Source organism: Sprattus sprattus (genome assembly GCF_963457725.1).
Source record: "Sprattus sprattus genome assembly, chromosome: 1".
Taxonomy (NCBI): domain Eukaryota; kingdom Metazoa; phylum Chordata; class Actinopteri; order Clupeiformes; family Clupeidae; genus Sprattus; species Sprattus sprattus.
The window spans coordinates 13059045-13131133 of NC_137920.1; the positions used below are offsets into that span (position 1 = coordinate 13059045).

Consider the following 72089-nt stretch of genomic DNA (forward strand, 5'->3'; position numbering starts at 1 on the left):
TCACACTGAGAGCCACTGCACCAAGACAAATTCATTGTTTGTGCAAACTAACTTGGCCAATAAAAGCTGATTCTGATTCTGATTCTATACTTCTTTAGGTGAATGAGGAAAAAAAACACCTGATGAAAACCATCCTTCTGTAATTTAAGATGTTCTTCATCATCCAAGTCCGTTTCTTGCAGCAGTGCAACATCAATATGTCCTTTTTCAAAAAACGTAGTACTTCACTTCTTTTAACAGGGCTATGAACCCCTTTTATGTTACATGTACATGTAACTTATTACTTGCCATATAGCCCAACTGTATCCATTAAGTAGAGAGAATGCAGAGAACATGAATCCTGAAACACATAATATGACATGTGCATTCCCTGAGCCAAGAGAATAAAACTAAAAAAAGTAATGAGAACCAGAACTACTATACAAAAATAAACAAATTAAACTTACATTTTCAAGAGGGTTGTCCCTGCTACCTAACCTGCAGGGAGTTCGAAACATCGCCCACGGCAAGATTAAAGAGCTTGCCACCCAATTTTCATTCCTCACCACCATCATAAAAAAAACAACACGTCAGCCTACTCACAGTGACTATACTCGTCTATGTGTAGATACATTCAAATAGGAGGTATACACATACCGAATGAATCTTCAAAAATCAGTGTCTGAGTCCAGTCTTCAGTCTGGTAAACCTTTGCGTCCTTCTTCTAATGACTTTGCGAGTAAAGTGGCATCTTTCGGAGAGTCGAATCTCTTCTGCTTACCATCCACTGTCCCTCCTCAAGCTTAGATTTTTCAAAAGTTACCGAGAAATAGACACTGTTCTATCCGATTACACCGTTATTGTAAACAGCAAAAATGGTTGAAGTGATTTGCGAGGCGCCTGTCAGCCAACTGTCTGACATTAACACGTTAGCCTACGTTATATAGCCTAACGTTCTTGCAGCGTACCAGCGTCACACGTTACCGTAAAGGCAATATTAAAACGGCCGCTAGGAACAATTGGTTTTTGAAAATACCTGCCCCCGAAAGACATGTTTTGTAATACACCTGTCTATCACAGCATTAAGGCAGCTACCTTCCATTTCAAACAGACTCTAAGACTCGAAAGCAAAAGCGTGCCTGTCATGTTGACATGGTTTGGGCAAACGAACAAGCTTGAAAAAAATATTCATGGCGGGTTGCGTTCGCAGAATAATTGGAGGACCCCCCTTTTTTGGATCAAAAAGGCGAATTTTGCCAAAGGTGACGAGCTTGCACCCCTGGATTTATTACCTCCTGAGCTTTTTGTTTTATTTTGTCTACTGAGCTTTGTGCCTATGGACTTCTGAGCCTTATTTGCCAGTTTTGCTTTTGTGTTTTCCCCTTTATTTCCCCTGTGTCCACCTGTACTGGCTGTTTTCAATAAACTCAATCCATTCAAGTCTCTGAGTCGCCTGAAGTCTGAAAATGATTATATGAATTGATCTGAAGAAACATAGTAGCTCATAGTTGATGCACTGATGTGAAGCCATAGAGCTGACTTTTTTTTTCACCAACGAACAATTTTGGGTAGAAGTAATCTATTTAACATTGCATTATCTGTGCTTTCCGAAATATCGCATTTGGATGCATCCCCACCCCTTACTGTCCTCCAAGTAGTGTTTACATTTCTTAAGAGCTGAACACTCCCCAAATGATTTGATATTGGAAATGAAAGCCTTGGCCTTATTAACTGCTGTGACTTTGACACACACACACACAAACACACACATACATCGGTATACATCATTGTGAAGTGTGCAGTGGTAACAGCTACAACAGGCATAACACTCAGTGAAGACAGACTACATACTGAACACACATAACAGATGTCTGTGAATGATCCCAATTCATACAGTTACTAAATTAACCATTGAGACTTACATCTCAGCAAACGTGGTCGTGCTCTGCTTACTGAAGGATGGTCAGTTCTGTAACAGAAACACACGGTCACACATATACTCTTCTAAAACAGATAAGATCGGACTTTTTTTTTCAGTTACTAGATTAACTTAATGATAATTTAAGGAAAGATGAATATGTATTACTGTAAGAGGAATGTTATATCTGATGAATCAACAATTAAAATGGCTATAAGTGAACTGGTGGATATTTGATTGCATTTTATGCTGTTGTATTTTGCACTGGTGCTCTTAATTCAATTATGTGAAGAAAGGCAGTCAGGTTAAGATGGACCTTGATCTTTGACACCAGATAAACAAGGACAGAGGAACAAATGAGAACATTATTAATATTATAATATTATAAATTAATAATAGAGGAAATAATTGCTTTGGACTTCTGGATTCCTTTGGAGTCAACTAACCTGTCTGCCACCTTACCTGCCTAACCTCTAAGCCTTGGATCATTCCTCTTGACCACTTTGCAAAAGGGATAATGTAAATTCATATGTGCCACACTGGACTCTACATCAAAGAAGATATCTACATCTAAAGTTGCTATTTAAATACATCTTTGAAAATGCATCACTACACTAGGTATGAGGAAACTGATTTGATCTCACACGAATAATGTAGAAAAGTGAAACATTGGGATTTCTTTCTACACTTACTTAAGCTTCTCCAGTTTACAGACAGGATCCTCCAGTCTAACAGTTAACAGCTTCAGTCCTGATTCTCCAGGATGATTGTAGCTCAGATCAAGCTCTTTTAGGTGGGAGGGGTTTGAAGAAAGAGCTGAAGCCAGACAAATACAACCCTTTTCTGAGATGAGACAATCAGAAAGCCTAAGAGAGAGAAATAGAGAGAGAAAGAGAGATAGATTGTAGTAAAATGTCATAATTAGGATTTTTCTTGTCATATTAAGATCATGTTTATTTAACATGCTTAATCATTCAATGTTTTCCCTCGAATTTTTCTGCAGCGATGTGATTTGATGCGCGGACATGAGCCTGCAATGGTGAACCCTCTTTGCTTTTATTCAATAGAATATTTTAGCTTTATTACAAGTTACAATAGGTTATTTTGGTTACAGGGTACTTTAGTTATGTGCCCCGTATATTAGGCTGTATCATTACATTATCTTTAGCTTGCTAACCATGACAATGTAATGGTGTGTTTTGTAATTAATAATAAACCGAAGTGATAATAATAATTAATAAGTAACCGAAGTAATCTCAGCAGCTTTGCTAATTCAAAGGCTTTGTCTTTCTGTCATCTTGGATTAAACTGAACTAAACATGCCACAGTCTGGCAAGTGACTTTTGGTGCTTTTAGGGAGGGGCACAATTAATGTGTTCATAACACAGAATGAGAGCATCACGAGAGAATCATCATCATCATCATAATCAGAGAATGGCTATACATGGCCTTTTAAGAGAATAGTCAGCTACGCATGGTCTTTTGGAATGCCTTATCCCACGTCAATCTACAATTTAAAATAATATATTGTGGTAATATCCTTGAATTAGCATTTAATATGTCTGCTTTCATGAAACATCGACTATTGTGTTGCCTACAGGATCGCCTTACCCCATGTCAATCTACAATTTCAAATTATGTTTAAAATAATATTTTGCCGTTCATGAATGAAAATAAATGATAAGACAAACCAATTAATTAGTCTAATATTCTTGAATTATCAGTAAATAAGCCGTATTTTCATATATCATGAGAACATCAAAATCTCACACCTAGAGAGCAGAATGTTTTTATTAGAGAATTATCTGGTGTAGAGGATTTGAACAGCTGTAGAATGGTCTTTCTATGTAGGTTAGTCTAGGCTCACTAGACTGTGTTCATCTAGCCAATGTTTGTCTGTTTTCCATCTGCAGTACATATGAGAGCTACACTCTTGCATGTTATCCCATCAATTGTAGAGGTATCTGAATAGGCTGAAATAAACCAATCTGAGTTGAGAAAGTGTAGATCAGTTGCTAAATGGATCTGTTTCACTCCAACAGTTGTGTTCTGCTTATACCACTGCCTTCCATACACAAACAGCTGAGAAATGTAATGTTTAAAAAACTCATGACCTTTACCACACACAACTGTCCACGCTGATCTATGTAGGGGCAGCCCCTCTACCCACTTCTCTCCACGCTGGTCTATGTAGGGGCAGCCCCTCTACCCACTTCTCTCCACGCTGGTCTATGTAGGTGCAGCCCCTCTACCCACTTCTCTCTACGCTGGTCTATGTAGGTGCAGCCTCTCTACTCACACTTTCTCTCCTTTCGAGGGGCAGTGCCTCCCTGCTGGTCTATGTAGGGGCAGTGCTTCTACCTACACTTTCTTTCCAACTAATGGGAACCTTTCTGCAGGTGTACATATACGGACCAATACCTCACCTGGGAGAAGCGTCTTCTACCTAATGGTGAGTTGCGCTTTACTGCACCTTAAATCGTATCACATTATCTCTGCCTCGCCCATTGGTTCTCTTGTTCCATCTGCAGTACATATGGAAGCTACACTTGATCTGAAGTCACTGTCCAGGTGTCCATTTAAATCATTTTGTAACTTTTTTTCAACCTAGGTCCATTGCTATCTAGTTTTGCTAATTAGTAGTGTCGAATGGGCAATGTTGAGATCACAGTACTGTTACCTTTTCACTATTATTCCACTTACCACCTTTGGTGAATGGTTGATTGGCGGTTAAAGCCGCTCTATGATATACTGATACTTACCACTATGATGAGCAGAAGCCCCCAAACTAAGCCATTCTGCCAAAGATTACTGTTACATCCTTATCAAAACTTTAATTAATGGTAAATTGTTACTACATGAGACTGGTCCTGACTACATTTAAAATGCATCAGTTCCCATAGATCATCCTCCATTTTAGGAGTTGGAGCAAAAGGAAAAAACAGGATATCTCTTTAAGTGTGCATTCAAAAAGTCTGTACAACAGCATTAAAAAAACTAATTAAGCAATAAGCCCCAAGAGGCCGTGCTTTGCGCTGATTTTAGAACAGGTAAGGGAGTTGTTAGGCACGACGCGAAGCGGAGTGCCGTTAAACCCCCTTACCTGTTCTAAAATCAGCGCAAAGCACGGACTCGCGGGGCTTATTGCTTTTCTAAACCTGTTACTACACATATTTGATATGGTTTCATAAATAAAGACAATTCAATTTAAGAAACAATAGTTTAATGATAAACCGTCATTCTTCCGCCACTAAAAATTATAGTTCCTAAATAAATCGTTGCCACGCAACCCTTGAAGCAACGCAACAGCCAGATGGAACACTGGGTATGAAATGCGCTATATGAATGCCTTGCCATTCGCTGCGCAGTAATATGGAATGTAATCAGGTCCAATTGTAAGGTAATGCTGGATTTTACAACGGCTTTTAGCCAATCACAATCAAGGATTTGAACAATCAGGTTTAGAAATATTACTTTAAGATGAAAAGAGATGATGTTCACAAAGTGTCCTTAGAAATCAATAGAAATGAAAGGGTAGAGGCATCTAAAAGTGGTGCTGAGTTTTCCGTTAGATGTCTAAATGCACTACTACATTTTATATGACAGTAATGCCAGGTGTGGATCATCATGCTCCTTTGCAGGTCCACAGCCTGCTGCCTCCATATAGCCAGTATAGGGACTGCAAGCAGGGTGCGCAGGGACACAGGGGGTCGTAACAGCATACTAATACACCAACAGGATCTACCCCTATATTGCCACAGCCCTTTCAGGTTCCTAATATTCTTCTAAGAAGACTTTTACTGTAAATGACATCATAACATCCCATGAACTCAACAGTTCGTTTCTCACTGAAACCTGGTTGGATGCCTCAGGCAACTATGAACTCCTTGAGGCGTCTCCACTAGATTTCTCGTTTTCCCACTGCTCCCACATTAACCAGAAAGGTGGTGGCGTAGCTGCCCTGTTTTCCAATGCACTATGCATGTTTCGCTTGGTACATACTCCTCTTTTGAATACCTAGCAATGGAAATGAAGCAACCAAACCCCTGTCTAATGGTTACAATATACCATCCACCACAGAACAGAGTAGGCTTTATCTCCGAGCTTGGAGAATTTCTGTCTTCTATAGTAACTAACTATGATTTTATTCTCATCTGTGGCGACTTCAATATTCACATTGATAATGTAGAAGACTGTTATGCTATGCAGTTTACTGATCTGTTATGTATGTTTGAGCTAAAACAGCATGTTTCTGTGCCTACTCATAACCATGGTCACACCTTAGATCTAGTTATTTCTAAAGGCATAGACATCTCCATAACTGGTACTCTGGATGTGGGTATTTCTGATCATCTGTGTATCTTTTTCAATGTTGCTTGGCCAACTTTATGTAGTGCATCTGGTCGGAAAACTGTTCTGAGACGCTACATTGGGGTAGATACTCCAAATTATTTTATCACTGCTTACAATGGTATTGGGTCTCACGCTGTTTCAAACCAGATCTTTTCTACTAAAAGTTTCTGTAATAGCACTGATCTCTTTTCAGACTGTGAGGAGTTAGTCCGATCTTTTAATGTCTCCGTTACTAAAATTATGAACAAGATTGCACCGATTCAACTAAAATCTGTCCCAAAGAAACGTAAACCACCCTGGAGAACTTCTGAAATCATAAGTACTCTTAAAAGAACTAGTCGTAAACTTGAACGTAAATGGCGCAAGAGCAAAGCTCAGAGTGATTTTCTGAACTATAAAAGGCATTTGCTCATGTATAATTGTGAAGCAAAAAAAGCTCGCCAACAGTATTTTTCACAGATTATATCAGAAAATTCTAACAATTCTAAAGTCCTGTTTAACACCATTGACAAACTAATCAATCCTCCCCGTCTGATACCCGATGAGCTCCGCACAAAAGAAAAGTGCAACCAGTTTGCATCATTTTTTTAGTGATAAAATTTCAACTATCAGAAACAACATTATGTCATCTACTACTGTGGGTCTCAGTCATGTAACTTTTAGCCAAACTCTACCCACTAGCACAGCTACTCTCCATAATTTTTCAGTAATCTTCCAAAATGAACTTGAAGAAGTGGTACAGAAACTAGGGTCAGCTACTTGCTCCCTTGACCCTGTACCCACTAAGCTGTTTAAGCAGGTTTTTAGCTGCGTGGCTGCTGACATACTTAAAATTGTTAATACATCATTACTATCTGGTATTTTTCCTGTCTGTTTGAAACATGCCATTGTTACTCCACTATTAAAAAAACCAAGCTTCGATCCCCTGACTTGTGACAGTTATAGACCCATATCAAACTTGCCTTTTCTTGGCAAAATTCTTGAGAAGGTTGTTTACAAGCAACTTGTGTCCTATCTGTCTCAGAATGCCATCTTTGATCCCTTTCAGTCTGGTTTCCGTGTAAATCACAGCACAGAAACTGCTCTAGTCAGAGTGGGTAACGATCTTAGAATTGCTACTGACAATCATAAATTGTCAGTCCTTGTTCTTCTTGATTTAAGTGCTGCATTTGATACGGTTGATCATGCTATTCTGCTTCAACGTCTTGAGCATTTAGTTGGTCTTCAAGGTACAGCCCTCGCTTGGATCTCATCTTACTTAAGCGGAAGATCTTTTACTGTCTCTATTGATAATCTTTTTTCTGACACAAAGCCTATTTTATACGGGGTGCCGCAGGGGTCAATTCTTGGTCCTTTACTTTTTAACTTGTACATGCTACCTCTTGGGTCGATCATCCGGCAACATAACATCTCGTACCACTCATATGCTGATGACACCCAATTATATATGTCTATTTCCTCTGATGATCCCAGTCCTTTGGGGGATCTCACTCACTGCATCTCTGCCATAGAGACCTGGATGGCCCAAAACTTTTTAATGTTAAACAATGCAAAAACAGAGGTTTTGTTGGTTGGCCCAAAAACACTCAGAAATACATTTTATCCAACTCTTAATTCTGTCTTTTCAACACCTTCGGAGGAGGTCAAAAACTTAGGAGTGACGCTCGATGCTGATCTTAATTTTCAAAAGCACATATCCAACATTTTTAAGGCATCTTTTTACCATCTCAGAAACATCTCTAAAGTACGCAACACTCTCTCACAACATGATTGTGAAAAATTAATGCATGCTCTTGTTTCCAGTCGCTTAGACCACTGTAATGCACTTGATGCTGGTTTAACTCAGCAAATGTTAAACAAACTACAACTCATCCAGAACGCAGCTGCTAGAATACTCACTAGAACTCCCAAATATAACCACATCACCCCTATTCTTAAATCTCTTCACTGGCTCCCAGTTAAACATAGAATTGAATTCAAATTACTCCTTCTTGTCCACAAAACATTAAATAATCTAGCCCCTCCCTATATTTCTGATCTAATATCTCTTCATAACCCAATCCATCACTTAAGGTCCTCCAATAAATATCTTCTTAATGTCCCCAGAATTCACACAAAAAACGGTCATGGCGCTTTTAGTTACTGTGCTCCAATACTCTGGGATAATCTACCGATATAACTAAGGTCACCTCAATCCGTATTATCTTTTAAGAAGGGTCTTAAAACTTTTTTATTCTCTTTGGCATATAATTCATGATTTTTCTCTTTTACTCTCTTTTTTACTGATCTTTTGCATTTTTATTTACTTTATTGGGTTGTAAATGTTTTCAACTATTTTGTATTGTGTTTCTTTTACCTAATAAGCGCATTGAGTCTATGTAAATATGAAATGTGCTATACAAATAAAGTTTGACTTGACTTGACTTGACTTGCTTTAATCATCATAAAATATTTTTTTCAGGAGCTGCCACTGACTACAACTACACACTAGAGGTTTAAGAAAACGTCATTTGTATCTGTATCTGTTCGACCAACAACATTATCTGTCTTTGAATATGTATTCAGACTGAAAACTGGGAGTTAGCATGGTTTATACCAGAAGTTACGTTAAAACAAAACACATTTTGGATTCAAAAAGCCATCATTTCCCATGTATCCATCATCCTCTATTAGAGGTGTTGGAGGGATTGGAAAAAAAAAACCCTGCAGAAACTCTAAGAGGGATGAGAGACACAAAATTAACATGTGGAAATTGAATTAGAATCTTATGTGAAGGGAAGCCGAAAAAGATATACTGTTGAAAGTCAGCAACATTAGCAGAGCCTGGTTATCAATACATTTTACATTTACATTTATCAGACCCTTTTATCCAAAGCGATTTACTATGCTGTTATAACAATATAGATCACAGTTAAGGGCTACATAAATAATCAGAAACTTCATGCCAATAAGGACATGTCAAACACAAACCTTAAAATCTGCAGTTTACAGTGGGGACTAGACAGTCCATTAGAGAGAAGCTGAATTCCAGAATCTCCCAGGTCATTGTTACTCAGGTCCAGCGTTGTAAGTGAGTTTGGTGACTGTAGAACAGTAGCCACAATACCAAAGGACTTATCTGTGAGTTTGCATTCAGCCAGTCTGCAAAACATAGTGACAAAAGACATAATATTACTCTGGAATTATAAAACAGCATTGCCTTTATGAAGGTGTCCTGATAAATCAATATAACGAAAGGTTAGAGGAAAAATATTCCATTTACAATACATTAAGTCATTTAGCAGACCCTTTTATCCAAAGCTATGTACAAGTGACAGAACAATCAAGCTACGAGCAATAGAGACCTAGTGTAACAATAAATAGTATTTAACTTTAGAAATAGATAGAAAATAAAAAAAGCTTTCACAAGTCTGTCAACGCAACTTTCGGCCTTTACACCTGCATACTCTTTTAAAGTAGTCATCACTGAGAGACAGTGGCTCAATTGGATGCAGCTAGATTAGTAGAACATTCCAAAAAATCAACATATCAGTCCAGACCAGTTGCCACTCTATTTGTGAATCCTGACTTTACTGTTAATTACAAAAATTAAAACTTATATCAAATTTGAATTATCAACCAAAGCGATGCAGTGAAAATAGAATATTTATCTCCTGACTCTGACACATTTATGCATCTGTTGGTATATTTACATCTTTCATACTGTACGTCAGCAGTAGATAGCAGTCACATCAAAACTATTAATCAGTCATGCACAGTTCTGTAGTGGAAGGGACATAATCAACACAAGTTCACATTTTGTCACAAATAACAATGAAAGACAAGTTTATCCATCTCCATCAGAAACTCACCGTGCACTTCTGTAGCATCTCAGAGCAGGGAGCAATCTCCTGCGTCCCTCATCTGATGTGTTGTATTTCTTCAGGTCAAACTCATCCAGCACCTCCTCAGACATCAGAAGTATGTGGGCCAGTGCTGAACAGTGAGCAGGAGACAATTTCTGTTTGATGTTCTTTGGTGACTCCAGATATTTTTTGATTTCTTTGTGTATGGAATGATCCTTCATTTCAAATAAGCAATGGAAAAGATTGATGCATCTTTCAGGAGAGAGATCTTCGCTGTTGAGATTCTTAATGTATTGACATATTTCCTTGGTGCTCTTTGAGGTGCTGTGTTCATAGTTCAGTAGACCTTTCAAAAGTCTCTGATTGTCATCCAGAGAGATGCCCATAAGGAAGCGAAGGAAAAGATCCAGGTGTCCATTCCTGCTCTTCAAAGCCTTATCCACTGCGCTCTTGAATAACACATACAGATGACCTTGAGATTGAAAGCCCATCATCGATTGAAGAGATGATAGAAAATGACTGGGTTTATGTTCTTCAGTGAGGAGGGATGTCAGTGCCTTGAGGTTCCCAGTCACATAAGAGTGAAACACAAACACAGCTGCCAGAAACTCCTGGATGCTCAGATGCACAAAGCAGTAGACCTTCCTCTGGTGAAACACAGATTCTTCCTTGAATATCTCAGTGCACATGCCAGAGTACACTGAGGCTTCGCTGACATCAATACCACAGCTTCTCAGATCTTCCTCATAAAACATCAGATTGCCATTCTCTAGATTATTGAAAGCCAGTTCTCCAAGCTTCAGTAATATATCTTTCTGAGATTTTAGAAGTTTCTCTTCATCTGTCTCAGTTCCACTCTGATACTTCTGATCCTTCCTTCTGGTCTGGATGAGCAAGAAGTGTATGAACATCTCAGTCAGAGTTTTTGGAATGTCTTTAGTCTTGTCCAGCATCTGCAGAAGTACTGTGGCTGCAATCCAACAGAAGACGGGAATGTGGCACATGAGGTGGAGACTCCTGGATGCCTTAATGTGTGAGATGATTCTGCTGGCCTGACTCCCCTCACTGATTCTCTTCCTGAAGTACTCTTCCTTCTGTGGGTCATTGAACCCTCTTACTTCTGTCACCTGATCGATGTACTGAGCAGGAATTTGACTGGCTGCTGCTGGTCTTGAGGTTATCCAGATGTGTGCAGAGGCAAGCAGAGTTCCCTGAATGAGGCTTGCCATCAAAACATCGACTGATGATGTTTGTTTTAAATCAGATATCATGTTTTGTTGGAAATTCAGAGGTAATCGACTCTCATCCAAACCATCAAAGATGAACACAACCTGACAGTCCTTGTACTCTTCACCATCCTTAAGCTCCTTCAGCTCAGGGTGAAACTCAAGCAGAAGCTTGTGAAGATTATACTGATCATTCCTGACCAAATTCAACTCACGGAAAGGAAGGGGAAACATGAAGTCTACATTCTGATTGGCTACCCCATCTATCCAATCAAGAATAAACTTCTGCACTGAGACTGTTTTTCCAATGCCAGCTACACCTTTCGTCATCACACTTCTGATGTTCTTCTCCTGTCCAGGTAAGGGCTTGAAGATGTCATTGCAGTTGATTGGTCTGTCTTCTGTGGTTTGCGCTCTGGCTGCTGACTCCACCTGCCAAATCTCATGTTCCCTATTCACCCCTTCACTCTCTCCCTCTGTGATGTAGAGTTCGGTGTAGATCTTATTGAGGAGTGTTTCAGCTCCCTGTTTGATAATTCCTTCAGATATGTTCTCAAAACTCCTCTTCAGACTGGCTTTATGCTTCTCTATTACTCTCCTCAGGACTTCATCAGCTGTTTAACATGAACAAAAATAAAGAAAGAAGCCTATTAGTATCTGATGTATTTGATGAACCACAATATACATTTTCATTTGTGATTACTTCTGCCAAATTATCATTGACATTCCAGATACAAATATACATTTGCTTTTCACTATTGTTGCTCCTTTCACATTAAAATGGTAATTTTCTGATCTGCTGTAGAGCTACACTCTCAAACCCTGTCTGATAATCTACAGAAAGGATGGGGAATATTTATCCTACAAATAGCCATGCGAGTTTTTATAAAGTAATTTGTGGAGATAGCGAAGTGGTCACGCCTCCGATGACCTCACGGCAAGCCATCTTCTGACTTCTGACACCATTTCTAGTAAAGGTAAGAGCATAGTCACCCCAACCAGACTTCAACCCAGGTCTACAGGGTTCTAAACCTGAACTCTGACCACAACAAAACGCCAGGAGCTAGGCTCGCTGGTACGGCTGTCAGAGCAGTAATGGCTCTCCATCACATTGGACCTACATGATTATACCTAATCTAAAAACATTTGTTATAGTTATGATGATGTATATACATTATATTTCAAAATTAAAATTAATAAATTAATTATCCCACTGAGTGACAAACAGAATAAAGTTAATAATTAAATGTAAATAATTGAATTCTTCAATTGCCTTGAAGTTCTGTGTAAATGCTTTATGGCCCAGAGGTTGGAAGTACCAGACCCCTGGTCAAGACAATTTTAACCCTCAACATGGTTAGACTTGGTTTGCGAAATATGGTAAGACTTGTTGTACCCACCCCAACACACTGTCATGCACTTATTTTACCCCATACATCCTGCTAATTCTACCTGCAATGTAAATAATTGCCAGCATAAATATTGTTTTTTATTCCATTACTCTACTTACCCTTGTAATAGCAACCTACGAGCACACTGTATACCCACTAAGCTGTTCTACAATACTTGAATGCTCTCTCCCCACCTTATCCACTGTCAATTTTGTATGCATCATTAATGTAACGGGGTACACATTCTACAATAGAATGAACAGTAACTAGGGGTAACTGTGGTGCACGAGAAGGAGAGGCAGTAAACGGCAGAGGAGAGAAAGTTGAGCCAACGGAAGATTACGCGAGTAAATACAAAAGTGTAACGACATAACGCAGATAAGCAGGGACAACTTAACGTAGGCCCTAGGGTATCGCGGTATATCGGGCAGTAGACGTAGTTTGTTGATTGAGTGATCCGCGTTCGTTTGTTTATTTTCTACGAGATCAGCTGGCAGCTTCAGTGGCTGCTAGCAACATTTAGCTATCGCTGCTAGTTGAGATTCAACGGTGTGTCGCTGGTTTCCCTGGTAACGGACAGACGGTTAGCAGCTTGCCCTGGGTCTACTCTACCTTCTGATTGACGAGTGCCCTACCATCCCCGGACATCTCAGTGTGACCCATCTCTCTGGACAATCGAGGTACTGGGTTCCAGTTTTATTGAGTTATTATCCTGACATTACACACACATACATAACAAGGAGCTCCTTCCCGAACTGAACGGCATTATACAGACATTCGTATCGCTCACACACACCGCCAGCACAGCCGCTTGCCGGAGCGGCATTGAACTCTGTGGATTGACAAATACGTCACCGTACGTATTCTGAACTGTGACCATCGACTTTTGAACTCTGAACTCATACATCTATTCGGAACACAAACAACTGTAAAATACATCGGGATTGTATTGCCATATTGTTATATTGTTATTGCATTAGTTAAGTTGTTTATTGATTGTATATTTATAGCAAGCGTGAACGAGACAGTGATTGGGCATTAGGCCACTGATATTGAATGGGTATGAAAATAGTGTAATAGTTATTAAAGCAAATATTTAGAGTAGGTTAATTGAATGTATCTATTTATAATAATTAATATTAGTAAATATCTTATTTAATACTGAATGGTTTTTATCTCTTCATTATATTTAATATTAGTCAATATTACAGGGGAGTGAGATCTTAGTTACACTCACTCTATACACCTCATTTTAGTAGCGGATTAATGCTCCCGCTACATTTGGCGTCACGAACAGGATCTTACAAAATGTATGTATATTATGCATATGACTTGCAGCATAAAATGAGTCGGATTCAGCACCGGCAACCAGACCGCGTTCCAAATGCAGAGGCAATACTGATAGAGCAGCTTGTGCTGGGCCTAAGGGACGACTTCCTGAGGCGAGAGATGAAGCGGAGACTGAAAGAGGATCACTGCCAAAGCTTCAGTGATGTTATGCAGGCGGCCATTACCTACTCAGAGGAGGAAGAGGACGTACAAGTTTCAAGGTGCCATCGTCCTAGAGGTATGGTCAATGCAGCTGCAGCTGAAAATTCATCCTCTTCACTGACCATGGTGTCTCTCTGTGAAGAAGTCCGGAAGATCGCCGCCTGTCAAGAGGAGCTCTACCAAGTAGTACACGGCCAAAGCAGACGACCGCCTCGCGGCCCTAGGAGAGAGCCCCGGAGAGACCGTGAAGGCCAGTAAATCTGCTACACGTGCGGAGAAGCCCAGAGGGAACACTGTGGTCTGTGGTCCAGTCACTCAGCATAGACGCAACCCCAGAGAAACCGATGCTGCCAGAAACACTCTGACTGGGAGTGAACCAAGGCCTGCCGGTGTGTCCAAGATCTGGAGTGGGGTGGCCGATGGTGTAAGCAGCGAAATGGACCAGGCCCTTAAAGAGAGTGCTTTTGGAGACTGCTGGAGTGTTGATCTGAAGAACTCAGGAGTAATGATGAGCTGCCTTTGGGACACCGGGTCGGAGGTGACCACCATGAAGGAGTCTCACTTCAAAATACGCTTTGGAGAAGAACAATTCAAGTCTGGTCATTGGGTGGAGCTGACGGCAGCCAATGGACTTAACATCCCAGTCCTTGGATGCCTTGAGGCTGACGTCGAATGCTTTAGTGTCACTCTGGAGCGGCGGTGCATCTTCGTCCTGAAAGATACCCACCCAGATGTGGAAAGAACGAATGGGCTCTCTGGTATTATAGGGATGAATATAATTAAAGACCTGATGACGTCAATGCCAGGGATGGATGCAAAGAAGATAAAGAAGCATGGTCCCCGCTTGGATGCCAGTATCTGGCGAGTGATGGCACGGACCAAGTAGGAGGTGGAATGTGGGGGCCCAGACGACAACATTGGCTTTGTCAAAGTGGCTGGCAAAAGAGTGGTCCTAATTCCAGCATATAGTGAGAAGGTGATCGAGGGCTGGTGCAGGATACCACCAAACATAGAGTGCCAGGTCCTGGTGGAGGCCACCTCGAAGACCAGCATTCATAAGGAGCTTCTGGTTTCCAACACACTTGCAAGGGCAGCAGGTGGAAAGGTCCCAGTCAGAGTGATGAACACCAGTGAAAAAGACATAACACTAATGCCCAGAGCCCGAGTAGCTGCGGTGTCCAAGCCACAGAGGGTCTACCCCAGAGAGGTTGTGGAGCTGGAGGAGAAGGATGGGGTGCTGCACGTAGCTGAGCTCAAGGTCCACCAAGTTCAAGCCACAGTAGGCAGCCACCAGAGCCTGCCTGTTCCAGTGCATATAGCAGCTGAAGAACTGACCGTGGTGCAGCACGCTAAGCTCAGCGCACTGTTGAACAGTTACAGTGATGTGTTCTCAAGTAACGACAACGACTATGGCTACACCACCACAGTGACGCACAGCATCATGACTGGTGACGCTCCTCCTATCAAACAGAGACACCGAAGAGTCCCACCTCAAGTTTATCAGGAGTTCAAGCAGCATGTTCAGGACCTGGTGTCACAAGGGATCCTTAACCCATTGGCGCCGGATGCTGCGTAGCGCAGCATAGCCCCTCCTGCCGGTTGCTGCGTAGCGCAACATAGGCTTTCCTGCCGGTTGCTGCGTAGCGCAGCATTTTGTACACGTGCTGTTTTCATGACGAATGCAGCGTATAACTCACTCTGGTTGGTTACAATTACACATGGGATGGGTCTTAAGGCTTTGCTAAAGATCAGATGACCACCAAAATGAACTTTGGTTGGCTGAAAATCACGTCAATCAATCAGATAGCCACGTGATTTTCTGTGCTTGTTTTCAGTGAAACCATGCTGGCTAGCGAGAAGTAGCAGTGAAGAAGTAGCAGTGAACATGGAGTATTTTGATAGCGATGTCAGTGATTTCGACATAGATTTTGAAGGATTTGAGTCTGAGAGGGAGAAGGATAATGACTTTGTGCCAGAGGATCCATTAGATACGGCACAGGAGTGGGATTTTGTGGGCACGGAAGGAGAGGAGGAGGGATTCCAGGTGGACTGGACAACCGGCAATGATCTGGAGGTAATTATTTATGTTTTGTTTTCTTGTGCGATCTTCCGAGTTCTCTTCTCTTAGAAAACGGAATGGGCAGTAATGATAGTGGTGCTATAGCGATTACTAATGGTGATGATGGTTGATAATATATACATGCAATAATGTTAGTTATAGATACAATAATGGCATAATGAATAAATAGCATTTACATTTAGCAGACGTTTTTGTCCAAAGATTTTAGATAAGAAAAATAACGTGCTGAACTGTATAGCATAATACATCATAATGAATAGTAATACAATTATGAATAAATATAAATACTATAAATAACATTGAACTGGAAATATACTATTCTGTTATTATAGCTTTATTGTGTATCCAACTTGAATGTGTACTCCCTGTCTGTGCCTCAATGAGACCTGAACAATTGGCATATGAACACCTATAACCCCTATACCCTATAGACAGTCTAGTAGGCCATTGTCTTGCCACCAGCTGAGAGGGTGGGTCTCATAATAATACAATGATTGAATGCTTTGCCATATGTTTTTACAGATATCTCCATCTCCAGGTTAACGTTGACCCCGCCATGGCTTCATGCTCCATGTGAACTGCGAGGCCAGCTCCACCCCAGGATGTCTCCATCCCTCTCCTCTCCATCCCTCTCCGCTCCTCCCTCCCCATTTCTCTTTCCCCCTCCCTCCCCCTCTTCCCCTCCCTCATAATGTTTGCATACTTGAAAATTGTATTTATTGTATTTTATATCATTGATTTATATTGTTTTTGTGTGTTTGAGAGTTTTTTTACAAATGTTATTGTTTTTTGTGTGCTCAGGGAGCAGGTTTTAATAAAACCTGCAGTTCTTACCTTCACAATGCTTCTTATTTCATGTTTCTAAGTGCTACAGAGGCTTAGATATTAAGGTTTTTGTAGACGTTGACAATTCTTACTGTTTTCTCAGAAAACCCTCAGGAAATTAGGTACTTTCTCATAGAATAGCATAGGATTTAACAGGCGTTTTTAGCAGGCGTTTTAGGCAGAAATGGGTTAAGGAAAGCAACAGTCCCCGGGCATCACCAGCAGTCATCGTCCAAAAGAAAGACGGCAGCGTGCGATTTTGCTGTGACTATCGAAAGCTGAACATGGTCACATGCAAGGACGCGTACCCCCTGCCACGGATCGAGGAGTCCCTGGATGCACTGGGCAAGGCCAAGCTCTTCTCCACCCTAGACCTGACTGCTGGCTACTTCCAGGTGGCCATGAGTCATGTTTGAATGGACCAGAATGGCCTTTGGCCTCTGTAATTCTCCTGCCACCTTTCAGCGCCTCATGGGAGTAGTCCTGGGTGACCTTGCGTTTGATGTGTTGCTAGTGTACTTGGATGACATCATCTGCTTCTCTTCCGACTTTGATTCACACTGCGAAAGGCTGGAACTAGTATTTCAGCGCCTAAGGCAACACGGCCTGAAATTGAAGCCCAGCAAGTGTTTCCTCCTGCAGTCGGAAGTGAAGTTCCTGGGCCACGTGATCTCTGCGGAGGGGATCAGAGTGGATGATGAGAAGGTCCAAGTCCTGAAGACATGGCCTGTCCCCACCAGAATCAAGGATGTACGGCAGGTGCTGGGCTTCATGGGCTATTACCGCCGCTTCGTGCCACAGTTTGCTCACCAAGCTAAGCCACTAAACGCTCTGGTGGGAAAAGGAGGACACCAGGCCAAGGGGAGGATGGCAGCACCTTTTCAATGGTCAGAGGAATGCCAGACTGCATTTGAGAGGCTGAAAAGTTTCTGATGACACCACAAGTCCTGGCATATCTGAACTTCAGCCTCCCGTTCCTCCTGACGACAGATGGCAGTCTCCGTGGACTAGGCGCTGTGCTCAGCCAGAAGCAAGGGGGAGTTGAGCGAGTGATAGCCAATGCCAGCCGATGTCTGTGCGGGTCAGAAAAGAACAACAATCATTACAGTGCCTTCAAGTTGGAGCTGTTGGCCCTGAAATGGGCGGCCACGGAGAAGCTTAAAGAATATCTCAGATACTCCAAGTTCACTGTTGTCACCGACCACAACCCACTAAGATATCTTGAGACAGCTAATCTGGGGGCAGCCGAGCAGCGGTGGGTGGCGCAGCTGGCCAAGTATGACTTCGAAGTCAGCTACAAGCCGGGTCGGCAGAATGTGAATGCGGACGTTCTTTCTAGGATCCCTCTGAATGAAGAGCCTGAAGGTGAAGACGAAGGCAAAGACTTTATTCAGGTCACCTCTGAAGAGGTACGTGCATGCATGTGGCCAGCCTCAAAAGACCACCTAGGTCTTCCCGAGCTGAAGGCCAGAGTTCAAGCCACCACAGCAAGGGCCATTGGGGGACGGAGTTGGAGTGACATGGAGGAACAGCAAATGGATGACCCACTCATCAAGCCCCTTTACGATGCAGTGACGAAGGGAGCCTAACCCACTCTCTGTGAACAGCGTGCCATGGGGCCACAAGCCAGGCAGCTTGCCCGACAGTTTGAGCGCCTGCAACTCAAACGTGGTGTTCTCTTTAGATCAATCCTTGACCCACGAGATGGAGAAGAGATCCACCAACTGGTTGTTCCGGGGCCCCTCCGCCACAGCGTGTTTGAGAGTCGGCATGAACTTGGGGGACACTTTGGGGAGCGAAGCACCGTGGCACTCCTCCGACGAGAGTACTATTGGCCAGGATTGGAGAAGGAGGTGCAGTCTTGGGTCCGCCAGTGCAGCCGTTGCGCTCTGGCAAGAGATGTTTTCCCGCGCAGGCAAGCCCCCATGACGTGAACCAATGTCACCACGCCCCTAGAAGTCCTAGCAATGGATTACACTGTGCTGGAAAAATCATCTGGGGGATACGAGAATGTCTTGGTGCTGACGGATATGTTCACCAGGCTCACAGTTGCTGTTCCCACGAAAGATCAAACGGCGAGCACAACTGCCAAGGCCCTCCTGAGGCACTGGATTGTCTATTATGGGTGTCCTGCTCGGCTGCATTCTGACCAAGGGCGCTGCTTTGAGGCCAATGTCATAAAGGAACTCTGCAAGGTGTACGGTATAGCCAAAAGTCGGACCACTCCGTACCACCCCCAAGGCAATGCAAAGTGTGAGAGATTCAACAGAACCATTCATGACATGTTGAGAGCCCTACCCCCTGAGAAGAAAAGGAAATGGAAGGAATACTTACCCGAGCTGGTCCTCGCCTACAACAGCCGTGTCCATTCGTCAACGGGCTACGCTCCATTCAACCTGACCTTTGGACAGGATGCAAGTCTACCCATGGATCTTCTGGGAGGCAAGGATGTGGAAGATGACGAAGCCGAAGACCTGGATGAATGGGTTTGAAGCCACCATGAACGGTTGAAGACAGCAGTTGAAGTCGCCAATGCTGCAACTCAAGGCGCGTCCAGGAGGCGGAAGATGATCTATGATCGCAGTTCTCGCTGCGCCCTTGTCAGGCCCAGTGACAGAGTGCTTCTGCGCAACCACACTCACAGGGGTAGGAAAAAGATACAGGATATTTGGGAGCCTATACCTTACCTAGTTGTTTAGCAGAACCACGCAGGCACACCAGTGTTCACAGTCAGGCAAGAGGGAGGGGGTCAGAGCAAGGTAGTTCATCGGGACCAGTTGAAACTTTGCATTTTAGAGACACTCCCAAGACAGTCGACACACAGGTGCAGGGATGTGGCGCAACATTCTGACACAGAGCACAGCGGTCTTGCTGACATTCCCACGGTTAACACCCCACACGTGCCTACTTCTAGTGAGGCTAAAGTTTATTGTGAAGTTCAAGATGGGGAAGGGCAGGGTAGTGAGGTTCTGGGGATGACTCTGATGATACAGATGTGTCTGATGTAGATGTAGAGCAGGAGTCAAGGTATCCTGTGAGGCAGAATAGAGGTGTGCCACCAACAAGGTTCCCAAACTAAGTTAACAGTCCTTTTGCAATTTTTTTTATCTTCATGAATCTGTGTTTATTTCTTTGTGTTCTTGTTTTTCAGAGATGAGTCACCTGGAGATGTTGGATGGTATGGCAGGGTTTAGCAGGGGGGAATGTAACAGGGTACACATTCTACAATAGAATGAACAGTAACTAGGGGTAACTGTGGTGCACGAGAAGGAGAGGCAGTAAACGGCAGAGGAGAGAAAGTTGAGCCGGTTAGCAGCTAGCCCTGGGTCTACTCTACCTTCTGATTGACGCTCTTTGCCCTGCCATCCACGGACATCTCAGTGTGACCCATCTCTCTGGACCATCGAGGTACTCTGAACTCTGAACTCATACATCTATTCGGAACACAAACAACTGTAAAATACATCGGGATTGTATTGCCATATTGTTATATTGTTATTGCATTAGTTAAGTTGTTTATTGATTGTATATTTATAGCAAGCGTGAACGAGACAGTGATTGGGCATTAGGCCACTGATATTGAATGGGTATGAAAATAGTGTAATAGTTATTAAAGCAAATATTTAGAGTAGGTTCATTGAATGTATCTATTTATAATAATTAATATTAGTAAATATCTTATTTAATACTGAATATTAGTCAATATTACAGGGGAGTGAGATCTTAGTTACACTCACTCTAAACACCCATTTCTTGCGGTTTTGCTTAAGTATTTTTTCCTTGCCCCTGTTACCATTGTGCTTGCTATGAGGGGGTTCAGGCCCAGGGCTTTGTTTAGCGCCTAGCTGCCATTTCATATAAAAACTATTTCATTAAATTGTTGTGTTACCATTAGATACTGTAATTGACCGGTCTGCCATACATATTAGTGATGTTTTTTAAAACATTTCCCTCTTGGACAAACCTTACTAACGATGCAATCAACTGCTGGAAAATTATATTAGTTTTCTTAAAATGTAATTAATTACGTTTTTTTTATTATTTTGTACTGATCAGTTGTATTAAAAAAGGGACATTCAAAAGCTACTTTATCACACATACAACTATTGCAAACAAATATACGTCATACAATCTTTTATTTTACAGTATAACACATTGTCTTTGGTCAAAAATAACTGGTGTGATTTATGATGAAAATGCACACCTATTCATATCAACACCCAGCTGAACGCATTAAATGTGTCATCTGAAGTTTCAAAATGGTATCTTTTGAACGGAACACAGCATGAGGGTTACATTTTCAAATGAAGTCCAACAGTGTTTACTGCAATTTGTGTGCACAAACTAAAGTGTGTATGAGACCATTTAGATTAAACATTAAATTCTCACAGTTTGAAACTCAATCTCATCACAGCACACATCTTGGTAACAACCGATCTACACCTCCTTTAACCAAACACTATTCAAACACTTTGATGCTCAAACGGAATTGAGTTTCTGTGTATAAAAGCACATAAATGGGTTCTTCGTTATCAGTGCAAGTCTATGACTGTGCTGTGTGTGTTTTACTGATGTATCTTCACAAACTTTGCTCATACTGGAGATGGGGGCTGCTACACTCCTACTGCACCACTAATTCTAAATGAATTCCACCCTCTACATTTCTGTTGTGATAAAGTGATGATGTTAAGGTCATATCTAAGTCAAATTCTCCAATCAAAGCTCAAATCAAAAATTGTTACCTTTCTATTTTGACTGTTTGAGAAGTTAAAATGGCTGAAAGGAAGACAGACAAGAGGAACAGATCATTCCAGCCCCAACGGACTGATGGATATGTGTATGAGGAGAGAGCTGCACACGTGGCATGTGTGCATAATCTCCTTCTGATTTACAATCAAAATGGAGGCCACAACAATTACAACAATGAGAATAATAATAACTTGTAACTTGGTTAAAGTGCTTTCCTGGCATCTTTAACAAAAAATTAATGTCTGTCAGTGTGTGTGTGTGTGTGTGTGTGTGTGTGTGTTTGTTTGTTTGTTTGTTTGTTTGTTTGTTTGTTTGTTTGTTTGTTTGTTTGTTTGTGTGTGCGTGCGTGCGTGCGTGCGTGCGTGCGTGCGTTCGTTTGTGTGTGTATGTATTCTTTTCTGGCTTTTGTAAGAAAAAATCGCATATCACTAATATTTTATGGCTCTGCCAGCTGAAAAGGTTCCGAGCCCTGTCGTACAAGCTACTCCTTCATCAGATTTCATGAAAGTATTAACATCTGTAAACCCTCACCTGGTTTGCTCCTTCTGTCTGGTGTGTGTTCAGTGTGCAGGTGTCTGCTGCTTTCTACCATGTCTGTGTGTTCATCCAGAAGAGGCTGTAGTTGAGGTTGAGTTCTGCATGTCTGTCCACACTGGGGACAGGCTTGGTCTCCTGGTAGTCCAGGCTGCTCCCAGTAACGGCTGATGCACTGCCTGCAGAAACTGTGTCCACAGGTGGTGATGACTGGGTCCCTCAGTACCCTCTCACACACTCCACACCTGGACTGATCCTGGGTCAGATCAGCACCTAATTCACTGCAGAGACAGAACATGAAGGAGACTTAATATTTCACTGATGAAGAAACTCATTTTAGTGTTTAAGGTATTGACATTGGGGCACAAGCAATCCTTCTCTTGTCTGACATGGCAGACTTGATATTTGACTGAAGATATTTTAGTTCCTAAGATTATTACCCATGGTGGAGGAAATTCATTATTACAAGCATGAGGATGCCAATATAAAAGCCTACTGGGATACATTTCACTACTTTGAGAAATACATAGATGGTGAATTGTTTAAAAATATGTCAGTTTTCACTAATTAGTGTGACCTTCAGGCACCAGGACAGTCACGGTACCCTACCCCTGAATAACTGAAGGTCTACCAGGAAAAAACACATTTTTAAGCATTGAGGGGCATGGGCATTAGGGCACAAGCAGTTACGCTTGTATGATTCAGGTACAAGAAGAAACCCCTTATATTTTGATAGGTACTGTTAGTGTAATTTTGCATATTGTAATTCAGATTTAGATATTATAGTATTTAGATTCATATTTAGTGATTGTTCATTATAGTGATTGCATAATTGTATTTTTAGCTTGCATTTCAGTTTAGAATATGTTTAGTTAACATACATTACATAACTTAGAATAAATGAGCTGTAACATAGTAAGCTCGCACATTTATGTATCAACTGTTAGATTTGTTATACAAACTGTCAGATGTTTCATTGTTTCAGAATTTCAGTAAAGATGGTGCGAACACACTGTTATTCTACCGTTGTTGAAACACATTACACAGTAGACTCTTTCTTTCTGTCCTAGAGTGGTTAAATTAATAATTATGTTAAGAAATATGTACTGACATCAAGAAGGGACTTTTAGCCACTGCATTGAGTAGAGAATCAAGTTAATTAAAGGTAAAGGACTTTGTTTCGGGTGTCTGACCCAAGGGCAAGGCAAAAGGCTGTAAAAAGAGAGCCACTTGTGAAATCTGCAGCAAGATCACCCAAGCCTGCTTCACAGCAAAAGGGACGAGAACACAGACCAAGAGAACGTCAAGCCTGAGAAAGGACAAAGCTCTGCCAGCGGACACTCAGCTCAACAAAAAGATGCGCCAGCTAAGAGTGAAGTCACGGTAGTCAGCGGGGCCGGAGGCAATAATTGCATCCTGTCTATCGTGCCCCTGCGTATCAAATCCAAGAGGAGCAACAGGACAATAGAGACGTATGTGTTCATGGTTCTGCTAAGTTTCGCTCTGAAAGGTTGATGAGACAGCTTGGCGTCCATGGTAAGAAGACTCAAGTGCTACTCCGTACTATGGGCCAGGAGAAACCTGTGTCCTGCTACGTGCTCTCAGATCTGGAAGTGTGCGGTCTGACAGAGAACAAGTACATAAGCCTGCCAGACGTCTACACCCACACAGACATACCTGTAACGAAAGACAATGTTCCTGATGAGAAGGACTTGGGATGGCCGTATCTGCATAAAGAAGTACGGATACCACAGATCGATGCAGATGTTGAGATATTAATTGGAATGAACACTCACTCTGCGATGGAGCCGTGGAAGATAATCCACAGCCAAGATGACGGGCCATACGCAGTAAAGACGACTCTCTGGTGGGTCTTTAATGGCCCGCTCAAGAAATGTGACGAACAAGTCGGCCGAGACGATTTCGAGTAAAACACAATTGAAGTTTTTTTTTTCAAAATTAGTGATTTTCGTTTTTTTGCAGAATGTGCAAGTTGAAGTCATGAAGAAGCCACTCCATGTTTCAGATAACAGTATTGGTTACCTTAAAAGTATACATTTAGTCGTTGAAGTTGGTACAGTTTGGATAAATTCAGCTTCGCTCTCGTCGCGCTTGAGGGAGTGTTACCTAATTTCCATATGAACTGCAGAATCGCGTTTGTTATTTTTTTCGACCAATCAGCTGCACATTACAAGCGATACACATGGCTACTTATACAGCATCATACTCCACTACTCTTATCCGAAGTTAAAAACATGTAATCTACTTCGGGAGCATTTTACTCCCCTGCAATCTCTACCTTCAGAGACAGACTGCAGGAAAGGTTAACAAACGGAATGAAATAGCTACACATTACACACGCTATGCTTTAATAAAACTCACGTTTTATGAGACACCATAGGCTCAACAGACAAGTCTTACCATTGAAGATCTTTCTGCACTCAGACGTTCGTTCTGAAAACTATCTACATGATACATCCAACCAGCGAGGTTTATCCATGTTGTGGAGAACGAGAGTGTCATCATCAGAGTTGCATCATATTTCATTAAAACTTCACACTTCTTACATTGGACTTATCCACCAGCCTAATTACAATCTGCATTGTCTACTTAGCAAAAATATCTCCATACAGTGGATTTCCCTTCGTTGAGTATCATTTTAAACTTTCCAGATGACTGTATTGCCCCCGCTCGTCAAGTGAAACGTGTCCAGAAACAAGGCTCTTTTGTCTGGATAGCCAGAGCTAGCATAACAGCCATTCAAATCCAATGGTAATGCTACCTAGCTAGGTTTGCTAACTGTCGGTATCCATCGTTAACTTGTTAATCGTTAACCATCATGTCACTGGCTTTAATTTGAGAATGGCATGTTAGTAGTACATTTAGTAGTTCATTTAATACCAGTACACTTGATTCATTACTGCTGATGTGTTACTTATATGTTACTTATTAGCAGCTAGCTACCTAGCCACTGTGTCCCAATGTGTTTTCAGTTAGTGTTAGCGGCAAGCTAGCTGTATAGTTGAGTTGAGCTTCAGTTAAGACGCTGCATAGGCTAACGTACCTCATTATCACATTCGATGTATTACAAACAAAAATAACATATTTCAGAAGTGACAGGTGTGTAGACAATGTATGAAGTCTTGTTTGACTCTCAGCAGGACTGTTCTTACAGTATTTTCCAATTTGTTTTGTACAGTCGCAAAATGGCAACAAAGTTGACGACGACCTATTATCCCGCATTGATTTAAAATGCCGTTGGAAATAAAGAATTTACACCGAACGTCGCAAAATCAAAATTCTACTATTTGTATCAGGCTGGTTTGTACACGCAGTATTACAACACTATCTTATACACTTCAATACGCTGTATATGTGCCATTTTTGCTACAAAGCTAATTTAAATACCCCTTTTGGGCAGGGACTGGTGTTCTGAGCACAACCTCAGTCTCAACATTAAGAAAACAAAAGAGATGATCATTGACTTCCGGAAGTCTTCCCAGCATAATCACCATCTCCCACTCTACATCAACGGTGAAGAGGTTGAGCGTGTCACCTCTCTAAAGTTTCTGGGTCTGACACTGACGGAGGAGTTGTCCTGGGTCAAAAACACAGCTTCCGTTTTAGGGAAGGCCCAGCAACGCCTCTTTTACCTCCGGAAGTTGAGGAAAGAACACCTTCCTCAGAGGCTGCTGTACAATTTCTACCGCTGCGCTATAGAGAGTGTGCTTACATACTGCCTGAATGTATGGTCCTACAGCTGTACAAAGGCGGAGCAGGCAGCCATCCAGAGGCTGATTAAAACAGCGGGAAGGATCATTGGAGTAGAGCTGCCCGACATCTTGTCCATCTCCTCCTCCCGTTGCCTGCAGCGCTCTAAACGCATCCTCACAGACCCTTCTCATCCTGCCCATCATCTGTTCCTGTTACTCCCATCAGGGAAAAGGTTCAGATCAAAAAAGGCACGCACCTCCAGGATGGCAAAGAGCTTCTATCCCTGTGCAATAAGGCTCCTCAACAGCTTACCCACCCCACCCCCCCACCCCCCTTCATCTCCCCCCGGCCCAGCCCGCCCCTCCCCCCTTGGACTGTGCACTCTAACACTTGATGCACCTTAATATGGAAATATGGAGATATGGAAATATATTGCATTTATTATTTTTATTATTATTATTTTATGTATGATATTTATGAATCTATTTATTAATTGTTATTTATTATTATTTAGCTGTGTAAGAAGTCTGGTTGCCTCTACTGTCTCGTTGTCTTTGTGGCAATGACAAATAAAGTACTTTGAACTTTGAACTTTGGACTTAAGTTTTCTGAAATCCGGGATCCTGGTTGACACCGAAATCAATATTAAGTAACGTGTACCAGCGCTTGCGGGATAATAGGTCGGGCTATGATAAAATTATTAGTCTTCAGTGACACCTAGGGGGAAGGGCTACAGATACCAGATGTCAGTGTGACATCTGTGAGGAGGGCTAATCCCAATGAGATGCAAATGAGCACAACTGTCTTCCCTTTGTCCCAGGTGAGGTGATTCAGACAATCTTAGAGGTGTATACATTCAAATGATCACAATTTATACAAATATTACCAGATTTACATGAGTGAGACATCATTGGATAGCTTTACACTTACACTTTCAGAATCTGTGAATAACTTAAAATGTCTCAAAACGACTTGTGGCTGGTTAAGCCATGCCTGGTCACATATCTGAATAAGTTATATGAAAACTACTCACTTTAGAACTGAAGGAACTGGTTCACTGCTGAAGTTAAGAGGGTCAGGCAGGGACCAGTCACTCTTCATGGACACACAGCTGGGCACTGTAGATGGAGGTCTGTGTGTTGAAGGGACCGGTCATTTGAGATTCATAGTTAATAAGGATATGCCATAGTCAATAAGTAAATGTTCTTATACCTAGTTATAAATGTCACTTTTATTGGTATTTCACTAGCATGTAAGCATTCCTGGGTAAAGGTACTTTGGGTTGACCTGAGGACGGAGGTGAGAGACTTGCACCTTCCCTCCCCCCCAGGTCAAGACAAAGAGTCAGTAGGCATGGCCTATTTGAATAGAAGGTAACACCCATACACTTAGTGTATTTAACAGACAGTCTTTGAATGAAAATTTAGATATGCTGAAGGTAAAGCGCTGAGAGGCCGTCATTGTTCAAGAATAAACCTGGATCATGATTGATTAAATCCAGGACTAGTCTCCAATATATATGGTATAAAACGAATTACCATTAGTGTATGTTGTCAACAAACACAAAGAGAGACATGAAACCAATCAACGTAGACTAATTTATCTGTGGAATGAATTAACGTGTCACACTTAATGGTATGAAACAATATATATACAAAGGCAGAATATATCTTTCTCTCTCTCTCTCTCCCTCTCTCATACACTCACACCCAAACACAGACACATTTCTAAGTTATCCAGTTATCTTATCTGACTAATCCTTTTTCATAATCGTTTGTGTGTGTGTGTGTGTGTGTGTGTGTGTGTGTGTGTGTGTGTGTGTGTGTGTGTGTGTGAGAGAGAGAGAGAGAGAGAGAGAGAGAGAGAGAGTGTGTGTGTTTGTATGTCTGTCAGTGTAGAATTGCATATGACAACACTGGCATATCTGAATAACTTGTATGAAAAATACTCACTTTAGAGCTGATGGAACTGGTTCACTTCTGAAGTTAAGAGGGTCAGGCAGGGACCAGTCACTCTTCATGGAAACGCAGCTGGGCACTGGAGATGGAGGTCTGTGTGTGTGTCGTCTACAAACACAAGGAGAGACATGAAACCAATGAACATAGACTTATTCATCTGAAGAATGAATGAATGTGTTTACACTTAATGGTAAAAAAACAATATACACCAAGGAAGAATAACTCTCTCTCTATGACAATGACAGTGCAATAGATTAATCTGCAGCTATCTCTCTCTCTCTCTCTCTCTCTCTCTCTCTCATACAATCACACACAAATACAAACATTTCTAAGTTATCCAGTTGTCTTATCTGACTAATTCTCTTTCAAAATCGTTTGTGTGTGTTTGTAAGTGGGCATGTGTGTGTTTGTGTAGTGTGTGTCTGTGTGTGCGTGTGTGTGTGTGTGTGTGTGTGTGTGTGTGTGTGTGTGTGTGTGTGTGTGTGTGTGTGTGTGTGTGTGTGTGTGTGTGTGTGTGTGTCTTTGTGTGTGTTTGTAGGAGTGCATCAGTGTCTGAGTTTGTGTGTGTGTGTGTGTGTTTGTACATATGGTAGGGGTGGGAATAACATGTTACGATTCACAATTCAATATTTTTTCCTGCAACATATCATAACATAAGTAAAGAAGAAGATAAAGTTAACAGGAATTTATTTATAGTGCAAAAACTTAGGACATCACAAAAAAATGTCATCACTATCACGTAATCTCAGCAGACATAGCTCTCGTGCCATCTGCTGAGATAACGTGAGAGTGATGACATTCATAGTGATGTCCTAAAGTTTTTGCACAATAAATAAATCCACCTCAATCCATAGGCATCTCAGACCCACGGCCAGCTACCAAGCCAAACATGCTTACTATCAGCTCTCTAAATCAAGCATTCTGATGGGTGGACTAGTGAGATAAAAGTAAGAGGGGTCAAAAGTGGTGCAAACAGTGCTGGCTGATGTCGGAAGACAACTTTAAGATCCACAGTGTATTGGACTTAAACTAGGGCTGGGCACTTAAGCAATTTCAAATCAAAATTATGATTTTGCTTTCCAACAATTACCAAAACAGCAATGGAGTATTTTGCTGCATTACATGTCACAATGATGCTCTCGTTTTTTATAAATCCAGTGCACCCCTTTCATATTCTATTAAGATCATGTTCATGTCGACACTAACAAGCAGCCATTTTGCCATAATCAAGCAGCCCTAGTATATAGTTTGTGGCAACATCAACTGTGCGGCTGATGAAGGACCTGGGCATCAGTGGACACATCTTACGCCAGGCCATCAAGGAGCTGTCCAGGCTGGCAGAGCAGAGTAGCCAGTGGCATTGGCTGAAAAGGAAAGACCCTAGCTGGTCTTCGAAATAAGTAGGCTGGGCAGATGCAGAGGGGGGTGCTTCTGGGATGTCAGTATGCACTGCTGAGCCTTCTGGAGACGTTGTTGGGTTAAATCAGCAAAACGTTGGTGAAAGTGGGACCCCGCTTGACAACCCCTGTGAAGTGTCTGTCCAGCTGTCTCAACATCACGATGCGCAAGTCTTTCAATGCTAAGGTATGTGGTCAAGTGCAAGCCTGGCTCAGGGAGTAGGACGCCCCTGCCTTGCAGAGTACGAAGGCACTTTGGAATTAAAATCATGTCCTGTGTTTTCGAAATCATTCACTCTGGAGTCATCCAGTGACTGCCCTGAATAGAATGGCTGACAACATGGGAAAGACCATAGGGCTGCTGGAAAGACAGCTGACAGGAGGAACGTAACATCTGCAAAGGGCCTGAAAATACATCAAGGAAGAAAGAAGTGCTTGAAGGAGGGACAACAGGGACCTCACATTGATTCGTACTTCTTGAGAAGTCAATCAATTCAGTCGAATGAAGTTCAGCGACTGGAACCTCACCACAGTTCGCAGGACATCAGCCCCCATGAAGAAGGAAACTCAAGCACAGTGCCGGAGGCAGAGGAATGTATTGAGCCCATCTAGCCGAAACCAGCAATCGAGAGGAAGATCAGTGGAAACAGACCCCAGGTGAAATGGCCTGGAGCCTCGGAGAAGAAACAATGGGAGACGATAAACAGGGATCTGACCAGTGTCCTACAAAGCATGAGTGGCACAGTTGAAAGAAAGCTTGACAAAATGTCGTCTACTCATATGGAGCAGAACTGTATGGAGTAAGGACCAAGCAAGCTAAGCAACCAGCACTAGAGAACAAGTCCAGACGACAACAGTAGATCAATCAACTCATTCGGGAGGGTAGGCAACTCAAGAAGCAGTGGAGGAAGGCTTCTGATGCCGAGAAGGAGGGCATCAACATCCTGCAGGGAAACATCAGAAGCCGACTCACCACTCTGAGACGAGCCGAGAACGGAAATCTCGAAAAAAGAAAGAATGCGCAAGAGCACGGTTCTTCATGGACCCCTTCAAGTTCGTGAAAACATTATTCACCAAAGAGAAGGGAGGAAACCTGAAAAAATCAAGGCAGGAGTTGGAAACCTACTTGGAAACAATGTATGCAGATGACCAGAGGCACGAGCAGTCAGCTATTCCATTGGACATTCCACCAATCGAAGAACCTGAACATGAAATGGACATCAAACCTCCCAAATGGAATGAGGTGGAACATGCAGTGAAGCGGACGAGAGCTTCATCAGCCCCAGGGCCAAATGGAGTTCCGTACCGAGTCTATAAGAATGCTCCAGATGTTCTTCGGCTTCTGTGGAGACTAATGATAGTGGCCTGGGAGAAGGGAATCGTGCCTAAAGCAAGGAGCAGGGCAGTAGGAGTTCTGATTCCGAAAGAGAAGGAGTCCATGGATATCAGCCAATTCCGGCCTATCAGTCTGCTCAATGTAGAGGGTAAGATTTTCTTCAGCGTCACAGCTCAGAGGGTGTCCAGGTATCTGGAGAAAAACAACCTTGTGGATACATCAGTCCAAAAAGCCGGCATCCCAGGGTTCTCTGGTTGCCTTGAACACACCAGCATGATTTGGCAGCAAATTCAGTCTGCTAAGAAGGAAAAGAGGGATCTCCATGTTGTTTTTCTCGACCTCGCTAATGCGTTTGGATCAGTCCCCCACAGTTTCATCTGGGCATCCTTTGACTTCTTCAGGATACCCAAGACCATTAAGCACCTTGTCAAGTCCTATTTTCAAGATCTTCAGCTCTGTTTCACCACGCCAGACTTTACCACCACATGGCACCACATGGAGATTGGCATAATGGCAGGATGTACCATCTCCTCGTTGGCTTTCACCATGGCGATGGAAGTCATCATAAGAGCCTCCAAGTGGGTGGTGGGCGGTGAGCGGCTAACAACTGGAATCCGACTACCACCCATTAGAGCCTATATGGATGACATGACAACCATGACAAACACAGTAACATGTATCAGGCGCCTCCTAGGGAAGCTTCAACAGAACATAACTGGGGCCAGAATGAAATTCAAGACATCCAAATCAAGAAGCATCTCCATAGTGAAAGGCAAACTGGTAGAACAAAGGTTCTTCATCGACCAAGAACCTATCCCAACGGTCACTGAAAAGCCAATTAAAAGTCTCGGAAGATGGTACGACTCAAAGCTCAAGGACTCAGACCAGGCACATGAACTCAGGCAAGAACTCACTAAAGGCCTTGATGTCATTGACAAATCCATGCTACCTGGCAAGCTGAAAATCTGGTGCCTGCAGTTCGGACTGCTACCTCGCCTTATGTTGCCTCTAACTATGTATGACATCACTCTCACAAGAGTTGAGAAGATGGAGAGGATGATCAGCTCTCGTCTCAGAAAGTGGTTTGGGGCCCCTCGATGCCTAAGTAGTGTAGCCCTGTATGGTCAAGAGACACTGTTATCCGAGCTACTGCCCCGACACTGGCAACAGGGAGGAAGTGGACTGTTAAGAACGCGGTACAGCAGGCAAAATCTGCTCTCCACCACAGTGACATCGTGGGCCAAGTGCAACATGGAAAAAGTGGCTTGGTGATGGATGATAAGCGACCCTGCTGGAGCAAAGCAGCCTCTCGGGAGCGGAGGAAGATGGTAGTGGCCGAAGTCCGCCGACAGGAGGAAGCGAGCAGGTGTGCTAAGGCTGTATTGCAAGTAAAACAGGGCCAGTGGATAAGATGGGAGAGTGTGGAAAAGTGAAACATCAGCTGGAAGGACATGTGGGAGATGGAGACAAGTAGGATAAGTTTCCTTATTCGATCCACCTACGACGTCCTCCCTACACCTACAAATTTCAACCAATGGCTGGGTGAAGATCCATCATGCCCCCTGTGTTCAACACCAGCCACACTCAGACACATCCTTGTTGGGTGTAAAGTGAGCCTCTCCCAAGGACGGTACACCTGGAGGCACAACCAGGTACTCAAGGGCCTGGCAGCAACTCTGGAAAGCAGGAGAACCACCATCAATGCCTTGCCGCCCAGAGTAACCAACTCAGCCAACCCAGTTGCGTTCGTTTGAGAAGGTCAACAAGGACAGCGGAAATTTCCACCAAAAGCCAGGTTAGGTGAACTGGAGGCAGCCAGAGACTGGCAGATGCCGGTGGATGTGGACCAACGACTCACAGTTCCATCAGAGATCGTCATCACCAACCTGAGGCCTTACCTAGTCCTGTGGTCCAACTCAGAGCGCAAAGTGTACTTTGTGGAGCTTACAGTCCCTTGGGAGGATGCTCTGATCTTGCAGCAGAGGCAGAACAGCGGGGCTGGAGAGCAAAGGTCTGCCCAGCAGAAGTTGGATATCGGGGCTTTGGGGCAACATCAACTGTGCGGCTGATGAAGGACCTGGGCATCAGTGGACACATCTTACACCAGGCCATCAAGGAGTTGTCCAGGCTGGCAGAGCGGAGTGGCCAGTGGCTTTGGCTGAAAAGGAAAGACCCTAGCTGGTCTTCGAAATAAGTAGGCTGGGCAGAGGGGGGTGCTTCTGGGATGCCAGAATGCACTGCTGAGCCTACTGGAGACGTTGTGGGGTTAAATCAGCTAAACGTTGGTGAAAGTAGGACCCCGCTTGACAACCCCTGTGAAGTGTCTGTCCAGCTGTCTGAAATAAAGACATGCGCAAGTCTTCAAATGCTAAGGTATGCGGTCAAGTGCAAGCCTGGCTCAGGGAGTAGGACGCCCCTGCCTTGCAGAGTCCCAAGGCACTTTGGAATTTAAATCATGTCCTGTGTTTTCGAAATCATAGTCCAGCATGGAGAGAAAGAGAGAGTAGAGGCGTTTACCCTATCATAGGATTCCACAGTGTATTGTACTGCGACCAGGGCTGGGCAGTTAAGCTAATTTCGAGTATTTTGCCACATTCCATGTCTTTGAGCAAGGTTGTGTTTAAGTGAGTAAATTCATGATTTCTGTACTCACCCTGCATTGGTCTGTGTTGATGTACTGCTCAAGTTTCCAGGATCATCCCTGTCCTGGTCATTCTTCATGGTCTCAGAGCTGTTAAGTGCAGACTCTGGTCTGAGTGTCGTACTGTGACCTGCATCTTCCTCTACGTCTTGATACATTTCAGTTGTCTCACTAGGCCAGAACAGCAGAAAACATGTAATACAGAATTAGTTAATAAACTGAAATTACATTAAAGCCCTGTATAATCCACAAATATATGCTGTTAATTTACTAGAACATTGCAATAGATTCATCTGCAGCTGAACTATTTTGACATGCATCAATGTAATTGTCAGGTACTTGTCTGACTTCTGTCTTATTACCAAAGGCGTTTGGAACCATCAATCATGTCAACTGCCAGAGAATGATTAACAGAGTTTGGTGACCAAATAGCCCACAGTCACAAGATAACTGTGCTGCTTGTAGAAGGGTGACCATGATTCTGGTAAATATTAAAGTTATTATTTACAGCCAAAAGTAGAATAGCCACTTCATTTATATGCTCAGTGCATTAACATACACTGGGCCCTAATTGCATAGGGCAATGACCTCAGCAAACAGGCTTTGTGCAGCAGTGACAGGCCCAGTGAGAATAGGCAGAGATACCTATATTTGAAATTAGGGCCACTGTGTCAAAATTGGGAGAAATGGGGAAATATCAAATGCTTAAATACACACTTTAGTCTGAACGCAGCTGTTTTGTTTTTTACTTCAGCCACCTGCTGTATCAAAGATTGCTCTCATACAGGGGCTGGAAATATAGAACTTACTGGAAATCAGCACAAGGAAATATTAAACATTTCATCATGGATAACTTTCACAGGCTGGTAAAAACCTGATTTACAGTCTTGATAACGCTATGTCCTACAAGCACCTTATGACCTTTGAACTCAACGTGAGCTACGCTGATAAGAGAGAGATGGCATGAGTCACCATGCTGATCCGGATTCAGCCTCTCTCCTCTGGTTCTACCAGATAACCTCACACAGAACTGAACTTGCTTTAAATGAACTAATTTACACATGGAACTCCTACAATGATTGCTCTCAGACCCATGCTTATGTTTTGAAATTTGCAAGATGATTTTTCCAAGTTATTAAAGCTTCAGCTTTAAGTCATGAACAGTGTATTTTGTCATGCAAGCCATGTTGCCCATCAATGAAATTAAGATCCACTGTGTCAACAATGGAAGAAAGAAAATGTCAAATAATGTTTCAATACAGACTCTAGTCTCAAACTCTCCAACGTACAGCCTGACCTTGGGGACCTATTCTATGTATGAAAATAATTAAAGTTAAGGTTTCATTCTTTTCACAGTCTTCCACTGTACAAGTTTTGTTTTCTACTTCAGCCACCTGCTGTAACAAAGATGGCTCTCGTCCAAGGGCTGTAAAAAGCTCTAAATGGAACTTACTGGAAATCAGCACACGGAAACATTAACCCTTTCAGCATGGATAACTTTAACACGCTGGTAAAAACCTGATTTACAGTCTCGATAACACTGTGTCTACAAGCACCTCATGACCTTTAAACTTAATTGTGAGATACACTGATAAGAGAGAGACTGCATGAGTCACTATCATAGGCTGTTATGATGGTACGATGTAATAAACTCAATGAACCCATTATTAAATAAAGAGAAGAGATGACAATTCAGTACTACGACAACATGACATAACATGTCCTAGAATATCTAAATAAAATGGTTTCAGTTGTTTATGCAGATAAAACATTTGGACGTTCAACAAACTCCATCAATTAGTGAAGGTTCTTCAACCACTTCACCGGCGCCATCCTTAGATCAAGGGGACGGATCAGTCCAGGTGAAAGGAGCAATATACAAGCAACCTTTTTACATCTGAGATACGCTGATAAGAGAGACTACATGAGTCACCATGATGAGTCAGCCTCTCTCCTCTGGTACTACCAGATAATTTCCCACAGACACACAACACTGACCTCAGCCAAACAAAATGATAAATGCCAGCATTATTTAACATATCTTCTCCCTTTCTCTCTCTGAAATTGATGTATACTAACAAAAATGTTCTCTCTCCCTTATAGCATGTTCCAATTGCTGATTGCACCCCCACCTCTCCTCATCTACGCATATGGACAGCCGAACTCTAACCACTCACTTTGTTCCTTTTCTTTCCCTCCTAATCTAGACTACCTCCGCCATGGGACGCTTCTGTAGTCTCTCCACCTGGTCTACCTGTAGAAACCCTCGGCCAATTGCACCCACCGCCACCGCACTGCCGTACACTTACTCTACCCCATACCCTACGCTAGCATTTATATACAATATACATTTTTGCCACCACTGAAATGTTTCTCTGTCCCTACATTCCTTACCTCTGTAACAGTAACCCTATGAGCAGAGTGTATACCCACTAAACTGGTCTTGCCTATATCATATATTTACCACCAGATGTCTGTATATATACTATGTACAACGACCAAATGCTGGCTGTGTACAACCCCTGTTGTTTCCCTTCCCCTTCTGCCACACAACCCTCCCCCTTCCCCCCTTCCTATCTCCACCCAGCCGACCTCAAGCAGATGGGTCCCCCCTTATGTGCCGTGGTTCTGCTTAAGGTTTCTTCCTGCCTAACAGGGAGTTTTTTTCTTGCCCCTGTTGCCATTGTGCCTGCACTAAGGGGGTTCAGGCTCTGGGCTCTGTAAAGCGCCTAGAGACAATTGTATTGTTATGGTGCTATATAAATAAAATTGAATTGAATTGAATTGAATTATACTGGGACACGACACAGTGATAGTTAGAGACATGAGTCTAAACACAGCCAATCACACATACCACACAGACTAAGAATGATTTGAAGTGTAGCACAAATTCTGAAACATGATCTCGAAGCTGAAACACACAAGCCAACTTGTGTGCACACATGAACTTACACCCACACACACACACACACATAATTCTCAAAATCACTTGCACACACCCTTCTGTTGCTGTATATCCTGCTGTCTCTTGCTGACCTTTGATTGGCCACCAGCTATGCTTAATGACAAACACACACACACATTTTTAGGTTATCCAGTTATCTTATCTGACGAAATGTCTTCCATAATCGTTTGTGTGTGTGTGTGTGTGTGTGAGAGAGAGAGAGTGTGTGTATGTCTGTCAGTGTAAATTGCATGTGACAACACTGACGTATCTGAATAACTTATATGAAAACTACTCACTTTAGAACTGATGGAACTGGTTCACTGCTGAAGTTAAGAGGGTCAGGCAGGGACCAGTCACTCTTCATGGACACACAGCTGGGCACTGGAGATGGAGGTCTGTGTGTATGTTGTCAACAAACACAAAGAGAGACAAAAAACTAAATCAACATAGACTCATTTATCTGTGGAATGAATTAATGTGTCACACTTAATGTTTTAAAACAATATATTCACCTAGGCAGAATAACTCTCTCTCTCTCTCTCTCTCTCTCTCTCTCTCTCTCTCTCTCTCTCTCTCTCTCTCTCTCTCTCTCTCTCTCTCTCTCTCTCTCTCTCTCTCTATCTCTCTCTCCCTCTCTCTCTATATATCTCTCTCATACACATACACTCACACATAAACACACACATTTCTGACTAATCCTCTTTCATAATCGTTTGTGTGTGTTTGTAAGTGTGTCTGTGTGTGTGTTTGTAAGAGTGCAACAGTGTGTGTGTTTGTACATATGGTAGGGTTGGGAATAACAGGTTGCGATTCACAATTCAATATTTTTTCCTTCAACACATCATAACATAAGTAAAGAAGAAGAAAAAGTTAACATGGATTTATTTATTGTGCAAAAACTTAGGACATCACTATAAATTTCATCACTCTCAGCAGACATAGCTCACAAGTCATCTCCGCTATACGCATCTCAGACCCACGGCCAGCTACCAAGCCAAATATTCTTACTACCAGCTCTCTAAATCAAGCATTCTAATGGGTGGACTAGTGAAATAATACTAAAGTGAAGGAACAATAATTTAAGATGTATAGCTCATAAGGATATGCCATAGTCAATAATTAAATGTATCTTATACCTAGATGTAATTGTTACTTTTATTTGGACTTACGTTAGAATGTTAACATTTCTGGTTAAAGAAGAGAGATTATCCTGAGGGAGTGTATTGAAAGTGTCATGAAAGTGTCAGCAAATGGCTCAGAGAATTGTGTCTCCAAGACCTCGTGAATATAGAAAGTGACACCCCTTGCTCTCAGAGAGCATTTAACATAAATCCTTCAATAGATAATCAGATATATCTGAGGTAAAGCTCTGAGTGAGTGGAACTCAGGCTCTGTCTCACAATGGTGGCCACCTTTGTTCAAGATTAAACCTGTTCCTGACTGACTAAATCCAAGACTGGGTTTTCAAATATATGGTATGAAATGAATTACTATAAGCAGTAAAGGTAAAACAGGCAGAATAGTGAACAGGCACTTGGACAAACAGTAATGGCAAAGGGGGCAAGGCATGGAATTGGACATTGTTGGCTGATGTCGGAAGACAACTTCTGAACACAGACTCATTTAATTTTCATGTGCAGTATATAACCAGACACCCTTATTAACCTTGATGTAGTTATTTCACGATACTGAAGATAGAAGTGTGATATATAGTGTAATATATACACTACCGTTCAAAAGTTTGGGGACACTTAGAAATGTCCTTATTTTTCAAAGAAAATAACTGTTTTTTTCAAAGAAGATGACATTAAATTAGTCAGAAATACACTCTATACATTGTTAATGTGGCAAATGAATATTCTAGGTGGAAATATCTGGTTTGTAATTCAATATTTACATAGGTGTATAGAGGCCCATTTCCAGCAACTATCACTCGGGTGTTCGTATGGTACATTGTGTTTGCTAATCCCCTTAGAAGACTCATGGATGACTAGAAAACCCTTGAAAACCCTCGTGCAATTATGTTAGCACAGCTGAAAACTGTTTTGCTGGTGAGAGAAGCTATAAAACTGGCTTTCATTTGAGCTAGTTGAGTATCTGGAGCATCACATTTGTGGGTTCGGTTATACTCTCACAATGGCTCGAAAAAGATAACTTTCATGTGAAACTCGCCAGTCTATTCTTGTTCTTAGAAATGAAGGCTATGCCATGTGGGAAACTGAACTTTTCCTACAACGGTGTGTACTACTCTCTTCAGAGAACAGCAGAAACGGGCTCTAACCAGAGTAGAAAGAGAAGTGGGAGGCCCTGGTGCATAACTCAGCAAGAAGACAGGTATATTAGAGTGTCTAGTTTAAGAAAAAGACGCCTTACAGGTCCTCAACTGGCAGCTTTTAAAATGGTACCCGGAAAACGCCAGTGTCACCTTCTACAGTGGAGATACGACTGAGATGCTGGCCTTATAGGCAGTGGCAAAGAAAAAGTTATATCTGAGACTGGCCAATAAAAAGAAAAACACAGACATTGGACAGAGGAAGATTTGAAAAAAGTGTGAATATGAAGTTTGAGTTTGAAAAATGTTCACACTTCTTCTTCCCGTCTATATATATATATATATATATTCAGTTTGTGTTTGTGTGAGCATGTGTGTGTGTGTATGTGTGTGTGTATGTGTGGGTTTTTGTGTGTGCGCGTGAGAGAGAGTGTGTGTGTACGTTTGTCTGTGTAGAATTGCATTTGACAACACTGGCATATCTGAATAACTTATATGAAAACTATTCACTTTAGAACTGATGGAACTGGTTCACTGCTGAAGTTAAGAGGGTCAGGCAGGGACCAGTCACTCTTCATGGACACACGGCTGGGCACTGGAGATGGAGGTCTGTGTGTGTGTCGTCTACAAACACAAGGAGAGACATGAAACCAATCAAAAAAGACTCATTTATCTGAAGAACGAATTAATGTGTTTACACTAAATGGTATAAAACTATATATGCACCAAGGAATAATAACTCTCTCTCTCTCTCTCTCTCTCTCTCTCTCTCTCTCTCTCTCTCTCTCAAGCTCTCTCTCTCTGTCTCTCATAGAATCACACACAAACACACACATTTCTAAGTTATCCAGTTATCTTATCTGAGTAATCCTCTTTCATAATCGTTTTTATGTGTTTGTAAGTGTAGGCAGCCCCGCCGACAGGGGGGGACAAACGGGTACGTTGTCCCGGGCCCTGGACTGGCCCTGGAACGGGGGGGGGGGGGGGGGCGGGGGGCCATAACTGGACCCCCATGAAGTTGGGATTAATTATTGCATGTATACTTCAAAATGTGTTGATTTAGAGAAGAAAAGTGCTTTATTTGCATTCAATTAATGACTACTAGATTGTTTGCCTTCATTGCCCTTGAAAAAATAATAACCCCCTATCACCCCTATGCCAAAATGGTTTGGTCTTTGGAGAAGAAAAAAGACGACATCATTCCATTAGTGGCAAGGGCATAGGTTTGCATAGGGTTGGTAGGGACTAGTTACGACCGAAGTTTGGGAAAGACAAAAGAGTCCCTACCAATATTTTGTTAATTTGAGAAAAAATGATTTTGCACAATATATTTGCAAACTCATTCGTATTATTATCAATACAATGTTCGTCGCCCAGAAGAGTTATACATACATTTCTAAGTTTTCCAATGCGCCCTCGAGGCTGTGAGACAAGATGTAATTTAATTGGCTGAAGTGGCAGAGTCAGAAACACTACGTGAATCCTGAAAGAGTTCTGCTAGCAGTCTGATACGGTAATCTACTAAATACGCCAGGAAATAATACTGCCTCATATCAGTATTTCGTTTGGTCTCAGCATTGATATTTTGACCCTTTTGTGGTCTGTAGATAGGGAAAAGACACCTAAAAAGAAAAGAGATCCCAAGTGTGTTTTCCACCCATAGAGTAAGGAGCTATCAAAAAGCCCAGGTCGCTGTTAGTTAGTCGGAAAACTACCCACACTGCGAAGCTGCTAACCCTAAATTGCCACCCATTGTACAATGGAAACATGTTTTGAAAGTTGTTAGTGTGAAGAGCATGTAACTTTTGCTTGCATTACATCTCGTCTTGTTGAAGCCAGAAGGAAAAGCGACCCTACCCACCTAATTAAACAATGCTAGTTCAGTCTAGTACCAGCAGCCTAGCAACTCATAATAAGGGTGACCAGATGTCTTTTTACCTGGGTATATCTTTTCGAGACCTAAAAAATGAGTCCGGCCGGGATTCTAAAAACGTCCGGGATTTTGCCTTAATAGCAATCTAGTTATAACGTCCTTAAAAGTTTTGGAACGTGTATCTCCCTTCTTCCGCGAGCTCTGACTGTAGAGAACTGTCATTTGGTGGACCACTTTCCCAGTGTTGTCAGATAGGATAATCATCCTCCAAATACGATCATTTTGAGTCTGATAAGATACGCCATTTCCAATTCCGTTGCGGGAGAGGAGTTGAAGTGTCCTCTTTTTCACAAACTCAAATCTGGTCACCCTATAAACTGGTAGGCCTATATGAACCCTAGGATAGTAATAAAACTATCTCAGTTCCCTGTAATGTTTCGACCAATGTCAGCAGTCAACTAAGCATGGTTAGTGTCTATTGAATTGATGAATTGTTGTGCAGGAAAAACAGCAGCCTGAAGCTACAGATGTAGAGCAGGGTGAATATTAATCAGCATAAGGGGTTCAGATGAGACGTTGAATTGTCCATTTTGGTAAAGATTGCATTCAAATGCTGTTTTTTAAAGGGATGTTCAGACAATTTTACCAATGAATGTAATCAATCACACTGGCTATTTTGAGAATACATGTTATACTTGAAGGTAGTAAAAAGGTGTAATAAATTGGGATCCCCAAATGTATGCAGCATATAATTCATGAATACATTATTTCATTGCACTGCAATCCAGATGATGTAGGCTTAGTACAGCTCCATAAAACCTGAACCAATTACCTACATATTACAAATGAATTTCAGAACAAACAAATGCACTGCATGTACTTCTCATTAGGTAATTTTGTTCATTAAGGCAAGATTTGGAAATGCATTCAGGAAACTAAGAAATCCAGTGCATATGTAGTGCAGGTTGAGGAAGAAGCAGCTGGACCATCAGGGCTTCAGATGAGGTCTTACTCATGTTTGGGATATCCAAAAAGGACAACAAAAACATGTGATGTCAAGAAATGTGGAGAACATTTAGTTTTGTATTTAAACTAAGGGTTTATTATTCTTATTATGTTTAAATCAGTTCCAAGTTCCACAAGTTAGTACACAAATGTTAATATATTCTAATAAAGTTTGCCTGTTAAATATAACATCAACTACATTTTCTAATTTATGTTAGGGGTGGGGGTGTCTGCCGGGCAGTGTCCCTACCAATGCTGAGACCAAACCTACGCCCTTGGGTATGATTCTGAAAGCCATAACTTCACTCAGTCCATATCCATAGCCTATCCAATTAAAGTTGTAATTTTTTTGAATTTCCGTCATTTAAGGGTAGGGTAGGGACTTAGAAAGTAGAGGTGTATGTGTTTTTTTTTGGGGGGGGGGGGGGGGGGGGCATTGAGATCATTTTGTCCCGGGCCCAGCCAAACCTGTCAGCGGCCCTGAGTGTAGGTGTGTGTGTGTGTGTGTGTGTGTGTTAGTGTGTGTTTGTAGGAGTGCATCAGTGTCTGAGTTTGTGTGTGTGTGTGTTTGTGTTTGTACATATGGTAGGGGTGGGAATAACATGTTACGATTCACAATTCAATATTTTTTCCTTCAACATATCATAACATAAGTAAAGAAGAAGATAAAGTTAACATGGATTTATTCATTGTGCAAAAATTTAGGAAATCACTTTAAATGTCATCAATCTCACGTTGTCTCAGCAGACATAGCTCTCGTGTCATCTGCTGAGATAACGTGAGAGTGATGACATTCATAGTGATGTACTAAGATTTTGCACAGTAAATAAATCCACCTCAATCCATAGGCATCTCAGACCCAAGGCCAGCTACCAAGACAAATATGCTTACTATCCTTTCTCTCAATCAAGCATTCTGATGGGTGGAGTAGTGAGATAAAAGTAAGATGGGTCAAAAGTGGTGCAAACAGAACTGGCAAATGGGGCAAGGCTTGGAATTGGACATTGCTGGCTGATGTCGGAAGACAACTTTAAATTCCACAGTGTATTGGACTGAGACTAGGGCTGGGCACTTAAGCAAATTCAAATTATGATTTTGCCTTCCAACAATTACCAAAACAACAATGGAGTATTTTGCTACATTACGTGTCACAATGTTGCTCTCATTTTTAATTTTTTTATAAATCCAGCGCACCCCTTTCATATTCTATTAAGATCATGTTCATGTCCACTCTCACAATCACACTGTGGCTGAAAATCAAAGGGGAAGCATGGATTAAGTCTGTTAAATAATTCTGATCTTAATATTGATCAAAATAATCATGATTATGATTTTTGCCATAATCGAACAGCCCTAGTATATAGTCCAGCATGGAGAGAAAGAGAGCATAGAGGCGTAAACCCTATCATAGGATTGATAGAGGTGGGAGATTATGTAAGACAGCTTCAAGTTCCACAGTGCATTGTACTGCGACCAGGGCCGGGCACTTAAGCTGATTTGAAATATGATTTTGGCTTCCAACAACTACGAAAACAACAAAATTGAGTATTTTGCCACATTACATGTCTTTGAGCAAGTTTCTGTTTAAGTGAGTACATTCATGATTTCTGTTCTCACCCTGAATTGGTCTGTGTTGATGTACTGCTCATGTTTCCAGGATCATCCATGTCCTGGTCATTCTTCATGGTCCCACAGCTGTGTAGTGCAGACTCTGGTCTGAGTGTCGTACTGTGACCTGCAGCTTCCTCCACCTCTTGATTAATTTCAGTTGTCTCACTAGGCCAGAACAGCAGAAGAAATGTAATACAGACTTAGTTAATAAAATGAAATTACATTACAGTAAAGCCCTGTGTAATCCACAAATATACTGTATGTTGTTTATTTACTAGAGGGTGTTTTAGCTAGTTTAAAGCAAGTCAAACAATAGATTGAAAAAGTCAAAATATTGCTTTGTACTCTATGCTACTCTCTTGGGATTCGAATAAGTAGGTCTTACTGTTATTAGATAACTGACTTCAGTAGCAAAAGTCTACACAGAGAAACGCTGTGGTGGTTCCTGGTCCCATGGTCATCAACAACCCCTATAGGTATGCGTGAGTGTTTTGGTGAATAATAATATCTTCCTTCCACTAGGATACACTTGCAAGTTACATTAAGCTTCAACCATTGTTCAGTACTGACAAGCTATTGTTTCATGGCCCACTTGTTGGACTTCATTATGATGTTTAACAATAATGCAAAAATGGCCAAGTGGTGTTGCTGTTGCATTGGTTTTCCATCATAAAGTTCTAATTATGTGGTTTCCAATGTTTTGAAACATCAATCAAGACATTATTATAAGAAAAAATAGATATCCATGTATGAAAGATTGGAAAGAGTATAGATTCATATTGGTACCACTTTACAATAAGACTCCATTATAAATGGTTTATAAATGGTTTATAAACAGGTTATTAATTAGGTTGTAAACACTTTGTAAGTCATTAATAAGCCCTTAAAAATGAGTTATAAACACAGTTTTTATACATCGATGCAGGCTCACTAGTTTGGAAGATCCACATCTTGGCAACCCACTGTCTATCCAATAACTTGCTCTACTAGCCCAATTGCACACTCCCTGCCGTTCTTGTATCTGTTACTAGAGATTAAACCCCATGACGGGGGTCCCACAACGTGCCCCCCCCCCAAAAAAAAACTTTACAATAAAGCTCCATTTTGCCAGTTACAAATGTTTGTAACTGATAACTAGATGATGATGTGTTTCACACTTTAAAATAAGGCTCCGTTTTGCCAGTTATAAATGTTAGTAACTGATTAATAGAGGGTGATTTGTTGTGTAATGAGAAGTAGGCAGTAACTTGATTTTAGATGGATGGATACTTTATTAATCCAGAGGGAAATTTTAGGGCATCCAGTAGCATCAATTTAAATTTGAATTACATGGGATGCACACTATGGTCATATCTGGTTTTCCAGAGCTGATATAGAACAAAACAAATATTTAATTGTGCTTTCTTTGTTAGCTAGTGACGTGACGCCATAGGTCAGAAGGTCACAGACCAGCGCGCCCACAGTAAATAGGGAGCTTGAGTTTTATATCTTGCCTATATGGGGGGGGGGGGGGGGGGGGGGGGGATTTCCGGCTGGATTAATAAATGATCCATCCATCCAAGATCAAGCTACTGCTTACTACTCATTACACAACAAATCACACTTTCTTAATCAGTTACTAACATTTATAACTGGCAAAACGGAGCCTTATTGTAAAGTGTGAAACACATCATCATCTAGTAATCAGTTACAAACATTTATAACTGGCAAAATGGAGCTTTATTGTAAAGTTGTTGTTTTTTTTTGGGGGGGGGGGGGGGCACGTTGTGAGACCCCCCCTTCTGGGGTTTAATCTCTAGTAACAGATACAAGAATGGCAGGGAGTGTGCAATTGGGCTAGTAGAGCAAGTTATAGGATAGACAGTGGGTTGCCAAGATGGGGATCTTCCCAAATGGTGAGCCCGCATCGACAAATAAAAACTGTGTTTATAACGCATTTTAAGGGCTTATTAATGATTTACAAAGGGTTTACAACCTAGTTAATAACATGTTTATAAACCATTTATAAACCATTTATAATGGAGTCTTATTGTAAAGTGGTACCTTCATATTTAACTCTCTGGACATTCATGCACTCCAAAAAATTGCAAACATAAAAATATTAGCTGGTTCAACACAAGTTTCCATACATACTTCACATGGATTCTGTCAGGGCTTGACGGAACTGTTTTCCTGACTTGACCTTTGAACCTTAGTCTACTAGAACAAGTCACACATTCAAAGACACCTAAATGTCCAACAGGAATGATAAAGAGCTCTAAGCAGCTTTTCACTTTCTCGTCTGTTCTTTAGTTCAGTGAGGATGGATGAACCAGGGGGAAGAAGATTAGATTAGATTAGATTAGATTCAACTTTATTGTCATTGCACAGAGTACAGGTACTGAGACAACGAAATGCAGTTTAGCATCTAACCAGAAGTGCAAAATAGCAATAACAGTGCAGAGTATGTGCATATGTAAGGTGGAATAATTGAATAAATAAGATATATACAGTAAGAGTTAGGTATGAAATCAACAGAATTGGGACTAGCAGCAATTGAGGTAGGAAGTGTAGATAGATGTGAAATATATAAATGTGAAATAAATAAAGTAGGGCTGGGCAATGATAAAAAAAATTAATCGCGATTAATCGCATTATTTCCCTGATTAATCGCGATTAATCGCATTTTTATACGCAAATTCCAAAAATGAATTAAAAAGTAGTGTATAGCGATATATTAAATGTACTCCCATATGAACTAAAGTGCCATTACATTGTTTGTGCAAACAAACACTTAACATCAGCATTTTTATATAGTAGCAGTTAAATAAAATTAATTATTTGGGTTAATTTCAACTAAAACAATTGTATCAAACACTAAACTAAAGCTTATTGCTACTAAATTAATGTTAGTGTGGTGAAGCACCAAAAATGTGATTACATTTACATCAACCAGAAAAGCAAACATAGAAGGAAGTTCTGTATTTAATTGTAAAGATTTTTTTTTTATTTTCTTATATAGCTCTTCCCTTTGTAAAGTCCTACAGTAGGCTATGAATAAGATTGACAGTTCAATCAGATTAACTCAACCAACAGCAAACTCGATAACCACAATTACCTCGGAGTTACAGTGCATTATATCGATGAAAAGTGGGCGCTGCATTCACATGCTTTGACTGTAAAGAAAACTGAGGAGAGACATAATGCTGAAACGTGCGCGGGACACGGAAGAATAAAAAAAACGCCAGTGAGTCCATATTGCCATGGAACCTAAATGTAAAATAAAGAGAACTCATTCAAGACACTGCCTTGTGCTAGATTCGCAGTAGAGATTGTGATACAATTTCATGAAAGATTAAGTAGGCCTCCCAAACAACAACAAAGAAACTGAAAGATCAAGTTTTACGTTGTTCTTTATTTTGCAGAAAATCGCATGAAATTGCATTTCAACAGTTGCCGAAACTTTAACATCTGACATCAGGTCAGATAACTTTATTAGATGTATGATATTATTAAATTTATTAGAAAGGTGAACTTAGGTCTTCTTTTAACTTTGATTGGCTAACATTGCATGTAGAGCAGCGTTGAATGAATGAAAGGAAGCCCTGCATTTGCGACATTGGCGTGTGTCTGCTTCCCAGAATGCCTTGCATGTGTGAATGTTATGTGTAAAATGTGTAGTTGGCAACATGGATGTTAGTTAGGCTACTAGTTAGCGTGTGATAATGGATGTATTCGTTACTGTGGTGTCTCTATTAGTAACTCTCATGTGTTTACCCGATGTGTTTAAATGAGATCACCATTGTGGTGTGTGGCACCCGCATTAGATAGTACCATGTAAAATCTCCGCTCCCGGTTACACGCGTGAAGTCTTTTGCCTTTAACTGCGAATAATTTCTTTTTCCGGTTTCAAAGCACTCACCAGCAAACCTTTACAAAATAAAAGCCTGAGCGCAACAGATTTTAGAATAATAAAATAAATAATAAAACCTGCGTTAACGCGCGTTAAAATAATTGTCGGTGTTAAATGATTGATGGATTAACGCGAGATTAACGCGTTAACTTGCCCAGCCCTAATATAAAGTGCAGGTGTAAGTATTAGTGGTGGTAATAAGTAAAAAGAAGTGAATGAGGTAGTAGTAATATAATGATTAGTAAGTGGTGTAAGTACGGTTAGTACAGTTAAACAGTAAAACAGCAAAAAGTATTCTAAGTACAGGTAATACAGTTAAGAGTTGGGTAAACAGTAAAATGGGATAAATGCAAATGTTCAATAAGTGCAAATGTTCAATGTGCAAATGTTCAGTGGTTGGAACTTGTGTGGCAGTCAAGCAAGGGGGAGGAAGAAGGAAGTACTTTAACACAACACTAATACATTCTATGACTCTACCTCTAAAAATGTATTAGTAAACAAAGCAGTGGGTAATACCATGTCCAGGGCCCTGTTCGGCGTACGACTGAAGCTAAGATAATTAATTTAGCTCGCAACTGGAGATTAACTAGCTCGCTAAATGAGAACAGGCCAAACCGGTCTGGCGACGGGCGCTAATTTATTTTAACCTCAAGTTAATTTATCTCGTCAGCTAAATTGCGCGTGCACGTCTTGCTTCAAAAGGCAAGAAAGGTCGATCCCCAAAACCATGATTTTTTTGAAAGGTATAATGGTCTAAACTCAAAGAAAAAGACTATTTTTTTTCTCCGATAACGCAGGATATGATCATGAACGCGTTATGAAGAATTCAAGACCATAATCATGTCAAAATTCAACACTCCCGTGGCTACCACAGCAATATAAGAAACTGTCTATAAGAGGTATAATACGTGACATCTTCTCCCTACATGATATGGTACTATGGCGCAGCGGGTTAAGCGTCTGGCTTGCATGCTATAGATCACTGGTTCGACTTCCCTCACCCTCGTAAGAATTGTAGTTTTAAATCGCTTTGAATAAAACCGTCTGCTAAATGACTAAATGTGAATGTATTAATAACAGATTCAATACATTTAAGCAATGAAAAGAAATTGTGTCTATTTCTCTCTTCTTATCATGCACCCACCTCCACCACCATTCACTACCGCACAAACACTAGACACGTTTCCAAAACTAAACGTTTGCAATGATGTAAGTTAAAGTAGGTAAAAACAACTTTAGCCAATATCTATTTGGGTTATGTGCTCAAATTTCCTGGGATCAAAGAAAACGTTAGTATTCATGTGCAAACTAAAAATCACGTCTCAGGCTGCACATGAATACTAACGTTTACATGAAAGTTATTTCGGGTTTATCAACTGTATGTCTCAACTTTACTATCTACCACTGTCATATAATTATGAGTGCTTTGTTCTCCGCATCGCCGACATTACAAAAATGAAGGCTACCACTGGCAAGAAAGTGATGACATTCAATGTTTGACGGTGGTGTAGCCTATGCAATAAATGACTCGAGAAGGTCTTCTAAATTAATTATTCCTTATCGGGTGGATCGGTAGCGCTCATACAAGAACTCATCATTATGGAAAAATGGATCTTCTTGGCGATCGCAAAGAACTCTTCCTACGCTAATCAAACTGACTCCTTGTCAATGGGATCCCTCCTTTTGGCGTGGGTATGGCAAGTTTAGCCAGCTAAACTTTGCTTAGCCTGCCCTGGAGCAGGCTAAGGCTAAGCGATTAATTACCATGGAAATTGAGCAAAAGTTGCTTCGTCGAATCCGCTAAAGTGGTGTTGTCTTTTTTTAGCCTGGAGTTTAGCTCGCTAAACCGCTTAGCGAGTGACGCCGAATAGTACCCAGGAGACTGTCAGTTTAGCCCAACCAGCCCTTTGCAAGAAAACTCAAATTATTGCTGGAAGACAAATCTGTCTCCAACGGACAGTCAGGTCTGCAGAAAAGATCATCAGTGCCAACCTGCCCACCATCCAAGACCTGTACACCGCCAGAGTCAGGAAACGGGCAGGGAAAATCACTGCAGACCCCTCACACCCCGGTAACAAACTTTTCAAACGCCTCCCCTCTGGTAGGCGCTACAGATTTCTGTCCACAAAAACCTCCAGACAAAAAAACAGTTTCTTCCCCCTCGCCGTCTCACTATTGAACAACTCATAGCAACACATATATTTATCCATGTAGCATATTTTTTTATCCCTGCACTTCTTGCACTCTCCACTCTCCTTTGCACTATTGTACATTCCCAGCTCCTTTCATAGACCATTGCACTGTTTGTTTTTGTATTGTATTGTGTTGTGTTGTGTTTTTGTCCTTTGTTTTGTATTTTATTGTGTTGTGTTTGTTTTTGTTATTGTATTGCAATGTATATTATGTGTAAGCACAATTGAGAGTCAGTTCACCAGGTCAAATTCCTTGTTTGTTCAAACTTACTTGGCCAATAAAATCTGATTCTGATTCTGATTCTGTCTTCTCTCCAAAGAGACTTGAAAATGGCAATTATTCCCACTCAGACAAAACCCTGAAAACCCTGCTGCCACAATGCCAATGTCATTAATTCCCATCAACCATCGTAACAAACATTCACATAATCATCCTTAGCTATGCCAACAGTTTTGTACATGTTTATTCATGTTAGTTGTTGTATACCAATGTTACGGACATGAATGTTTCTGGTTGTTGTGGAATTACTTATTTAGACTGTTAGACATATCCAGAAGCAATGACATTGCAATAGAATAATCTGCAGCTGAACAATTTTGACATGCATCAATGTAATTGTCAGGTACTTGTCATTGTACTGTAGACTACTAGAACTAAAGCACAGCTAAGAGATCTGAATTCTGTCTTACCACCAAAGGTGTTTGGAATCAGCAATCATGCGACCAGATAGCCCACAGTGATTGGATAACTGTGCTGCATGTAGAAGGATGACCATGATTCTGGTAAACATTAAAGTTATTATTTACAGACAAAAGTAGATTAGCCACTACATTTATATGCTCAGTGCATTGACATACACTGGGACCTAATTTCATAGGGCAATGACCTCAGGGAACAGGCTCTGTGCAGCAGTGACAGGCCCAGTGAGAATAGGCAGAGATACAAGCACCTTATGACCTTTGAACTCAACGGTGAGCTACGGCGATAAGAGAGAGATGGCATGAGTCACCATGCTGATCCGGATTCAGCCTCTCTCTTCTGGTACTACCAGATAACCTCGCACAGAACTGATCTTGCTTTGAATTAACTAATTTACACACGGAACTCCTACAATGATTGCTCTCAGACTCATGCTTAGGTTATGAAATTTGCAAGATGATTTTGCCAAGTTATTAAAATTCAGCTTTAAGTCATGAACAGTGTATTTTGCATGCAAGCCATGTTGCCCATCAATGAAATTAGGATCCACTGTGTCAACAATGGAAGAAAGAAAATGTCATATGATGTTTCAATACGGAATCTAGTCTCAAACTCTCCAACGTACAGCCTGACCTTTGGGGACATATTTTATGTATGAAAATAATTAAAGTTAAGGTTTCAATCTTGTTCATTCTTTCCACAGTCTTCCACTGTACAAGTTTTGTTTTCTACTTCAGCCACCTGCTGTAACAAAGAGGGCTCTAGTCCAAGGGCTGTAAAAAGCACTAAATGGAACTTACTGGAAATCAGCACAAGGAAACCCTTTCAGCATGGATAACTTTAACACGCTGGTAAAAACCTGATTTACAATCTTGATAACACTGTGTCTACAAGCACCTCATGACCTTTAAACTCAATTGTGAGATACACTGATAAAAGAGAGACTGCATGAGTCACCATCATAGGCTGTTATGATGGTACGATGCAATATACTCAATTAACCCATTATTAAATAAAGAGAAGAGTTGAAAATTCAATACTATGACAACATGACATGTCCTTGAATATCTAAAGAATATGGTTTCAGTTGTTTATGCAGATAAAACATTTGGACTCCATCAATAAGTGGAGGTTCTTTAGCCACCTCACCGGCACCATCCTTAGACCAAGGGGACGGATCAGTCCAGGTGAAAGGAGCAACATATGAGCAACCTTCTTACATCTGAGATACGCTGATAAGAGAGACTACATGAGTCACCGTGCTGATCTGGAGTCAGCCTCTCTCCTCTGGTACTACCAGATAAACTCCCACAGACACACAGCACTGATCTCAGCACAGTATGTGGCCCCTGAACAGCCCTGCTTTAGCTATGGGTACAGCCTTAGCCATAAGGGTCTCTGTGACCACAGGATAAACCTCAATCCTCTTCTATACCTCTGTAATTTCTGACTTGGTACCAACAAGTGATGACAATTTGGTAAATTCCAGACACCATGTTTAGAGTCACATGACATGGGACAAGCAGGAAATCAGCACAGGCCAATATTATGAAACTATTAATAATGAAGCCAAGTCTATTTTAAATTCCAGAAGACTATCAGATTCTGTTTATGTTAATGATCCATGGCAATCCTTTAGCCAACAGGTCTATACGCTTCTATCTAGAGAATTTGTTTATATGCCCGACAATCAAGATCAATTATCGATTCAAAAGTAGATATTTTTTCATTTTCACCCTTGACCCATATCCATTTTAATTTAACAGCTAGACAATAAATGCACTTTCCTTGCTATCAGTGTAGCCACCTAAGACCTGTTCCACCTTTACTGGTTGTTTACTGTTTCAGAGTGAACATTGTGTTTTTGTACAAGCCGTTATAAAAGGTTTTATAGCTTAAATAACAGGTCGTATATCTTAGATACCACAGTTGCCATCGGAACACCCTCCTTTAGCCTTGAGTTTATATTCTTAAAGAAACAGTAACATGGTTTAGGTGCTGTAAGTGTTCGGGACCGAATATTTGGGTATTCTGTGTCAGCTCAGCTCATGTTCTCACTCACGGGACCACCAAACTCAGCAATCATCACAGGCACCCTTGATTGCTGAGTGAAAAGGGCATCAGAGGGTGAATGTCACCCAGGCTGATCTGGAGTCAGTCCCTGACCTCTAGTGTCATCAGATGTACTCCTACAGGCTGATCTGGAGTCAGTCTCTCACCTCTAGTGTCATTGAATAACTCCTAAAGGTACAAACACACCACCGCTGATCTCAGATCTGCAGTCATAATGTTGGGTAGGTGGGACCCAACTGCAGTCATCTGAGCAAGAGATCTGCAATACTTTTTTCACCTAATGTGATTGTGATTAAAGTTTTTACACAGTAGATTAAGCTGGTTAAAATTGAGAAATTAGTCATATATTTGTGCCTACATATTGTGTACATATTGAGTGTATTTTTATGATTTAGTGAGTTCACAATCTTTATATTATGTCACTTTAGCATATTTTGTTGAGGGATACTCCCAGTGCTCACAGTTCCTCTACAATCAGTTATCATTATCAGTTAAATACACGGAGCTTGAAATTGATCTGATTTTGATCGCAAGAGCTGATTATTTCAGACAAATTAAGATCAGTGCAGGTTGAGAAAAAAGAGCATTTTAAAATCTTAAATTGATCTTACATTGGGATGGGCCGAGACAAGAGGAAGGTTATTTGATTAGGAGCTGAACTTAGGAAGTATGGGAAAATGGTCAATTCATCAACAGTCACCTACACATGTTAACTATTGTGTGCCATGTTACAGTAACAGTAATACCACACTTCCAATGAAGCCAAAAAACGATTCAAAACAAATGTAATTAAATTCAGTTTTGTCTCAAGGCATTTTTTCGGCGCCCAGGGCCTGAACCCCCACAACGCAAATCAATCTCTGACCATCGCAGATGTAGTTTAATATCAGAACACTCAAATTGTAAAGGTATTACAATTAAATACAAAAATATATTTCCATGGCAACATGACATCATATCACAAACATTCACTGTACACTGTATTGATCATTTGATAGCACTTGACAGCTTAATCTACAGCATAGAAAGCCGTGTTGTTAAAATAACAAACATAAGTGCTACTACATCAGTCATTTGACTAGTGTTTTCAAGCAAAGGACATTGTCAGAGACCTTGGTGTTTAATTCATTACGACCTCAGTTCTGACAATCATGCTAAAGCAATAGCTAAATTACCATTTGAACATCGAAAATACATAGTCACACTATGGGGCCTTATGTCAAAATATACATAGAAAACTCCAGTAGGGTTGACAATGGTCTTTTTTAGGGCTGGGCAAGTAACTTGTTATGGTAACAAAACAAGTCTCAACTGCATTAGGAAACAGTGTTGATTTTGAAGGGATATTCATGAGGAAAAGACTTTACGTTTTGGCACAGACTAAAGGCAAATGTTTGACCCTACAACTGACCAGCTACAGAGACTGAATGATTCTGTGATGGGTGAACTACAGCCCAGCTACAGTAACGGAGTGATTCTGTGATTGGTGAACTACAGCCCAGCTAGAGTAACTGAGTGATTCTGTGATGGGTGAACACCAGCCCAGATACAGTAACTGAGTCCCAAAATACTAAGACTCTCCAGGATCCTGAGACCTCCAGACATGGACCCCCCCACCTGCTCCGCTGACCCCAAACACACCTCAAATCTCATCAGACACAAATCTCAGATGACTCGGATCTCACCAGACTCCGATCTCACCAGACTCGACCTCAGACAGCCTAATGCATGGAGCTGATGGCCCAAAATCTTTTATGAACAGTCATGAATATACACAGCCTTCTGAAATATTCTGTGGCAATAAACTGGAGCACACAGAAGGCTTTTCTTTGATGTCTTGCCATTTATTGTGCACAAACACACGTCAGGAAACTGATACAGACGGCAAGGAAGGCAGACAGTCTTATACTTAACAACTTCCTGCTCCTCAACTCAGATAAAACTGACATTATGCTTGTAGGCCCCGATCAATTGAGAACTGCACTATCTACCCATTTACCCACACTCAATGGCTTCCCAACACCCAACACTCACATCAAAAACCTTGGTGTAACTATCAACCAAGACTTCCTACTTGACTCACACATAAAACAGATCTCAAAGACATCATTTTTTCATTAACGCAATATTGCTAAACTTAGAAAGGTCCTATCCCCCTAAGATGCAGAAAAACTAACCCACGCATTACTTCCCGCCTCGATGACTGTAATGCTGTCCTGTCCGGATGCAGCATCAACTCAATAAAGAGCCTCCAATTTATACAGAACGCTGCTGCCTGTACACTCACCAGAGCTTAAAAATATGAACACATCTCACCTGTATAAGTGTACACCTTGTGTCAACAAACCCATCAGCTGCTGAGCCAGCCACCCATACATATCCGAACACAAAAATGTTTCTAATAAAAATTTAAATATGTGCTACAGACAGCGCATGTTGTACCATGTAGGAGGGCCTTTACGGATCTCGGGTACAGCATACGGCACGTGTTGCGACTGTCACCAGCTAATTGGGCACTGCTGTGTACCCTGCAACCCTAAAGCTTACGATTAATATCTCCTTATGTACAATACCAAACAAAATGCTAAATGCCAGCATTACTAAACATATCTTCTCCCTTTCTCTCTCTCTCTCTCTCTCTCTCTCTCTCTCTCTCTCTCTCTCTCTCTCTCTTCTTTCATATCATATTGCTTATGCCCAAAATAACACTGATAAAGTAGCCATACTGCCTACTGTTAAATCTACTACCCAAAGGTATCTCCCTATCTGTTTCTGAAATTGATGTCTACTAACAAAGATGTTGTCTCTCTATCTTATCTTATGTTCCAATTGCTGATGGAAGTGGAAACATTGCTCCTCACCCCCACCACTCCTCATCTACGCATATGGACAGCCGAACTCTACCCACTCACTCAGTTCCTTTTCTTTCCCTCCTAATATAGACTACCTCCGCCATGGGACGCTGCTGTAGTTTCTCCACCTGGTCTACCTGTAGAAACCCTTGGCCAATTGCACCCACCGCACTGCCGTACACTTACTCTACCCCATACCCTACGCTAGCATTTATATGAAATATACATTTTTGCCACCACTGAAATGTTTCTCTGTCCCTACATCCCTTACCCCTGTAACAGTAACCCTATGATCACAGTGTATACCCACTAAACTGGTCTTGCCTGTATCATGTATTTACCACCAGATGTCTGTATATACAGTATACTATGTACATCGACCAAATGCTGGCTGTGTACAACCCCTGTTGTTTCCCTTCCCCTTCTGCCCCACAACCCTCCCCCTTCCCCCCTTCATATATCCATCCAGCCGACCTCAAGCAGATGGGTCCCCCCTTATGTGCCGTGGTTCTGCTTAAGGTTTCTTCCTGCCTAACAGGGAGTTTTTTCATGTCCCTGTTGCCAATGTGCTTGCACTAAGGGGGTTCAGGCTCTGGGCTCCTCGCGCCTAAAGCGCCTAGAGGCAATTATATTGTTATGGCGCTATATCAATTGAATTTAATTGAATTGAATTGAATTATACTGGGACATGACACAGTAACGGTTAGAGACAGGAGTCTAAACACAGCCAATCACGCATACCACACAGACTCAAAATGATTTGACGTGTAGCACAAATTCTGAAATATGATCTCGAAGCTGAAACACACAAGCCAACTTGTGTGCAAACATAAACTTACACCCACACACACACACATCATTCTTAAAATCACTTGCACACACCCTTCTGTTGCTGTATATTCTGCTGTCTCTTGCTGACCTTTGCTGATTGGCTACCAGCTTACTGACTACTAGCTCATATGAACTCAAACAGACACACACATACTTACACACACAGATCTCTTGCTCAGATGACCTCAGACACACACACACACACACACACACACACACACACACACACACACACACACACATATATCTTGCTCAGCTGAACTCAAATACACCACTGATCCCTTACAGACTGGGACATGTTCAAGCAAGCAGCCACACACAACAACCACATTGACAATGAGGAGCTTACAGACACTGTTTGCTCTTACATCCGCAAATGCACAGATGATGTGACCCACACAAAGACCATCATCACTGGGGCTAACAAGAAGCCATGGCTGACAGGAGCTGTCCATCAGCTGCTGAGGGCCAGGGACAAAGCCTTCAGAGCCAGGGATAGGATTGGCCTAAGAACAGCAAGAGCCAGCCTGTCCCGTGGCATCAGAACAGCAAAACAGGACTACACAAAAAAGATAACGAGCCACTTCAAGGACAGCAGAGACACGCGCAGCCTGTGGCAGGGCATCCAGACCATCACAGACTACAAGCCTGCATCACAGACCTGCGACGATAACATCTCTCTGCTCAACGACCTCAACAGCTTCTTTGCACGGTTCGAAGCAACCAACAACACAAGCCCACAGAAAACTCCACTGCCCCCCCACGACCAGGCTCTGTACCTGTCTGCAGAAAGTGTGAAGAGGGCACTCTCCACTATCAACCCCCGAAAAGCAACAGGCCCAGACAACATCCCAGGCCGTGTACTGAGGGACTGCGCAGAGGAGCTTAAGGATATCTTCACGGATATCTTCAACACTTCTCTGAGTCAAGCTGCTGTTCCATCACATTTCAAGACCTCCATCATCATACCTGTGCCAAAGAAACCGGCTCCATCCTGCTTCAATGACTATCGCCCTGTGGCACTGACCCCCATCATAATGAAATGCTTTGAACGGCTAGTCATGTCACACATCAAGTCCATCCTCCCCCCCACCCTGGACCCCTTTCAGTTTGCATACCGGGCCAAACGTTCCACAGAGGACGCAATCTGCTCTGCTCTCCACCCAGCCCTCACCCACCTGGAAAAAGCAGACTCACATGTGAGAATGCTTTTCATAGACTTTAGTTCAGCTTTTAACACTATAATACCACAACATCTCATCTATAAACTGGACCAGCTGGGGCTCAACACCTCCCTTTGCAATTGGGTGTTAGACTTCCTCAGTGAGCGGCCACAAGCAGTACGGGTCGGCAACAACATCTCCAGCAGCATCACACTGAGCACAGGGGCCCCACAAGGCTGTGTGCTCAGTCCCCTGCTCTTCACCCTGTTGACACACGACTGCACACCAACCTACACCACCAACCACATGGTGAAATTTGCGGACGACACAACTCTGGTGGGTCTCATCACCAAGAACGATGAGACCCACTGTCAGCAAAACAAAGGAGATAGTGGTTGACTTCAGGAGAAGCCACACTGAACACCCACCACTGACCATCGATGGTGCTGCTGTGGAGAGAGTGAGCAGCACCAAATTCCTGGGGGTGCACATCAGTGAGGACCTCTCCTGGGCCACCAACTCTGCATCACTGGCGAAGAAAGCCCAGCGGCGCCTCTACTTCCTCCGCAAGCTCAAGAGAGCGAAAGCACCGACACCAATCCTGAGAACTTTCTACCAGGGCACCATTGAGAGCATCCTGTCCGGCTGCATCACTGTGTGGGGCAGCAGCTGCACTTTACACAGCAGAAAAGCACTGCAACGCATAATGAACACAGCAGCTAAGATCATTGGTGCCTCACTCCCTTCCCTGCAGGACACATACACCACCCGGCTCACACGAAAAGCCACCTCAATTGCGAGTGACACCAGCCACCCCGCACACAGCCTGTTTAGCCTACTACCCTCTGGAAGAAGATACAGGACCCTCCGTTGCCGCACCACCAGACTCAGCAACAGCTTCATCCACCAAGCTGTCAGGACACTAAACTCTCTCCCCTCACTCCTCCCAGCCATATCCAAATTCCCCCACCCCCCCTAAAATCACTCAGGACTCTGTAACAATCTGCTTCTGCACTTTTATCACTTATGGTAACACCACACCACTCACTGTACCAAATTGCCCTTTTTTTGCACTACATAACCTCACTTTATGTAACTTATGCTGCTATATGTTTATCTGTATGTTCTACTTGTATTATGTAATGTCTTGTCTGTATGTTTTTATGTCCTCTCTGTTGTGCCTGTGCACTTATATGTTTCACCGTAGGAGAGTGGGAAACGTTTTTTCGAATACTTTGTATGTCTTGACATTTGAAGTAATTGACAAATAAAGCTACTTTGACTTTTTGACTTTATCTCAAAGACTGATGCAGGATGCACTCAGAAGTCCCATTCACATACTAGACAACCTAGCATGGGCACCAATTCAGATGACACTGGCGTACGCATGATATTAAACAATATATGCACCTAGGAAGAATATCTCTCTTTCTCTATCTCTCACACATTTCTAAGTTATCCAATTATCTTATCTGACTAATCCTCTTTCATAATCGTTTGTGTGTGTTTGTAAGTGTGTCTGTGTGTGTGTTTGTAAGAGTGCAACAGTGTGTGTGTTTGTGTGTGTGTGTGTGTGTGTGTGTGTGTGTGTGTGTTTGTACATATGGTAGGATTGGGAAAAACAGGTTGCGATTCACAATTCAATATTCTTTTCCTTCAACACATCATAACATAAGTAAAGAAGAAGAAAAATTTAACATGGATTTAGTTATTGTGCAAAACTTAAACTTAGGATATCGCTAAAAATGTCATCACTCTAAGCAGACATAGCTCACAAGTCATCTCCGCTATACGCATCTCAGACCCACGACCAGCTACCAAGCCAAATATTCCTACTATCAGCTCTATAAATCAAGACTTCTGATGGGGGGACTAGTGAAATATTACTATAGTGAAGGAACCATAATTTAAGATTTATATTTCACAAGAATATTTCATAGTCAATAATTAAATGTATCTTATTCCTAGTTGTAATTGTTACTTTAAATTGGACTTACATTAGAATGTAAACATTTCTGGTTAGAGAAGAGAGATTATCCTGAGAGAGTGTATTGAAAGTGTCATGAAAGTGTCAGCAAATGGCTCAGAGAATTGTGTCTCCAAGACCTCGTGAATATAGAAAGTGACACCCCTTGCTCTCAGAGAGCATTTAACAGCAATCCTTCAATAGATAATCAGATATATCTGAGGTGAAGCTCTGAGTGAGTTGAACTAAGGCTCTGTCTCACAATGGTGGCCACCTTTGTTCAAGATTAAACCTGTTCCTGACTGACTAAATCCAAGACTGGGCTTTCAAATATATGGTATGAAATGAATTACTATAAGCAGTAAGAGTAAAACGGGCAGAAAAAGTGAACAACAGGCATGCTGGCACTTGGACAAACAGTAATGGCGAAGGGGGCAAGGCATGGAATTGGACATTGTTGGCTGATGTCGGAAGACAACTTCTGAACACAGACTAATTTCATTTTCATGTGTAGTATATAACCAGACACCATTATTAACCTTGATGTAGTGATTTCATGATACTGAAGATAGAAGTGTGACCATTAAGTGTAATATATACAGTATATATATTACACATATTGGTTACACTTCTTCTGCCCGTATATATATATATATATATATATATATATATATATATATATATATATATATATATACAGTATATATTACATTTGTGTTTGTGTGAGCGTGTGTGTGTGTGTGTGTGTGTGTGTGTGTGTGTGTGTGTGTGTGTGTGTGTGTGTGTGTGTGTGTGTGTGTGTGTGTGTGTGTGTGTGTGTGTGTGTGTGTGCTTGTGAATACGTGAGTGTGTTTGCGTGTATATGTGTGGGTGTTTATGTGTGTGCGTGAGAGAGACAGTGTGTGTACATCTGTCTGTGTAGAATTGCATTTGACAACACTGGTATATTCACTACTCACTTTAGAACTGATGGAACTGGTTCACTGCTGAAGTTAAGAGGTTCAGGCAGGGACCGGTCACTCTTCATGGACACACAGCTTGGCACTGGAGATGGAGGTTTGTGTGTGTGTCGTCTACAAACACAAGAAGAGACATGAAACCAATCAACATAGACTTATTTATCTGAAGAATAAATGAATGTGTTTACACTTAATGGTATAAAACAATATATGCACAAAGGAAGAATAACTATCTCTCTCTCTCTCTCTCTCTCTCTCTCTCTCTCTCTCTCTCTCATACAATCACACACAAACACACACATTTCTAAGTTATCCAGTTATCTTATCTGACTAATCCTCTTTCATAATCGTTTTTGTATGTTTGTAAGTGTGTATGTTTGTGTTTGTGTGTGTGTGTTAGTGTGTGTGTCTGTGTGTGTGTTTGTAGGAGTGCAGCAGTGTCTGAGTTTGTGTGTGTGTGTGTGTGTGTGTGTTTGTAAATATGGTAGGGGTGGGAATAACAGGTTACGATTCACAATTCAATATAATTCCTTCAACATATCATAACATGAGTAAAAAAGAAGACAAAGTTAACATGGATTTATTTATTGTGCAAAAACTTAGGACATAACTATACATGTCATCACTCTCAAGTTATCTCAGCAGACATAGCTCTTCATGTCTCTTCTTCTGCTGAGATAGCGTGAGAGTGATGACATTTATAGTGATGTCCTACATTTTTGCACAATAAATAAATCCACCTCAATCCATGGGCATCTCAGACCCACGGCCAGCTACCAAGACAAATATGCTTACTATCCTTTCTCTCAATCAAGCATTCTGATGGTGGACTAGTGAGATAAAAGCAAGACGGGTCAAAAGTGGTACAACAGGCATGTGCAAACAGTACTGGCAAATGGGGCAATACTTGGAATTGGACATTGCTGGCTGATGTCGGAAGACAACTTCAAATTCCACAGTGTATTTGATCGAGATTAGGGCTGGGCACTTCAGCAAATTCAAATTTAAATGATGATTTTGCTACATTATGTGTCATAATGATGCTCTCATTTTTTAGTTTTTTATAAATCCAACCCCTTTCACATTATATTAAGATCATGTTCATGTCCATGCTCACAATCACACCGTTGCTGAAAAGCAAAGGGTAATCATGGAAAAAGTCTGTTAAATAATTGTGATCTTAATATTGATCAAAATAATCATGATTTTTGCCATAATCGAGCAGCCCTAGTGTATATTCCAGCATGGAGAGAAAGAGAGAGTAGAGGCGTAAACCCTATCATAGGATTGATAGAGGTTGGAGATCCTGTAAGACAACTTCAAGTGAGGGAACTTCAAGTTCCACAGTGCATTGTACTGGGACCAGGGCTGGGCAGTTAAGCTCATTTCAAATATGATTTTGGCTTCCAACAACTACGAAAACAACATAATGGAGTATTTTGCCACATTACATGTCTTTGAGCAAGTTTGTGTTTAGGTGAGTAAATTCATGATTTCTGTACTCACCCTGCATTGGTCTGTGTTGATGTACTACTCATGTTTCCAGGATCATCCCTGTCCTGGTCATTCTTCATGGTCTCAGAGCTGTGTAGTGCAGGCTCTGGTCTGAGTGTCGTACTGTGACCTGCAGCTTCCTCCACCTCTTGATTCAATTCAGTTGTCTCACTAGGCCAGAACAGAAGAAAACATGTAATAAAGAATTAGTTAATAAACTGAAATTACATTACAGTAAAGCACTGTGTTATCCACAAATATATGTTGTTAATTTACTAGAACATTGCAATAGATTCATCTGCAGCTGAACTATTTCGACATGCATCAATGTAATTGTCAGGTACTTGTCATTGTAGACTACTAGAACTAAAGCACAGCTAAGAGATCTGACTTCTGTCTTATTACCAAAGGTGTTTGGAAACAGCAATCATGCCCACTGCCAGAGCATGAGAATGATTAACAGAGTCATGTGACCAGATAGCCCACAGTGATTGAATAACTGTGCTGCATGTAGAAGGATGAACATGATTCTGGTAAATATTAAAGTTATTATTTACAGCCATAAGTAGATTAGCCCTTTTTACGCTCAGTGCATTAACATACACTGGGCCCTAATTTCATAGGGCAATGACCTCAGAGAACAGGCTTTGTGCAGCAATGACAGGCACAGTGATAATAGGCAGAGATACCTATATTTGAAATAAGGGCCACTGTGTCAAAAATGGGAGAAATGGGGAATGGGGGGTAATACTGTGTCTACAAGCACCTCATGACGTTTGAACTCACTGGTGAGATACTCTGATAAGAGAGAGACTGCATGAGTCACCATCATAGGCTGTTGATGATGGTACGATTTAATATACTCAATGAACCCATTATTAAATCAAGAGAAGAGATGACATTTCAATACTATGACAACATGACATGTCCTAGAATATCTAAAGAAAATGGTTTCAGTTGTTTTTGCAGATAAAACATTTGGACTCCATCAATAAGTGGAGGTTCTTTAGCCATCTCACCGGCGCCATCCTTAGACCAAGGGGACGGATCAGTCCAGGTGAAAGGAGCGACATATGAGCAACCTTCTTATATCTGAGATACGCTGATAAGAGAGACTACATGAGTCACTGTGCTGATCTGGAGTCAGCCTTTCTCCCCTGGTACTACCAGATGAACTCCCACAGACACACAGCACTGACCTCAGCACACTACAGTATGTGCCCCCTGAGCAGCCCTGCTTTAGCTTTGGGGACAGCCTTAACCATAAGGGTCTCTGTGACCACAGGATAAACCTCAACCCTCTTCTCTACCTCTGTAATTTCTTACCTGGTACCAACAAGTGATGACAATCTGATAGATTCCAGACACCATGTTTAGAGTCACCGAGACATGAGGACAGACTTGTTACAGTATGGGGTCACATGACATGGGACAGGCAGTGGATCAGCACAAAGACAATATTATGAAACTATTCATAATGAAGCCTAGTCTACTTTAAAATCTAAGTGACCATCAGTTTCCCTGCAATTTAACATACATTGACAATCCTCTCGCCAACAGGTCTATAAGCTTCAATTTGGAGCATTTGTTTACATGCCCGACAATCAAGACCAATTATCGAATAAAAAGTAGATATATTTTTCATTTTCACCCTCGACCCATATCCATTTTATTTTAACCGCGAAACAAGTAAATGCACTTACCTTGCTATCAGTGTAGCAACCTAAGACCTGGTCCACCTTTACTGGTTGTTTACTGTTTCAGTGAACATTGTTTTTCTGTACAAGCCGTTATAAAAGGTTTTATAGCTTAGATACCAGGTTTTATATCTTAGATACCACAGTTACCATCGGAACACCCTCCTTCAGCCTTGAGTTTATATTCTTAAAGAAACAGTAACATGGTTTAGGTGCTGTAAGTGTTCAGGACCAAAACTTTGGGTATTTTGTGTCAGCTCAGGGAGCAGAGATTGTTCTGCACTGTAAAAAAAACAACCTAATTTTACAGTTAATAACTCTACATTTTTACAGTGGTTTTCTGTTTTGTGAAATTGTATACAAAACTACGTGTAATAATGGAGGTTAACTATAAATTAAAAACACGACTGCTATTTTAAGGATAATTTCAATAATGACAAATTACATGGATTTCAATTTTTTTTACAGAAAATAACTGCATTATTTATACATAATTTTTCCATTTTTCTAAAATACATGCAAATGTAAATAAAATTACACTGATAATCTGTAATTAAATATGTAGCTCATTATATTAAGGTTAATGTACATACTAACAATGTATCATGTTTCTATGTAAATTTACAGTGAATTCCTCAAAAATTCAGCATAAACATTTTTGCAAACCTGTTAGAACCTTGATGTTTTTTGGCAAATTCTACCTAAAATTCCATGCCCAAATGTAAAGGCCTACTTTTGAGTCTTAAGCATAGTATGGTGGCAAATTTCAATGTTCAATTAGTGTTACAGAGTACCCCTCAAGCTATGATAAAATACCTTTGGAGTACCATATATGTTATCTCAAATTTTAGAAAGATGTTGATAACTTTCCCAAAATGTAGGCGCTTCCTAATTCTTTTTCCTTTTACATCTAGATTACTGTGGATGTAAGTGGGAAAATGAATTAAAATGGCCAGGTTTGTCACATAATTGTGTGCCTCCTAGGGTATGCCATCACCTGAACAAATTTGGAACTGATATCTCATCCCAATCAAAAGTTAGAAGATAAATAATCGGTGACCTCTCCATACTCTTCCGTGACTTTTGCTGCTTTCTGATTCTACCAGACTGTATTTCAATCTTCTCGTCAGCCAAGGGTTGAAGCTCTTTCAATGCTGCTGTTACGCCATAAAAACAATCTTTTTGGGGCATGATGATGTAGAATAAATGTGTTTCGTTGTACAATTGCATTTCGTTATAGAACTGTCTAAAACTTGCGTGGCTTAACGGCAAAACAAATGCACGTGAATTACTGATTACATCCCACCTTCTCTGTTGTGTACTCGGATATCTTTGCATCTCATTGGTCTACAGTCATGATTGACACACATGTGGACCAGTCAAGGAAAGTATTTGTTTATGTTTTCCACGTACAGACTTAGCAGTTTACCATAGCAACCTTGGACATATGATGTAAATTAGTCTTGGGTGCGCGCATTGTGTCAGACTGACAGGTCAGTCAACCTATGATATTAGTTACAGGTTCGCGTATCTTGCTGGCTGATTGGGTTATCCTGATAAGCAAGGGGTCATTGAAGAGCTTAGATGATGGCCTTCCACCCATAGAAATACCCCTTTGCTTTTTACCGTGTTCAACACAAGACTTGCCTGAGCCGGAAGTAGTTTCCATTCCACACAAACCACTTATCCACAAGATTTTGGAGTGTCTGTGGGAATTGGTGCCTATTTAGCGACAAGATTGTCGCTCAAACCACACCCCACTCAAAGATTTGGGTACAGACCTCACTTTGTTTCGGGTAAAATCAAACCACCCCTGAACTAGTCACACAAGAGCATTGTCCAAATTCCCTAATGCTGAATGGGCACTAAATCCAACAGACCCACTCCAAAATCTTGTGGAAAGACTTCCAAGAAGAGAAGTAGCTGTTATAGAGTAATTTTGGAATGAGATGTGCGTGAAACTCATATAAGTGTGATGGTCAGGTGTCCCACTACTTTTGACCTGACCTAACCTTGGATCTGGCTGGCCCAGAGCAATGCAGAACAATAAAGACGAGACAAGGGGGAAATTACTTTGCAATGGACTGACTTACTGCATGTAGTTTAATATCAGTCTGAAGTCAAATGTTGTAACTGTTGTGGGTAGAGGCTATTGTCCTGCAGCCACTCATCCTGCATCCTTTTAGGCACTCTGAGATTCCTTTGAATGAAAAGTGCTTTAAAAATAAAATGAATTATTATTATTATTATTATTATGTTCCTGCTGAGCTCCGCTCCGGCCACGCCCCCTTCAGCTCACTCACTGCAATTAGGTTCCCAATCACACAAGCACATACACCTGTTTCACTCTCACTCATACTCTCAGCTGCATGTCATCAGTATCATTCACCGTCCCAGCTGCACTGCATTGAGGTCCCCAATCACATGATCACACACACCTGATTCACTCCCTATATATACTGCACTCCCCTCACTCAGTGTTTGGTCTCATCGCTACAAGGACGAAACCTTTGCCCGAGACTTCTAGCTCTGTGACCCGCTCTACGTCCCTGGGATTCCTCCTCCCGGCCACCGGCAACTACAACCCCATTGGCTTCCAACCCAGCAAGCTCTCTGTCCGTTGGCGTCCAGCCCCGCAAGCTCCCTGTCCGCTGGCTTCTGAGTCAGCCAGTTCGGTGCCGCCAGACTTTCAGGACTGGAATATCCAGAGTGCCGTGCATACGGCACCGGGAGTAATGTGACTGTCTTGTCCGGCTTGTAGCCGTGTACCTCTGTTCTGTGCCCTTGCGCACAGTAGCCAGATTGAGACTCTGTGCGATCTGTAAACCCTTTCGTGGATTTTTATACTCTGTTTATGTTTGTGTCCTGTTCACCGGCTGTACTCCATCAATAAACTCTGCATCACCCGAAACTCTCCGTCTGACACTCCGTCCGTCGGTTAGCAGGCAAATCACAGTCTTTGCGAGCTGCGTGGGGCCGGAGTGGCTTTGTCAGATAGGCAGATATTTTGGGGGACGCACTTAAGCACGTTAAAGAGGGTTATGTAACTGTGCAAGGGGCTCTTGTGTATCTTACGTGGTTACGTGTTGCGTTAAAAAGTGAGTATAATCCAGCCTTGAACCGCTACGTTCCATGACGGCTATGTTGCACTGTCGACTTCTGGTACAAATTAATTTACCTTTTGTGCCATGCTTTTGTAATTAACTTAATTTTAAACTTCTAGATGTATCTGTTTTGTTTAAGCATAAACTCTAAACACAAACCCTGCAAGTCAATGTTTGAAATAATTTTAATCCATTTTATATAGTACTTTTAGAGATTTAATTTTTTGTCTTCCAAAATAAAACCATCATTTTACAATCTTGAGCATGTGTCAGCACTTTATTGAATGTGTTTGATCATAAAAATGTAGGAACAATCTGTAAAATGACAGTTTCTCTGCTAAATATAAAGTACCGTCACTTCATTGAAGGTGTTTCATTGTAATAAATGAGGGAAAATCTGTAAAATACCCGTGTTTATCTGCAAAACTGTTAGGGCTGCCACTTTATTGAAGGTGTTTAATCTTAATTAAAGAATCCTGACTTAATTAATGGTGTTGCTCATAATAAATTAGGAAGAATCGGTAAAATAACAGCATTTTTTGCTAACTTGTAGTACTCTCACTTTATTGAAAGTGTTCTATATTAATAATAGATAAGAAAAATCTGTAAAATAACAGTTTTTCTCTGCAAAACTGTTAGGACTGCCACTTTATTGAAGGTGTTTAATCTTAATTAAAGGATCCTGACTTAATTAATGGTGTTTGCTCGTAATAAATTAGGAAGAATCTGTAAAATCACAGTTTTTCTCTGCTAAACTGTTAGGGTTGTCACTTTATTAATTGTGTTTGATTGTATTAATTGAGGAAAAATCTTTATAATAACAGTGTTTCTCTGCAAATCCTAAAATGGAAATATCTGTAAATATAGTGTTTTTGCACTTTATTTGAATTAGGATGTTTTACTTTAATTTTACGGTTTTTGTTTGGCAGCCGTAGCTGCCAGTAGTTTACCGTTTTTTTACGGATTTTTTATTTACAGTGTGGGTATAAAATGATTACATGTTCACACTCACAGTAACACCAAACTCAGCAATCCACACAGGCATCCCCGATTGCTGACTGAAAAGGGCATCAGAGGGTGAATGTCACCCAGGCTGATCTGGAGTCAGTCCCTCACCTCTAGCGTCATCAGATTAACTCCTACAGGCTGATCTGAAGTGAGTCTCTCCACTCTACTATCATTAGACTTACTCCTACAGGCTGATCTGGAATCAGTCTTTCACCTCTAGTGTCATCAGATTAACTTCTACAGGCTGATCTGGAGTCAGTCCCTCACCTCTAGTATCATCAGATCAACTCTTGCAGGCACACACACACACCACCACTGATCTCAGATCTGCGGTCATATTGTTGTGTATGTGGAACCCAACATCAGAGCAGACAGGAATAGGGAAATATTTTTTCACCAAATGTGATTGTGATTTCCGCTAACAGCTCAGACACTGTCAACAAACACATATGCACACACACACACACACACACACACACATGCACACCCACACGCACAAATCTATTACTATCATATTAACTCATTTAGTATTGCACTGTGGCATAAATTGTGACACTGAGATCAGATCTGCAGTCATAATGTGATGTAGGTGGGATCCAACAGCAGAGCAGACAGGGGTAGGGAAAAAAACTCAGGCTGCCAAGAAATCACCTGAAAATCCAGGGACAAAAACCCAATCATATTTTTTAGTCACTGATTTCAGCTCTGCAAGGGAAAGTAAATCCTTCTTGTGGGTTTACTTTGCCTTAATGGGTTCTGAGGCGTGATCCTTATGTTTTGTTTATTGCTCAAAGGGAGCCTCACAACCTGGGGTCTGGTTGTTGTTGAATGACTAAATTAGACTGTTTCATATCCAGAAGCAATGAAATTGCAATAGATTATTCTCCAGCTGAACAATTTTGACATGCAGCAATGTTATTTTCAGGTATTTGTCATTGTGGACTTCTATAATTAATGCAGAGCTAAGCTATCTGACTTCTGTCTTATCACCAAAGGTGTTTGGAATCAGCATTCATGCCCACTGCCAGAGCATGAGAATGATTAACAGAGTCATGTGACCAGATAGCCCACAGTGATTGGATAACTGTGCTGCATATAGAAGGGTGACCATGATTCTGGTAGAGAATAAAGCTATTATTTAGAGACAGAAGTAGATTAGCCACTTAATTTATACTCTCAGTGAATTAACATACAATGGGCCCTTATTTCATACGGCAAAGACCTCAGCGACCAGATTTCATGCATCAGTGACTGCCCAGTGAGAACAGGCAGGATAGTTAGGTTAGCACCTCGTGACCTTTGACTAACTCACTGATGAGATATGCTGATAAGAGAACATGCTGATCTGGAGTCAGCCTCTCTCCTCTGGTACTGCCAGATAAACTCCCTCAGACACAAAGCACTGACCTCAGCACACTATGTGCCCCCTGAACAGCCCTGCTTTAGCTATGGGGACAGCCTTAACCATAAGGGTCTCTGGGACCACAGGATAAACCTCAATCCTCTTCTCTACCTCTGTAAGTTCTTACTTGGTACCAACAAGTGATGACAATCTGATATATTCCAGACACCATGTTTAGAGTCACCGAGACATGAGGACAGACATGTTACAGTATGTGGTCACATGACACGGGACAGGCAGGAAATCAGCACAAGAACAATATGATAAAACTATTCATAATGAAGTTGCCATCCTTTTCCGTATACATTAATACACCTTGACAATCATCATCCAACAGGTCTATAAGCTTTTATTTACCGCATTCGTTCATATAAAAGACAATCAAGAAAAAATATCGATTCAAAAGTATATACGTACATTTTTGGATTTTCACCCTCGACTCATTCCCATTTCAATTTAACAACAAAACAAGTAAATACACGTACCTTGAGATCGGTGTTGCCACCTAAGACTTGTTCCGCCTGTACTGGTTGTAAACTGTTTCAGACTGAACTTTGTGTTTCTGTACAACAGTTATGAACGGTTTTTATTGCTTAGATAACAGTTTCAGAACACCCTCCTTCAGCCTTGAGTTCATATTCTTAAAGAAACAGTTACATTTTTGTAGGTGTTTGGGACCGAACCTTTGGGTATTCTGTGTCAACTCAGGGTGCAGTCATTGTTCAGGGTGTACATTGTTTTATTATTAGTGAGAGGGCAGTGAGAGGGCAGTGAGAGAGCAGTGAGAGGGCAGTGAGAGGGCAATGAGAGGGCAGTGAGAGGGCAGTGAGAGGGCAGGGCAGTGAGAGGGCAGTGAGAGGGCAGTGAGAGGGCAGTGAGAGAGCAGTGAGAAGGCAGTGAGAGGGCAGTGAGAGGGCAGTGAGAGGGCAGGGCAGTGAGAGGGCAGTGAGAGGGCAGTGAGAGGGCAGTGAGAGGGCAGTGAGAGAGCAGTGAGAGGGCAGTGAGAGGGCAGTGAGAGGGCAGTGAGAGGGCAGGGCAGTGAGAGGGCAGTGAGAGGGCAGTGAGAGGGCAGTGAGAGAGCAGTGAGAAGGCAGTGAGAGGGCAGTGAGAGGGCAGTGAGAGGGCAGGGCAGTGAGAGGGCAGTGAGAGAGCAGTGAGAGAGCAGTGAGAGGGCAGGGCAGTGAGAGGGCAGTGAGAGGGCAGTGAGAGGGCAGTGAGAGGGCAGGGCAGTGAGAGGGCAGTGAGAGGGCAGTGAGAGGGCAGTGAGAGGGCAGGGCAGTAAGAGGGCAGGGCAGTGAGAGGGCAGGGCAGTGAGAGGGCAGTGAGAGGGCAGTGAGAGGGCAGTAAGTGGGTAGTGAGAGGGCAGTGAGAGGGCAGGGCAGTGAGAGGGCAGTGAGAGGGCAGTGAGAGGGCAGTAAGAGGGCAGTGAGAGGGCAGGGCAGTGAGAGGGTAGGGCAGTGAGAGGGCAGGGCAGTGAGAGGGCAGTGAGAGGGCAGTGAGAGGGCAGGGCAGTGAGAGGGCAGGGCAGTGAGAGGGCAGGGCAGTGAGAGGGCAGTGAGAGGGCAGTGAGAGGGCAGCGAGAGGGCAGTGAGAGGGCAGTGAGAGGGCAGTGAGAGGGTAGTGAGAGGGCAGTGAGAGGGTAGCGAGAGGGCAGTGAGAGGGCAGTGAGAGGGCAGGGAGAGGGCAGTGAGAGGGCAGTGAGAGGGCAGGGCAGTGAGAGGGCAGGGCAGTGAGAGGGCAGGGCAGTGAGAGGGCAGTGAGAGGGCAGGGCAGTGAGAGGGCAGTGAGAGGGCAGTGAGAGGGCAGGGCAGTGAGAGGGCAGTGAGAGGGCAGTGAGAGAGCAGTGAGAGGGCAGCGAGAGGGCAGTGAGAGGGCAGTGAGAGGGCAGTGAGAGGGTAGTGAGAGAGCAGTGAGAGGGCAGCGAGAGGGCAGTGAGAGGGCAGTGAGAGGGCAGGGAGAGGGCAGTGAGAGGGCAGGGCAGTGAGAGGGCAGGGCAGTGAGAGGGCAGGGCAGTGAGAGGGCAGTGAGAGGGCAGTGAGAGGGCAGTGAGAAGGCAGGGCAGTGAGAGGGCAGTGAGAGGGCAGTGAGAGGGCAGGGCAGTGAGAGGGCAGTGAGAGAGCAGTGAGAGGGCAGTGAGAGGGCAGTGAGAGGGCAGTGAGAGGGCAGTGAGAGGGCAGGGCAGTGAGAGGGCAGTGAGAGGGTAGTGAGAGAGCAGTGAGAGGGCAGGGCAGTGAGAGGGCAGGGCAGTGAGAGGGCAGTGAGAGAGCAGTGAGAGGGCAGCGAGAGGGCAGTGAGAGGGCAGTGAGAGGGCAGTGAGAGGGCAGTGAGAGGGCAGTGAGAGGGCAGGGCAGTGAGAGGGCAGTGAGAGGGTAGTGAGAGAGCAGTGAGAGGGCAGGGCAGTGAGAGGGCAGGGCAGTGAGAGGGCAGTGAGAGGGTAGTGAGAGGGCAGTGAGAGGGCAGTGAGAGGGCAGGGCAGTGAGAGGGCAGTGAGAGAGGGCAGTGAGAGGGCAGTGAGAGGGCAGGGCAGTGAGAGGGCAGTGAGAGGGCAGGGAGAGGGCAGTGAGAGGGCAGTGAGAGGGCAGTGAGAGGGCAGGGAGAGGGCAGTGAGAGGGCAGGGCAGTGAGAGGGCAGGGCAGTGAGAGAGCAGTGAGAGGGCAGTGAGAGGGCAGTGAGAGGGCAGGGGTGTGAGAGGGCAGGGCAGTGAGAGGGCAGTGAGAGGGCAGTTAGAGGGCAGTGAGAGGGCAGTGAGAGGGCAGTGAGAGGGCAGGGCAGTGAGAGGGCAGGGGGAGGGCAGTGAGAGGGCAGGGCAGTGAGAGGGCAGTGAGAGGGCAGGGCAGTGAGAGGGCAGGGCAGTGAGAGGGCAGTGAGAGGGCAGGGCAGTGAGAGGGCAGGGCAGTGAGAGGGCAGGGCAGTGAGAGGGCAGTGAGAGGGCAGTGAGAGGGTAGTGAGAGGGCAGGGCAGTGAGAGGGCAGTGAGTGGGCAGGGCAGTGAGAGGGCAGTGAGAGGGTAGTGAGAGGGTAGTGAGAGGGCAGGGCAGTGAGAGGGCAGTGAGAGGGCAGTGAGAGGGCAGTGAGAGGGCAGGGCAGTGAGAGGGCAGTGAGGGGGCAGTGAGAGAGCAGTGAGAGGGCAGTGAGAGGGCAGTGAGAGGGCAGGGAGAGGGCAGGGCAGTGATAGTGCAGTGAGAGGGCAGTGAGAGGGCAGTGATGGGGCAGAGCAGTGAGAGAGGGAAGTGATGGGGCAGTGAGAGGGCAGTGAGAGGGCAGGGCAGTGAGAGGGCAGTGAGAGGGCAGTGATGGGGCAGAGCAGTGAGAGAGGGAAGTGATGGGGCAGTGAGAGGGCAGTGAGAGGGCAGGGCAGTGAGAGGGCAGGGCAGTGATAGGGCAGTGAGAGGGTAGTGAGAGGGTAGTGAGAGGGCAGTGAGAGGGCAGTGATGGGGCAGAGCAGTGAGAGAGGGAAGTGATGGAGCAGAGCAGTGAGAGGGCAGTGAGAGGGCAGTGAGAGGGCAGGGCAGTGAGAGGGCAGGGCAGTGAGAGGGCAGTGAGAGGAGAGTGAGAGGGTAGTGAGAGGGCATTGAGAGGGCAGTGAGAGGGCAGGGCAGTGAGACGGCAGTG

At 42.3% G+C, this 72089-nt stretch overlaps 1 protein-coding gene across 1 annotated transcript; it reads right to left on the reverse strand.

The window, feature by feature from the left end:
- Positions 1–2585: 2585 nt before the first annotated feature.
- On the reverse strand, positions 2586–22689 carry LOC308377376 (NACHT, LRR and PYD domains-containing protein 3-like; the record flags this gene model as incomplete). The annotated part of the gene is made up of 4 exons (XM_080853998.1): positions 2586–2763; positions 9221–9391; positions 10102–11935; positions 22389–22689. The coding sequence occupies 4 exons, from the start codon at positions 22687–22689 to the stop codon at positions 2586–2588; spliced, it is 2484 nt and encodes an 827-aa protein (XP_080710124.1).
- Between the last annotated feature and the right edge of the window lie 49400 nt (positions 22690–72089).